Source organism: Triticum urartu, chromosome 5A, assembly GCF_056163025.1.
Source record: "Triticum urartu cultivar PI428250 chromosome 5A, HENAU_Tu73, whole genome shotgun sequence".
NCBI lineage: Eukaryota > Viridiplantae > Streptophyta > Magnoliopsida > Poales > Poaceae > Triticum > Triticum urartu.
This window is the reverse complement of record NC_141877.1, coordinates 15,905,862-15,977,950: the sequence shown is the minus strand read 5'-3', so window position 1 is coordinate 15,977,950 and position 72,089 is coordinate 15,905,862. Positions and strand designations below refer to the sequence as shown.

General features: G+C 49.0%; 1 protein-coding gene and 1 pseudogene across 1 annotated transcript; one reads left to right on the top strand and one right to left on the bottom strand.

The window, feature by feature from the left end:
- Positions 1–27,326: 27,326 nt before the first annotated feature.
- LOC147967501 (uncharacterized) lies at positions 27,327–28,902 on the top strand (annotated as a pseudogene).
- An 11,642-nt stretch (positions 28,903–40,544) lies between these two features.
- On the bottom strand, positions 40,545–41,327 carry LOC147967500 (uncharacterized). The gene has a single exon (XM_087523163.1). It carries the CDS (start codon positions 41,325–41,327, stop codon positions 40,545–40,547), a length of 783 nt encoding a protein of 260 aa, XP_087379289.1.
- Between the last annotated feature and the right edge of the window lie 30,762 nt (positions 41,328–72,089).

The window sequence follows — 72,089 nt, the reverse complement described above, 5'->3', positions numbered from 1 at the left end:
AATCTCGGTGAGACCGATTACACAAACTCGGTGAGACCGAATTTGATAATTAGCTAACCAGAGAGTTGGTTAGGCAAACTCGGTGGGACAGATTTGCTCTTTCGGTGAGACCGAAAAGTTACAAAAAGGAAACACTGAATTTACATTGCAATCTCGGTGGGACCGATTCGCTCTTTCGGTGAGACCGAGAAGTTACGAAAGGGAAACAGAGAGTTTGCAACCCCATCTCGGTGAGACCGAGATCCCTATCGGTAGAACCGAAATGCTAGGGTTTGGCAGTGGCTTATGACAAATGAAACTCGGTGGCGCCGGATAGGAAGAATCGGTAGGACCGAGTTTGGCTTAGAGTTTAGGTCATAAGTGGATATGGGAAAGTAGTTGAGGGTTTTGGAGCATATCACTAAGCACATGAAGCAAGAGGCTCATTAAGCAACACCTCATCCCTCCTTGATAGTATTGGCTTTTCCTAAAGACTCAATGTGATCTTGGATCACTAAAATATAAAATGAAGAGTCTTGAGCTTTTGAGCTTGAGCCAATCCTTTGTCCTTAGCATTTTGAGGGTTCCACTTTCACATCCATGCCATGCCAATCATTGAGCTTTCCTGAAATAATCATCTTGGAATAGCATTAGCTCAATGAGCTATATGTTGTTATGAATTACCAAAACCACCTAGGGATAGTTGCACTTTCAATCTCCCCCTTTTTGGTAATTGATGACAACATATAGATCAAAGCTTCGACAAATGATAATAAGCATGAAATATATCGTCGCTTTGAGAAGTATGTGACAAGTAAGAGCTCCCCCTAAATTTGTGCATATTTAAAATTTGCTTTGGACTGCAAATGCACCAGGAGTTAGAGTCATGGGTTACTCTTCCATGTCACATACATCTTGGTGGAGCGCTTAAAATGATAAGAATGAAATACATGCACTCATCACCAAGAATAGTGAATGATCACATAAGATAGATAAGATAATAGCATTAAGCAAACATTAAGTGTAGCTTATGATCAAACACATGATCATCAATGTCTCACAAATAATGACGTAGTATCTCAAGCACTCAAAAGCAAACAAAGTTCGAAAAACCACCAAATAAAGCAAGAGAGAATAAAAGCAACACTCTCTCTCGAAGCCTATGATCTATACATTTTTCTCACCCTTTGGCAACAAGTTACCAAAAAGTTCCTAGAAAATGCATAGTGCTAGATCGACGCTCAGGCTTGATCTTCAGGTGGTGGTGGAGTCCGGATAACTCCAAGGAGGAAGGCTTCTGTAGACGCTGAAGTAGACGCTGGAGTTGGAGCTGAAGTAGATGCTGGAGCTGGTGGAACTGAGGCTGTGGCTGGAGCTGAGGCAGTTGCTCTTGTGTCAGGAACTGGCACTGCAGACGACCTCGGACCTCTTGGCACTCTAGCAAAGGCATCAGTTGTAGTCCTGCCTCTCCTCTCCTGCATGTCATCTTGGAGCTGCTCCACTGCAGTCTGAATCTCTGTTACCTTGACATCCAAGTCACAAAACTTTTGTTCCATGATTCTCTCTAGGCTTGCCTGGTTCTGAGTTAGGGTGGCTAGTCCTTTCTCAATCCACATGGTGGATGCAATCAGGTAACCAAGTTTCTCTTGTTTAGTCTTCAAGAAATATTCAGATGCCTCCTCTTGAGTTGGCATCTTGGCAGCTTTCTCCTTCCTTGCCTTCTCCTTCTTTGCTTATGCTTGGGCAGATGATGGTTCATTCTCAGTCATCACAACTTCATTGTCCTCAAAATCTGGGCGGATGGGCAGGTGTTCCTTGTCCAATAAGTATATGCCCGTGCCCATCTTTGAGTTGATGAGCTCCTGAATCTGAGGGGCATAACCACAACTCCTCTTCTGATCAGCTGTTGTCCTCTTGATGGTCTCTACCATGAGGCTCATCACCTTGAATTTTTGTGGCACATCAAAGATATGTAGCAAATTGATCGCATGGCCTCTGATCATCTTGTGATCTCTAGACTTGGGCAATAAGGTGTGCCTCAGTATCCAATTGATTGTTGGCAGCCCTAACAGAAGATAACGCACAGACCCAAACTTGAAAGACTCAAGTGCCTCATTTGGAATTTCCTTGTACATATTGGACATTGAGTTGTGGTCCATCTTCTTCTTGGCATAGATATCCAAGTCATCATCCTGCTCTTCTGGGGCATTGATCAGCTGAGCCCATTCAGCAACTGTAGATTGGTATCTCGTACCCTCAGACATCCATGTAATCCTCCCATCGATAAAAGTGTGTCGTGGAGTAGAATTGCATGATAAGCTCCTCGTTCCACTTTGTGAGCTTCTGCCCAACAAAGTCAGCAACTCCACAAGCACTAAAGCTGTCATACACTCCAGGGTAGTGTTCCTCATTTTCCTTCATGTAGGTCCAGTCGACCCATCTCATGTCACAAACAATGGGCTACTTATCTAGCAGCACTGTCTCATAGAAGTCCTGCTGTTCCTTGGTGTGAAATCTATAATCCACAGCAGTCCTTCTCCTTGAAGCATACGGATCTGCTTCTCTCCACTTCCTCAGCCCTGAGTCTCTCCTGAGCTTCATGTCCTCAGCCATAGGATGAGCATCATTGTGGTCTGGGATCTTGGGCTTGAGTTTTCTGAGAACTTGCTCTTCATCCTCTTCTTCAGCAGCTTCAGGCACTGGGGCCTTGTTCTTTTCAGCAGCAGGTATGCTCCTTGTATTTCTCTTTGGTGCTGTCTTGACCTTTGACGCAGCCTTGGGCTTAGATGCTGTAGCCCCTCATTTGATAGCATCACCCATTAGCTTGGGTGCCTTAGGTGCTGGTGCAGCAACCTCTTCTTCCTCTTCCTCTTCCATGATGGAAGCCTTTCCAAGCACTCTGGCTATGGTATTCTTGACCCTTTCCTTCCTCTTCTTGCCTTCAGCAGCAACTGGCCCTTTGGGTTCAGGCTTTTCAGTTGAAGCTCTAGCCTTTGACATAGGCTGCCTGCCTGCTGGCCTTTTGATCTTCAGTCCTGGCTTTGTGCCTTGAGCTGGCTCAACTCTCTTTGATGTGGCCTCTTCCTCTGCCACATAATCTTCATCTTCAGAATCAGAAGTTCTCTTCTTCCTCTATCTAGTGGCAGCTTTTGGCAGATTGCTTGGGGTACTTCTACTACCATCATCTGAAGAGCTGGAGGGACTAGTGCCCTCACTCATCACCACTTGCTGTTCTGACACATTCTGGCTGTCACTCTGGTCTGACATGATGAACAAGCTGACTGCTGACCCTCTGAATAGTTTATAGATGAGGTAGAGTGGATGAGCATCACAAAATGCAGAGATTTTTGCAAAAGAATGATCCAAAAACTTAGTTTTAGTTTCCCATTGAAATCATCTCGGATCTACCAATTTTCAAACTCTGTGATACCGAAGCAGTTTTGGAACCTAAACTAGTGAACTCGGTCAGACCGAGTCACAGTTCGGTGGCACCGAGACTGCTAGGGTTTCACAGAGTTCCAAAATCGGTCACACCGATAAGTAATTCTCGGTCAGACCGAGTCTCACTTGTGCAATGGCATAAGCCAATTCGGTGGGACCGAGTTTTTCAACTCGGTGGGTCCGAGATGGTTTCGGCGGAAACCTAACCCTAAAATTTTCGAATCAAACCTAATCTACGAGCGCATTGACTGGATAGGATTGTTTCAATCATGGCAAGAATCATGATGATCATAATGTGCTAAGAATCGGATTGGAGAATAACACAAAGATCGAGTCCATACCCTAGTTCGGCGGAGACTCGCTACGGCGGCAACGGCGGGGCAGAATTCCCGTTGACGGTGATGGAGACCAGCGACTGGAGGCGGCTGGCGGCGAGGAGACGATCCGGAGACCACATTGGTAGAGCAGGCTATTGCGCGGGCGAAGGGGTTCGGAGAAATTTCCAAAATTTTGCCCGTGACTATATATAGCCCGACCCTGTCGGTGTGACCGTGTGGAACAACTCGGTGGCACCGAGATTCACAATTGCAGGCAGTTACTGAAACTCGGTGTGACCGAAAGTTTCAAATCGGTTGCACCGAGATCGAAAACCTAGATCAACTTAATGATCTCGGTAGGACCGAAAGTGGGGTATCGGTCAGACCGAGAATCATAAAGAGGTTTTGGAAGTTTAAGTCTATGACAAATCGGGGACTCCGAGCGCTCCTCACACAGAGTGGTTCGAATCTGACTTGATCAAATTTTGTGATGCAACATGAATAGAGTTTGAGACGAGAAAAGCATAGATAGCTAGAGGAGGTTCTTAGGCATTCTTGTCCATCCACTTGGCAAAAGGAAATAAAACCAAACAATCAAAACAACAAGTGGATGTCCTCGAATGAGTAAAATATGCAACCAGCATGCTCACACAATAAGATGGCAAATGAAATATGTGACAAGGCATGCACAACCAATTCTAGCATCTATCAAGCAATTTGCGATGACTAGGTCATCTATATATGAGTATATTGACTTAGGAGTCAAGTGAGAACACTTGATCATAGGTCATACTCATCGTTTAAGCACAAGTGGGGTTACCACTTTTACATAAAGCATTGTTGTGTTCACATCTTTAGAGTTGCTTTAGCTCAAGTCTTAGAGTAAAGCTCCCCCTAGATGTGATGTTCCCCCTTAGAGGGATGAACTAACCTCGGGTTTTGTCGATGATGACTTCATGTAGATGTTGAAGATGTGGATGCTCAATGTTGATGTAGATCACTTGGAGCTATCAATTTGAGTGAATTGCACTTTCAATACCTACATGGGTTAGTCCCGCAAGGAACAAACAAGGATATCCATAGACATAGAGTGATGCACACACAAGATGATGTCCATGAAAACTTTTAGGTTACCTTGTCCCTTGTCTTACCAACAAGAGGGTTTGTGACTCCTTGAACTAGTGCAAGATGTGGAAGTTGATTGCACTTGTTCTTGCCAAAATGATAAGAGTAAAGTATGTTGGCGGAGTCACCCTCAAGAACTCTCTAGTTCTTCTTTTGGGTCCACACCATCTTGATGGGAATCCTTGGAGTTGTAGTCGTACTTGATGAAGTGGAACTTGAAGTAGTCTTGGGAATCCACTTGACTAAGGTCTTAGGAGCTTCTTCAAAGGCATCAATTTCCTCTTGAAGCTTGTCCTTGCCTTTTTGCTTGTAGTCTTGTGGTGGAAGATCATCTTGAGCTTGTGTCCCCTTGAAAGAAGTATCATACTTCTCTTGTTGAGGAACAAACTTTGTCTTGGGGTATTGATCTTCTTCCCACTCAACTCCATTGACATTGAACTTTCGTTCAAAACCAACACCTTGATTCTTCCGGTGCATTCCTTGCTTGCGCACAATTTCCTCGAATTGCTTACTCCCGGCAAGGCTTTTGTACACTCCTTTCTCTATAATTCCCTTCAATAAGCTATTTTCTTGCTCAAGTGTAACTTGGCTAAGAGAATCATTAGTGGAATCAAGAGAACTACTAGAAGCAACAATATTGGATTTAGCATGATCATTGTTACTACTAGAGGAAGAATCTTTCTTGTTCTTGTTACTAGACTTGACTTGAGGCATGTAAGTGGATAAGAGTAAACGCTTGGCAATGTGAGAAGAACTTTTCTTGCAGAGATCATCATTGATTGCTTTTAAGAACTCATGCTCTTGCTCAAGATTGAGCTTTTCAAAGCGTAATTTCTCATGAGCTCTTAAAAGTTCTCGATGATCTTCGAAGATAGTTTCATGAGCTAACTTAAGAGTGTTTAGTTCTTTAGTTAGAGCCTCAATCTTCTCCTTAGCATTGTCATTCGTTTTATCTTGATTAGCATGTTTAATTGATGTTTCATCATAGTATTCATCACTAGAGTTGTCAACAAGCAAATCATCACCTAACAAGTCATCTTCATCACTATTGAAATCAACATACTCGGGGTGTGTTACCTTAGGACCTTTGGCCATGAAGCATCTTCCAATTCCTTCATTTGGTGAGTCAAATATGTCGTAGGACTTGGTTGACACAAGTGCTAGACCGGCAACACCTTCATCTTGAGTATCTTCGGAGTCAGAGTAATAACTTCTCTCGGAGTGGCTGTCGGAGTCGGAGCCGGATACCCATTCACCAACATGAGCTTGATGTCTTCGTTTTGTGTAGCTCCTTGATGATTTTTCCTTCCTTTCCGAATCCTTGCTTCTCCGTGAGTGTCTTCGTTCATAACGATCATCTCTACTCCTTCTCTCTCTTGGTGGTGATTCTTTGCTTCTTCTTTTTGGAGAATCTTCTCTTCTCTTGTAGGGAGCCGTACACTCATTGGAATAGTGTCCGGGTCTTCCACAACTGTAGCAATTTCGCTCTCGACTAGAAGATCTTTTGTCATTGTAGGACCTTGACTTGAAGCTTCTATCTTTGCTTCTACTCTTGTAGAACTTGTTGAAGTTCTTCACCATTAAGCTCAATTCTTCATTGAAGTTTTGTTTCTCACTTGATGATGTAGGGGCTTCACATGAGGCTTTGTAGGCACCACTTGATTTGTTGTGAAGTTCCTCTTTATCCTTAAGTGACATCTCATGAGCAACAATTCTTCCAATCACCTCCGTTGACTTGAGATCTTTGTAATTGGGCATCATTTGGATCAATGTGCACACGGTATCATATTTTCCATCCAAGGCTCTTAGAATCTTCTTGATGATGAATCTATCGGTCATCTCTTCACTTCCTAAGCTGGCAATCTCATTTGTGATGAGAGCAAGCCTAGAGTACATTTCAGCAACACCTTCACCATCCTTCATCTTGAACTTGTCAAGTTGACTTTGAAGCACATCCAACTTGGATTCCTTGACGGAGTCAGTACCTTCGTGCATATCAATCAAAGTGTCCCAAATTTCCTTTGCATTCTCAAGACGGCTGATTTTGTTGAATTCTTCGGGGCACAATCCGTTGAAGAGAATATCACAAGCTTGAGCATTGTATTGCAACATCTTCAACTCATCCGCGGTAGCTTCATGGTTTGGTTCTTTCCCATCAAAGAAGTCACCTTGCAAACCAACACACACAATAGCCCAAACGGCGGGGTTATGTCCAAGAATATGCATTTTCATTTTATGCTTCCAACTAGCAAAATTAGTACCATCAAAGTAAGGACCTCTACGGTGATAATTTCCCTCGCTAGACGCCATACTCTCCTAGGTTGTGAAACCAAGGCTATGACCACCAAGAGCTATGGAGATCAAAGCAAATGGAGACCAAAGCTCTGATACCACTTGTAGGATCGAAAGTATCTCTAGAGGGGGGGTGATTAGACTACTTGACCAAATAAAAACTTAACCTTTTCCCAATTTTAGTTCTTGGCAGATTTTAGCTATTTGTAGGACAAGTCAAGCAATCATCACACAATTCAAGCAAGCATGCAAAGAGTATATTGGCAGCGGAAAGTAAAGCATGCAACTTGCAAGAATGTAAAGGGAAGGGTTTGGAGAATTCAAACACAATTGGAGACACGGATGTTTTTCCCGTGGTTCGGATAGGTGGTGCTATCCTACATCCACGTTGATGGAGACTTCAACCCACAAAGGGTAACGGTTGCGCGAGTCCACACAGGGCTCCACCTACAAAGGGTAACGGTTGCGCGAGTCCACGAAGGGCTCCACCCACAAAGGGTCCACGAAGAAGCAACCACCCACGAAGGGTCCACGAAGAAGCAACCTTGTCTATCCCACCATGGCCATCGCCCACACAGGACTTGCCTCACTAGCGGTAGATCTTCACGAAGTAGGCGATCTCCTTGCCCTTACAAACTCCTTGGTTCAACTCCACAATCTTGTCGGAGGTTCCCAAGTGACACCTAGCCAATCTAGGAGACACCACTCTCCAAGAAGTAACAAATGGTGTGTAGGTAATGAACTCCTTGCTCTTGTGCTTCAAATGATAGTCTCCCCAACACTCAACTCTCTCTCATAGGATTTGGATTTGGTGGAAAGAAGATTTGAGTGGAAAGCAACTTGGGAAGGCTAGAGATCAAGATTCATATGGTAGGAATGGAATGTCTTGATCTCAACACATGAGTAGGTGGTTCTCTCTCAGAACATATGAGTTGGAATTGTGTATGTGTTCTGATGGCTCTCTCCACGAATGAAGAGGAGGTGGAGGGGTATATATAGCCTCCACACAAAATCCAACCGTTACACACAGTTTTCCAATCTCGGTGGGACCGAATCAACAAACTCGGTCGGACCGAAAATGTAAACCTAGTGACCGTTAGAGATTTTCGGTGGGACTGACATGCAACTCGGTAGGACCGATATGGTTAGGGTTTGGGCATAACGTAATCTCGGTGAGACCGATTACACAAACTCGGTGAGACCGAATTTGATAATTATCTAACCAGAGAGTTGGTCAGGCAAACTCGGTGGGACCGATTTGCTCTTTCGGTGAGACCGAAAAGTTAAAAGAAGGAAACACTGAATTTACATTGCAATCTCGGTGGGACCGATTCGCTCTTTCCGTGAGACTGAAAAGTTACGAAAGGGAAACAGAGAGTTTGCAACCCCATATCGGTGAGACCGAGATCCCTATCGGTAGAACCGAAATGCTAGGGTTTGGCAGTGGCTTATGACAAATGAAACTCGGTGGCGCCGGATAGGAAGAATCGGTAGGACCGAGTTTGGCTTAGAGTTTAGGTCATAAGTGGATATGGGAAAGTAGTTGAGGGTTTTGCAGCATATCACTAAGCACATGAAGCAAGAGGCTCATTAAGCAACACCTCATCCCTCCTTGATAGTATTGGCTTTTCCTAAAGACTCAATGTGATCTTGGATCACTAAAATATAAAATGAAGAGTCTTGAGCTTTTGAGCTTGAGCCAATCCTTTGTCCTTAGCATTTTGAGGGTTCCACTTTCACATCCATGCCATGCCAATCATTGAGCTTTCCTAAAATAATCATCTTGGAATAGCATTAGCTCAATGAGCTATATGTGGTTATGAATTACCAAAACCACCTAGGGATAGTTGGACTTTCACATTGGATGTCGTTGATAACAGGATCACATCATTAGGGACAAGACCCAATCCTAAGCCTAGCACAAAGATCGTGTAGTTCGTATGCTAAAGCTTTTCTAATGTCAAGTATCATTTCCTTAGACCATGAGATTGTGCAACTCCCGGATACTATAGGAGTGCTTTGGGTGTGCCAAACATCACAACGTAACTGGGTGACTATAAAGGTACACTACAGGTATCTCCGAAAGTGTCTCTTCGGTTGGCACGAATCAAGACTGGGATTTGTCATTCCGTGTAAACGGAGAGGTATCTCTGGGCCCACTCGGTAGGACATCATCATAATGTGCACAATGTGATCAAGGAGTTGATCATGGGATGATGTGTTACGGAACGAGTAAAGAGACTTGCCGGTAACGAGATTGAACAAGGTATCGGGATACCGACGATCGAATCTTGGGCAAGTGTCGTACCGATGGACAAAGGGGAATTGTATACAGGATTGATAAAGTCCTTGACATCGTGGTTCATCCGATGAGATCATCGTGGAGCATGTGGGAGCCAACATGGGTATCCAGATCCTGCTGTTGGTTATTGACCGGAGAGTTGTCTCGGTCATGTCTGCATGGTTCCCGAACCCGTAGGGTCTACACACTTAAGGCTCGATGACGCTAGGGTTATAGGGTAAGTATGTACCCGGTTACCGAATGTTGTTCGGAGTCCCGGATGAGATTCCGGACGTCACGAGGAGTTCCGGAATGGTCCGGAGGTAAAGATTGATATATAGGAAGTATGGTTTTGGCCACCGGAAGTGTTTCGGGCATCACCGGTAGTGTACCGGGACCACCGGAGGGGTCCGGGGGTCCACCAGGTGGGGCCACCAGCCCCGGAGGCCTACATGGGCCAATAGTGGGAAGGGACCAGCCCCTAGGTGGGCTGGGGCGCCTCCCACCAAGGCCCAAGGCGCCTCCAAGAGGGGAAGGGGGCAAACCCTAGGGCAGATGGGCCCTAAGGCCCACCCCAGGTGCGCCTCCCCCTCTCCCCCCTTGTGGCCGCCACCCGGATGGGATCTAGGGGCTGCCTCCACCCCTAGGGAGGGAACCCTAGGTGGGGGCGCAGCCCCTCCCCTCCGCCTATATATACTTGAGGTATGGGGCTGCCCAAAAGACGTGATTTGCTCTCCCTGTTGGCGCAGCCCTACCTCTCTCCCTCCTCGTCTCTCGTAGTGCTTGGTGAAGCCCTGCTGGAGTCCCGCGCTCCTCCACCACCACCACGCCATCGTGCTGCTGCTGGATGGAGTCTTCCCCAACCTCTCCTTCTCCCCTTGCTGGATCAAGGCGTAGGAGACGTCACCGGGCTGCATGTGTGTTGAACGCGCAGGTGCCGTCCGTTCGGCACTAGGATCATCAGTGATTTGGATCACGACGAGTACGACTCCATCAACCCCGTTCACTTGAACGCTTCCGCTTAGCGATCTACAAGGGTATGTAGATGCACTCTCCTTCCCTCGTTGCTAGATTACTCCATAGATTTATCTTGGTGTTGCGTAGAAAATTTTCAATTTCTGCTACGTTCACCAACAGTGGTATCAGAGCTAGGTTTATGCGTAGTTTCTATGCACGAGTAGAACACAAGTTGTTGTGGGCGTCGATTTTGTCAATTTACTTGCCGTTACTAGTCTTATCTTGATTCGGCGGCATTGTGGGATGACGTGGCCCGGACCAACCTTACACGTACGCTTACGTGAGGCCGGTTCCACCGACTGACATGCACTAGTTGCATAAGGTGGCTGGCGGGTGTCTGTCTCTCCCACTTTAGTCGGATCGGATTCGATGAACATGGTCCTTACGAAGGGTAAATAGAAATTGGCAATTCACATTGTGGTTTTGGCGTAGGTAAGAAACGTTCTTTCTAGCAACCTATAGCAGCCACGTAAAAAACTTGCAATAATAATTAGAGGACGTCTAACTTGTTTTTTGCAGCAAGTGTTTTGTGATGTGATGTGGCCAAAGGACGTGATGAATGATATATGTGATGTATGATATGATCATGTTCTTGTAATAGGAATCACGACTTGCATGTCGATGAGTATGACAACCGGCAGGAGCCATAGGAGTTGTCTTAATTTATTTATGACCTGCGTGTCAACATAAACGTCGTGTAATTACTTTACTTTATTGCTAAAGCGTTAGCCATAGTAGTAGAAGTAATAGATGACGAGACAACTTCAAGAAGACACGATGATGGAGATCATGGTGTCATGCCGGTGACAACGATGATCATGGAGCCCCGAAGATGGAGATCAAAAGGAGCAAATGATATTGGCCATATCATGTCACTATTTGATTGCATGTGATGTTTATCATGTTTTACATCTTATTTGCTTAGAACGACGGTAGCTTAAATAAGATGATCCCTCACTAAAATTTCAAGAAAAGTGTTCCCCCTAACTGTGCACCGTTGCGAAGGTTCATCGTTGTGATGCACCACATGATGATCGGGTGTGATAGATTCTAACGTTCGAATACAATGGGTGTAAGCCAGATTTACACACGCAATACACTTAGGTTGACTTGACGAGCCTAGCATGTACAGACATGGCCTCGGAACATGGAAGACCGAAAGGTCGAGCATGAGTCATATAGAAGATACGATCAACATGAAGATGTTCACCGATGTTGACTAGTCCGTCTCAGGTGATGATCGGACACGGCCTAGTTGACTCGGATCATGTTTCACTTAGATGACTAGAGGGATGTCTATCTGAGTGGGAGTTCATTAAATAATTTGATTATATGAACTTAATTATCATGAACATAGTCTAAATTGTCTTTGCAAATATGTTGTAGATAAATAGCTCACGTTGTAGCTCCCTGTTTCAATACGTTCCTAGAGAAAGACCAAGTTGAAAGATATTGTAAGCAATGATGCGGACTAGGTCCGTAGTCCGAGGAGTGTCCTCACTGCTACACAGAAGGCTTACGTCTTTGATGCACCGCTCGATGTGCAAACCCCTACAACATCGTCTGTGGATGTTGTGAACACCTGACAGACACGTCCTGATGACTACTTGATAGTTTAGTGCACCATACTTTACGGCTTAGAATCGGGATTCCAATGACGTTTTGAACGCCATAGAACATATGAGATGTTCCAAGAGCTGAAATTGGGATTTCAGGCTCATGCCCATGTTGAGAGGTGTGAGACCTCTGACAAGTTCTTTTGCCAACAAGATGGAGGAGAATAGCTCAGCTAGTGAGTATGTGCTCAGAATGTCTGGGTGCTACAATCACTTAAATCAAGTGGGAGTTAAACTTCCAGATAAGATAGTGATTGATAGAGTTCTCTAGCCACTATCACTAAGCTACTAGATCTTTGTGATGAACTATGACATGCAAGGGATGGAGTTGATCTCGGAGCTGTTCGCGGTGCTTAAGACCGCAAACGATAGAAATCAGGAAGGTGAAACTCTTTGCTAAAGGTTCGCCACGAACCGGTGCTAAAGGTTCGCCACAAACCGATACTAATGACAGCGGCCCGGCTAGCCGTTGGAACCGGCACTAATGTGCTTCACGTTTGACCCTTTTTCTACTAGTGCAAAACGGAGCAAATATGACACGTTCTATTTATAAACCTGCAATCATTGACGCTACCATGTTATGGGATTATCCTGCAAAAAACATGTTATGGGATTTTTTTTGAACGAGCAAAAGATTTGCCGCATATATTAATTAAGAAGGAAAGGAAATTTTTGTTACAGGCCCGCAAACTACAATGGTTGTACTCTCCCGGAATGATGGTCCCTAACTTTTTTGCGCCCGCGGCGACCCAGAGTTTAGCTTCAAGCTTGATGTTGTTGAGCAAGATTGTTGGCGGAGAGGACTTGTTGCGGAAGACCCTCCCATTTCGTTCATTCCAAATAGCCCAAGATATTAGCATGGTAAGGGAAGCCCGGGCCTTGCGATTTGGCATGGAGATGTTGGAGCAGTTGACCCACCAATCTTTGACAGATTGCTCAAGATGCCATGTAGAAGTGTCAAGGTGCTCAAGGTGTAGCCATTCATTGACCAAATTCCAAAGGCAAATGGTGAATCTACATTTGTAGAAGATGTGGGCGCCGGACTCTTGCACACGCTTGCATAGGGGGCAAAGGTCGCAATTTGGCCACCCACACTTTGCCAATCTGTCAGCTGTCCAAATCCTATCTTGGATAGCCAACCACGCGAAGAACTTCACTTTAGGCGGCGCCCAGGCTTTCCACACCGCATGTGGCATTGGAGAGTGTGTGGAGCCCATGAATTGTGCCAAGTAAGCGCTTGCCGACGAGTATTGCCCATTCTCAGTGTGCTTCCAGATGATTTCAGCCTCGACGTGCTCCACAAGATGAAAGCCATTGATGAAAGTCGAAAGGTTTATGAATTGCCTAATGTGCTCGACGGTGAAGCTTATCGTGATCTTAATCTTGGAGATCCATGCATCATTGAGGAGCGCATCTTTGACTTTCCAATTTTTCCTCGAGGATGCCTCGAAGATAAGAGGCGCGATTTCCTTAGGCTTCCGGTCTTGAACCCATGGAGCTTCCCAAAAAGGGGTCCTCGCCCCATTACCAACCGTGATTGTTGTGCATGCGTAGAAGAGGTTGAGGTCCATCTCATCGCAAAGATTTCCCATGCCGACCCACATTCTCGTTGGTTCCTTCCACTCGAACCAAGGCCATCTAATTCTTAGGGCTCTTGCAAATCTAGTTGTGTTCAGTACTCCAAGACCTCCGCTCTCAAAAGGTCGGCAGACCATGTCCCAGTTGACCTTGCACTTGGCACCAGTTGTCCTGTCCGCGCCGGACCAAAGGAATGCCCTCGCAATCTTGTTTGTGCTGTCTAGGATGCTCGGGGGGGAGGGGGGGCACAATCAGCGGTGTGATGTAGTAGACCACTTGCGAGGCGAGTGAAGATTTGACAAGTGTGGTGCGCCCGATGGTGGTAATGTTGTTGCCCTCCCATGGGATGAGCTTGGCCACCGTCTTGTCCCCTAGGAATTGAAAGTCCACTTTCTTGAGTTGCCACACAGAGAGTGGAAGCCCCAAGTATCTCATCGGAAAAGAAGCCCTCACCGCCGGCAAGGTTTGAGTGATATGCTCGAGGTTTAGGTGTGCACATTTGATTGGGACGATCGAGCTCTTGTTGAAGTTGGTTTGGAGGCCTGAGACCTCATCAAAGCCTTTGACGATGGTGGCGCGTTGGCCGGACTGGATTGAGCCATATGTGGAATTGAGGTAGATTAACATAGTTCAAGTCTAAGCCGTCAAAATCTACTCAATCAAATGCATCAACATTAGCTAGCTGCTCCTAGCTTATGCTAGTAGCCCGTGACATGCATTGGAAATGTCTTGTTATTTACTTAGCAAAAGATATTTTGAAAAATATACGATACACAGTTAATCCTATATTGCTCATAGGATGTCGGACATCACAGCAAGTTCACCTCGTCTAAAATGGTGAAGTATCGAGCCGGCAGTTTCCTTTGTTGGAGCTGCTCATTACAAGGTTATAGAATTATAGGCGCCTGGGATGAAGGAGTCCGTGGATGAAATAATTTGAGAATCTGTAGGCGGATGGTTAGGCTAGCTATAGGTGGAAAATTTCAAAGGTTTAAAGGTGGGTAAATTCTTCAAACATTAATGTTAATAAGTTGTTTGTTAGATTTGTTGGCACTAATTTATTGATCTATCAAATTGACAGTCAAGTGTATCTCACAAAAAAGATGATCTTGTATTTAGACTAAAAAGAAATAGGACAAAATCCCTAGAAAGCACAAAGTTACTACTTATAGAAGAGTGTTCATATGCAAGGAATTCACAATCAATACATCCTTTCACATTTGTAATGGACCCCGTAATAGAAGACATTGGGTTACAAGGACTCACCAACAGCCATAGATCAAGGACTCGTGTGCAAAGATACTTTAGAGCATCTCCAGCCACGCCCACAGGGAGACCTCCCCAGGTGATTTTTTCGCGGCGGCGTCGAAAAAACGGCCCACTCGTGCCTACAGCAGCCCGATTTTCGCCGGCCTGGGCCGAAATCAGTGCTGGCAGACCCAGGGCGAACCCGGCGCGCTGTGGGGCGCCGGGGCGAGCGGTTTTTGCGCGAAAAAGCCATGGGCCAGCCGCGTCAGCGACACCGCGCCTCGTCCTCCCCCAACGCCTCGGTTTCCCGCGCGGGAAATCAATGGCAAGGCTCCTGCCGGGCAGCCTTGCCATTGATTCCTCACGGGCGGCGCGTCACGGGACGGCACGCCGACGCCTCCCCTCCCTCGCATGCGTACACACGGGCGCGGCGCGGCTATATAAGCCGGTGGCCTCGCTCGCCTGTGGCCACACCAGCCCCGCCCTCGTCGCCGAGTTTTACCTCTCCCGAACGCCGCCGCCGAGCCCTCCCTCTCCCTCTCCCGTGAGCCGCAACCCAGCCCCTCCCTCTCCCTCCCCCTTTCCCGATGGCCAAGCGTTTCCCCGGAGACGAGGCGGCGGCCAACAGCTTCGGCCGCCGCACTCTCCGCGAACAGGAGTCGTGGCTCCTGTTCCAGGCGAACATCCCGGCGCCGTCGGACATGCGCGCCGGGCCGACGGGCTGGCAGCTCAGCAACAGGGGAGTGCCCATTTCCCCGTTGCCTGAGGCCGTGGCTAAACCCTCCTACTTCGTCGACGAGGTCGAGGTCGTGCGCGCCTCCCTCACCGATGCCCAGCTCTCCCTCCCCTAGTACGTCGCCGACAATCACGTGGCTTGGGCGGTGTACTTCCAACATCGTCAGCAGCAGCGGCTGGCGTCCACCAACGGCGTGACGGTGGTCGGCGGCCTGAAGAACAGCAAGGGGCGCCACCTGTGGTGCGGCGTCCCCGGCCGCACACTCAAGGGCGTGCTGACGCACCTCGAGGGCGGTAACAACCCGCCGTTGGTGTATCCCCCGGCGAGGGCGGCCGCCGCGGCGCACCGCCGCCGCGACGGACCATGGGCGTCAAGGAGGTTCGGCTCCTCCTCCTCTTCCTCCTCGCGCTCTTTCTCGCACTCCTCCGGCACTCCGGTGCTGCTCGGCGTCAAGGCCGAGCCCGCGGCAGAGACGCCGCTCAGCCGGCGCACTCGCAGCGCCGGCATCGTCATCAACGAGGGCGGACGGCGTGCCTCCTCTTCGGGTCCTCCTCCGCACTTCGTCAAGCCAAAGACGGAGCCGGGGCTCGCTTCATGCTACCTCTTGAGCACTGCGTTGGTTTTCCCCGAAGAAGAAGGGATGATGTAGCAAAGTAGCGTAAGTATTTTCCTCAGTTTTTGAGAACCAAGGTATCAATCCAGTAGGAGGCTTCGCGCGAGTCCCTCGTACCTGCAGAAAACAAATAAATCCTCGCAACCAACGCGAATAGGGGTTGTCAATCCCTACACGGCCACTTACGAGAGTGAGATCTGATAGATATAATAAGATAATATTTTTGGTATTTTTGTGATAAAGATGCAAAGTAAAATAAAGGCAAAGTAAAAAAATCAAAGAAAATAACTAAGTAGTAGGAGATTAATATGATAAAGATAGACCCGGGGGCCATAAGTTTCGCTAGTGGCTTCTCTTGAGAGCATAAGCATTCTACGGTGGGTGAACAAATTACTGTTGAGAAATTGATAGAATTGAGCATAGTTATGAGAATATCTAGGTATGATCATGTATATAGGCATCACTTCCGAGACAAGTAGACCGACTCCTGCCTGGATCTACTACTATTACTCCACTCATCGACCGCTATCTAGCATGCATCTAGAGTATTAAATTAAAAACAGAGTAAGGCCTTAAGCAAGATGACATGATGTAGAGAGATAAACTCATGCAATATGATGAAAACCTCATCTTGTTATCCTCAATGACAACAATATATACAATACGTGCCTTGCTGCCCCTACTGTCACTGGGAAAGGACACCGCAAGAATGAACTCAAAGCTAAGCACTTCTCCCATTGCAAGAAAGATCTATCTAGTAGGCCAAACCAAACTGATAATTCGAAGAGACTTGCAAAGATAATCAATTATACATAAAAGAATTCAGAGAAGATTCAAATATTTTTCATAGATAGACTTGATCATAAACAAACAATTCATCGGTCTCAACAAACACACCGCAAAAAGAAGATTACATCGAATAGTTCTCCACAAGATAGGGGGAGAACATTGTATTGAGATCCAAAAAGAGAGAAGAAGCCATATAGCTAATAACTACGGACCCGTAGGTCTGAGGTAAACTACTCAAACTTCTTCGGAGGGGCTATGGTGTTGATGTAGAAGCCCTCCGTGATCGATGCCCCTCCGGCGGAGCTTCGAAACAGGCCCCAAGATAGGATCTCGTGGATACAGAAAGTTGCGACGGTGGAATTAGGTTTTTGGCTCCGTATCTGATCGTTTGGGGGTACGTAGCTATATATAGGAGGAAGGAGTACGTCGGTGGAGCAACAGGGGGCCCACGAGGGTGGAGGGCGCGCCTGGGGGGGGGTAGGCGCGCCCCCCTACCTCGTGGCCTTCTCTTTTGTGTCTTCACGTAGGGTCCAAGTCTCCCGGGTCTTGTGTGTTGAGAAAATCACGTTCTCGAAGGTTTTATTCCGTTTGGACTCCGTTTGATATTTCTTTTTTTCGAAACCCTAAAACAGGTAAAAAACAACAATTCTGGGCTGGGCCTCCGGTTAATAGGTTAGTCCCAAAAATAATATAAAAGTGGATAATAAAGCCCAATAATGTCCAAAACAGTAGATAATATAGTATGGAGCAATCAAAAATTATAGATATGTTGGAGATGTATCACGCCGGTGAAGACGGAGCACGGCGAGGTCGAGCTCGACGACGACACGGCCCTTGAATAGGCACGCCAGGACTCCCTGAAGATGGCGAGGGAGTGCCAATGCGCCGCCCTGCGGCGCTTCGTGGAGCGCCGCCGGGGCCGCGATGAAGAAGGAGTTGTCGTCATCGACGACAGCAACGACGACGACGCGCCGCAGCCGCCACCAGTCCGCCATGGCGACGCCGGGTCCAGCAGGGGCGCCCGCGTCAAGGAGGAGAAGGCCGACGATGACGACGGCGGTGACGATGGCGGCGACGATGACGACTACTCGGTGTTCAGCCAGTTTCTTTTTTAGAATAGTTTATATATTTGCTATGTAATGAAAATCTGTGAACTTTGTTGAAATATATGTCCAAGTTGAACGAAATTTGTCGTATTTAGCTGAACTTCGCCGAACTTTTCCGAAATTTGTTATATACTTTTATTTTTTGAACGCGCCTGGGGGCGGTCCTGGGGCCGGCAGCTAGGAACCAACTCGCCCCAGGCCGATTTTTTGAGCCGGCTCATTCTCAGACGGCGATTTTAAGTGCCCCCTATGGGGCCAATGGCTGGAGATGCTCTTAGGCTATTTAATCGACACGCGGCTGTCCGGAAACAATTTCGTGATTTCTCTTTGCTTGATCGATTCCGGTTGTTTGGAAACCTATACTCAAGTACACAGGGACTCCTATGCAAAGATAGCTAGGCTAGTATCAACACGCGGCCGGCTGGAAACAAATTCACGTTACGCGCACTACAACGGCTCATTGATAATTGCTTGACCTCCGTCGGCCGGAAACAAATTCACATCACACACACGTACACTACAATGGTTGATTGATCTTTGCTTGTTCGATTCTGGCTGTTTGGAAACACATGAACTCACCTGAGTTTGCTTTATTGATCCACAACTTAGATTGAATGGAAAGCTCATTTGGCAACCGCGCCCAAAAGAGGTTGGGGCTGATCGGCCAGCTGTGTTGGCCGTCCCGGCCATGCACCGGAAGTCCATTAAATTAGGGCATCCCATGGAGAGCACGCGACAGCTTGAAGGACGAAGATGCAGGTTTCTATTTTTGATAGGAAAGGTTTCACGCCAAGAGGAAATAAAAGCTGTTTTGCTAAAGCACATCTAAATGTATCATAAGTATTGCACATCTAAGTCATATGTCATTGATTTTACATTGAGATTCGTGTAAATATTTTTTTTCTTTTTTCTTTTTCTCTTTATGCTTGATTCATCCACTTAGATATGCAATAACTAGAGCACATCTAGATGTGCCCTACACACACTCAAATAAAAGATGTTACTTTACGTATAATGGCAAAGGTGGGTAATTCTCTAAACCCTTTTAGTAAAATAATATCCAATGGTCATGTTTTACGGAATCACAATGTCCGGCAATCTCGTCATATATTTGACCCTGCCTCAGCCTCTTAATATCTCATTTTTTTCAAATTTTTTTAAAATTTCATACATGGTTTGCACGGAGTTTTCTTTGAATGTTGGTTTCTCTATGATATTCTCCCACACAAGTACGCGGGGTAGAGGATTTGATTAAGTTGGCTTTTGTTCCTGGAAGAAGACTTGATTTTGTCCTCTCATAGCAGAGGTAGAGGTCCCAATCATCTGTTGCTGCTGAGCTGAGTTAATAAAGTGGCTAGGTTGGAGATGGAGTGGTGGCAGTTGGCGGCGGCGGCCTCTGATAGCATGCCGAACCAGTGTGTGTCCTAGACCCGGCAAGTGCAGTGGCGGAGCTAGATGCAGACTACGCCTGGGGCTATGCTATGTTGAGTGATAAACTTCTATGATTTTCTATACTTTGCATGAAGAAATTACAAAGTAAGTTGCTTCTAGGCCTAGGGCTATAGCCCTAGCTGCCCGTCTCCGCCACTGGGCAAGTGGCAAGGTTGAGGTGTTAGGTCTTAGATGTTAGCCTTGGCTGCGATGTCTGTTTGGTATTAGGCCCAGGCTATCTTCATCCCTTCATCAACTGGATAGGTGTAGCGACAGTTTGTTCCTTAGACGGCGGCTTTAGTCTTACTACTGTATGACTTTGTAAGGTCTTGTCAGAATAATTAATAAAGTGGCCATATGCATCACCCAGATACAGAGGCTGGGGGTCATCCTCCTTTTTTTTAAAAAAAGAGCTGAGTTATACAGTTGCACATCGGTGTAGATATTATTTTCAGGGGTGCCCTATGCAGAAAAGTAGCAAAGTTTAATGGTGCTGAAGATTCAAAATGATAAAACTTGACAATGTAGAATGCGTTTTCTTAGAAAAGGAGAATGACCCCCGGCCTTTGCATCTGGGCGATGCATACGGCCACTTTATTAATTATTCTCACAAGACCTTACAAAGCCATACAACAAAAAGATTAAAGCCACCGTCTAAGCAACAACTGTCAATACACATATCTAATTGATGAAGGGGGTGCAGATAGTCTGGGCCTAATACCAAACAGACATCGCAGCCAAACCTAAACATCTAAGACCCGAGGTCCCAACCAGGATGCCTGCCGGGTATGGGGCACCTACCAGTCCGGCGCACTCCTCAACTAGGACGCCTGCCGGGTATGAGGCCGCCGCAGCCACCTGCCACCAATCCATCTTCAGAGTTGTACTGTTGCATGTACTGTACCAGGTCTCTCTGCCATCGACGCCACCACGACGCCCGACAACTTCGTCCTTTTGCGCGAGTCCATCCTCCCACAGCGAACTCCGAATCTACACTGTGCCACGTTGTCAAGATCCGTCGCCATCAGTGTGTAGGATGAATCACCGCTCCACCAAAGAATCCGTCCTCTGGTCCCTCGATCACGTGTGTACCTCCAAGAATGACACCCCCAAGGGAGGGACGACACCAGGGCGCTGCTATCATCCGATCATCCGATCTAAGGTTTCCCCCAGAGGTAGCAGAGAGTGGCCTTGAACTTCTCTACGGCGATGCCTTCAAGAAGAGAACGAAGCAGGTAGCGCCGCCACCGCCGGCCTTGGCAGACGCCAAAGGCATGTTTTCACCCAGATCGGGTCGAAGGGATCCAACTCTCGTACACGGGCCGCCGTCACCACCAGCACCACCAGGCAGAACCCTGGAGCACCGGCAGATCAGCGAGCCGCCGACACCACCGCATCCAGATCACCGGCCACGTCGGGCCGCCGCCATCCCCCGCACCGTCCAGGTCAGAGACGTAGCCGCCGACCGTGCACAGGGACTGCCGCCGCCTGCACATGCCGGAGCGCCGTCGAGATCCCAGCGCTCGCCACCACTTGCCGAGGGCCACCGCCGCGCGGCCCGAGCGGACTCCCATGCACACCAGGGGAAACCACGAGCGTGAGCCCAGCCGTCGCCCCCAAGCCCGCACCGGCGCGCGCCGCCAACAACCGCCGCAATCCGCCCGTGCCAGATCCAGCGAGCCGTGGGAGAAGAGATCCCGCCGCCGCCGACGCCGACCGGGCTTTGCCCGGCGGCGCCGAGGAGGAGAGGTCGGGGGAGGGGCGAGGACGCGGCGGAGCTAGGGTTCCCCCTGGTCGCCGCGCAGGGGCGACACGGGAGGAGTCGGGAGGAGGAGTCGCTGTAGAATGCTTATACCATTAGTGTGTTGTATGGTTGTAATCCTGGCCACATTCTTTGGTTTTGTGGTGAGATCGAGATTGTATTACCAAGTGATGGGTCCAATGAAGCATTTAGGAGTGAGTTGTTGCAATTGCACTGCACCCATTTGATTTGTCATAAACTTCAAATGATCCTATAAAAAGTGGTAAACAAATGTCAGTAAAAATAAATTTTTTGTGTGAAACAAGTGAGACCGTCTTATACCTTCGATGTGTTTTGAGGTTGTAGTTGTAAAGAATCACCGGTCTTCTTTTTCTGGTTTGTTTTTGCTTTCTCTAAGCCAACAGTAGGTTGTGGTGACATATAGATTTTATTACCAGGTGATGTTTGTATTGAAGCATTTAGGAATGGGTCGTACTGTAATTGTGGTGCACCCATTTGATTTGTCTGCGGATTGCGATCGCTTGTTATCTCTAGAACTTTGGCATCAATTGTCCATCTTTTCAAAATATATTGTTTAGAGATATGCTTCATATTATTGATATCAAGTATTTTTAAGCAACGTGAGCAGAGGAATCCAGCAAATTCAAACTTCTTGCAACCACAATTCACCTTACTGTATAACCTTCTACTCTGTATCACTATCATCACAAAGGAATGTGTCATAGTTGAGGGTCCGGAGCACTTGGTCCTGAAATATCTTGAATATTGCTGGAACACGGCCCAACTTTTCCATCATGTACATGCCCTACTGAAGCGTTGTTGCCTCCGCTATTGCTGTATCAAGTAGTTGATCTAGAGGCCAGCAAGCTCCTGCAATAGCTTCGCCAATTGCATTACATAGCACTGCACCTGCTCCACCTGTTCCATTTTTCAATAAAAGATGCATCGATGTTCAGCTTATATGAAAGTCTGGGTGGTCTCTGCTCTGCACCATGGGATTTTGAAAAAGCTTCCACATAGTTCGTTGCTATAGCTTGAGTAGCAAAAGCGGACCGAGGTGGAGGGGCCACAACCACCTATTTTACCAGACTTAGTTTGTCTCCTGATGCTTGAGCGGCCTATTATCCGGATGCATACAAATTCATCAGAAGTCAATGGTTTTTCTCCTGCACCTCGCTAGACAGCTATGATTGGATCTGGTTGAAGGGCACCACATATTCACAGAAGTTTGTTATTGTAAATAGAAGTTTAAGTAAACTGTCGCCAAAGCTGTTATAAGATGCATAATGAAGTTGGAGCACGATACCCATATAGGATTTTTCGCAACAACAAAAAAAGATGTCCACATAGAATGATACCTGCCGAATACATTATATTTTCTTTTTATTTATTTTTCAAAAAAAACAGATGCGCACTAGAAACATGCGCATACATACCATATTCATATAAGCATCTCCATGAAACTAAGGTCTTAGGTAAGGCACCACAAACGCATGACAACATATCGCCTACCACTAAGAAAAACATAAGGAAATATTTTTGCTGCAAAAGGTTGCTAACTCCCTTAGAAGAAGTATATAGTCTCGAGATCCGAGCAGCGAGGGGAGTCAAAAAAAACATGTGGCACCAGACTCTCATTAAATACAAGGAATCTGGGATCTACTATACTACCGAATGTGAAATCTTCGCAAATCATCCTCTTGTCCTTGAGGTGGTACATCCTGGCCACGTTACATCTAGGACACCCGATGAGGATGGCACCGTTCCCAAGAGAGATTACCTTGCTCACCGATACTTCATCGCGTTTGTATAGTACGGGCATTGGCACATGAACCCAATGGAGCAATGTCCAGGTCTCCGCCTTGTAGTCTTGTAGGCCCCATATGTCCAGGGATGTTAAGCTCTGTGACATAGCGGCGACACAGAGCTCCTCATCGAGCTCAAATAAGGATGTTCTCACGGTATTGTCTGGCGAGGGTTGGGACATGAGCCGGAATGTCTCGGAAGCTGTGTCGAATGCTAGCATCTTTCTGGTGTGGTTGGCTTGAGGGTGCTTAGAGAGCCAATGTAGGTTTCCACGATGAGCCACTGGAACCTTGTACTTTGGTAATCTGCCGGATGGGTCGGAAGGAGCTGGCCCAGTTGACGTGGTAGGATGGCACCGGCCAAGAGGATGTAGTAGCGACGCCTCGTCTCAGGTTTGAAATTAGAATTGGTAAATTCTTCCTTGCCTTTCTGAATGGCATGGCATAAAAGGCGATACTCGCCGGAAGAAGTGTGGAAGTAGAAGCCACACTCGAAGACTGAGCAATAGGATTGCCGACCCAACTCGGGCAGGTTGGTCCACTGCCTGGTGGCCGGGTTGCAGATGACGAAGAGGGACCAACTTTGTTTTAGCACAAGCAGACCGTGGAGAGAATACAAGACATTCTCAAAGTCGCCGGAGGGGTCATGGTCGCAAAGGAAGCGGTATGTCTGCTCCTGCGTCGGCTCGAGTGACATGGCTTGCACTGCCGCGTATTGGTCGCTGATGAATTGGATGACCATCTCGCGGGGGCGGCTAGCGGCGTGGGCGATGAGGAAGGAACGGTCGGTGGTGACGCGATGCCAGTCCTTGCAGACGGCGCGACAACGGAGCACCGACACCGATGGGAGGCGGACAAGGATGTGCACCAGAGCGGCGTCGCTTAGAGCGTGCATGCCTACACGTGAGGTCTCCATCGATTCGATCGGTGGCGCAGCCTCCAACTTGACGCCACAAAGCAGCGTTGGCGCAGACTTCTTGTCCGCCTAGTTAAAGCTAGACTTGCCTTCCCTTATTTCATCATGTATATATACACAGCATGGTCGGATCAGATCCCGGAGTCAGAATCGGAGTTCCACCCGTACGAGAAAAAACCGGAAGGGAAAGTAGGTCGTCCGATTTTCTTTCCGGAAGTGTCACTCGTATTGCCTTCCTACTCTTCTTTCTCCGTCAGAACTCACAAGCCGGACGGAGGGGATGAAGCCGCCGCGATGTCCTCCTCCTTGCCCCCATACTCTCTCACCGGATTGAAACTCCTGCCGCTGGCCATTTCTCTCGCCGGACGCGGCAGCTCGAGCGCTCAGCCACGCATGGATCCTGGGTGGCCGCAGCGGCTGACTAGCTCGAGAGCTCCGGCCCGGACCTCGAGGAGGTAGCTCCTGGCTGGGCGCAGCTGCTTCGTCTGGCTCGAGCGCGGCAGCTCGTACATGGAGGCGACTGGCTCTACCGGCTCGACGTTGCTTTCTTAGCAGGAGGCTGAAGATCTGGACGCTGCGGCCTCGCAGTGGAGTGCTTGCAATGGAACTACTGGGGACGATCTGCAGTTCGCTGATTCAGCTCTACATCCACACGACGCGACACAGCCACAGATAAATTATTTTCTTGCTTTTTTTGCGAGCAATTATTTTCTTGCTTTGTTGCTCTCGTCGCACCAACTATGTGATGAGGTCACACTACTTGAATCGACCTATACGACGGGTGCCACGGACACTCGGCAAAGAACCAAATACTGCCGGCAAAGCCGTTACCAAGAGTTGCACTCGACAAAGGCCACCCGGCATATAGAGGTCTCAGGCAAACAGGAATTTGCCGAGAACCATCCGTCGGACACTCGGCAAAGTGTTTGCCGAGAGCTAAACAGTGCTACTCGGCAAAATAAAGTGACTTCATAGCCAGCTAATTCCGTCGGTGTCTTTACAAAGTGCCCCTCTCGGCATAGTAGCTCCAGCAACTCCCAGCGCATAGGCCTTTGCCGAGAGCCACTTTCGGCAAACTTATGATTCCCGAGAGCGGCGCTCGGTAAACATCCTCTGACAGTTTTGCTTCAGCCTCTTCTCCGTCATATCGCTGCAGGGAAAGCAGATATACAATATACAAAGCAGTCCTTCAAGTCTCAGAGTTTAACAACAAACTCGCATGCGCATTATATAAATAGTTCACACAAGCTTCATTTGAAGTTACAAGTAGTTCGCTAGTACAAGTGGCTACATAGTAAAAAACAAAGTGGTCAATGCCTATCTACATGTGACCACATGATAAAAACAATACCACAATTATGACGAACTGAAAGAGAATTATGAAGTTCTTCAATTCACTAAACCCGATAAGCAGTTTCTGGCTTGCACCATTGCCTACTTAAATTTTTCTCTTCTGCTTAAGAAAATACTAATTGTAATAATACTCGCCTTCTCCCTACTATTGAACGAGTCGTGGGAGGCGCCTGGGTAATAAAGCACTTGGTCGTTGTATGCGGCCCATAAATCATAGACTCCTGAACACCTACCTCTGTACACGGCATACCACTTCATCTACAAAGAAATAGAAAAAGATCCGGAGAAGGAATGCAAGGTTAAAATAGCACGTCATAAATAATCCACCAGAGCATTCATCACCCATACACCCAAAAGCATCGCAAGTGGCAATACAAGTCCATATCAACAGCTACATAACTAAAACACTAAATCAACGTCAAACTATCTAGGTGGACTACTTCGATCTGTAGTCGGTGAAACTAGTGATCGTGGAGTTAGAGCACGTGGAAGCATCACCCACATCGGAGGACCAAGTGTCATCTGGAATGATGGTCGGTGGACTCAATGGCACCGGGTCGTCTCTCTCCTTACGTGGTGGGGCCTTGCTCTCCTTAGTTGGCGGATTCTTCCTTTTCAGATCCTCAAAATACTTAATTATGTTCAATTGCGGGTTCTTCTCAATGAGCGCTGCCAAGAGGTCATCGGCGCTCTTCTCCCCGATCGCAGAATCGACCCTAAAGGAAGCTGCATCCCCGGAGGAAGCCATAACCGCAAAATTGATCGGCACTCACACCTTTCATCGCACAATGGAAAATAACATAAGAATCAATCTATTTCCTTCAAGAACAATTCTCATCTGTCAAATATGATGGACACTCTATCTGGTTGTTGTATATACTAGGTGATACAACTCCTGATCCTTGGAACTTCAGATCAAAACTCATTCTCTTCAATTGAAAGTTTTCAGTTATCTATAAAGAAAATAAAATTTGGTTAGAAACTTGGAGTTGATACAACTAATGATAATAATTAAAAGCACAAAATAAACCATATGTACAAGACCTACTTCCTCCATCTGAAATTAGTTGACGCTCAAACTAATGTATCTACATGTATTCCAGTCCTGATCCCTATGCACTCTAGGTGAAATATCATCCTTGTCATTGTGAAAGTTTTTTTTTATAAAGTTCATTTAGAAAATTGGATCGACATAGCTAATCACAACAATTAACTTGGAAACTGCACTAACCAAAAAATGATTGTGTTTAAGTTTGCAAATGCATATTTTCACACCACGTGGAATTGACTTAATAACAACAATCATGCATATATTATATGTAAGTATTATCACAAAACTAAGTAAAACTAACTGAACCGTGTTTCAGCTGCGAAGCACAACGTTTGCTAAAGCATCGAGTAGTTACATTTAACACCAAAATTGCACATAGAATCTCCAACAAATCAGTAAGAGAAAGTCTTAATTCATTTATGGGGTCTCATAAACAAATAATGAATGGGTAGCCATGTTGACTGCATGGACTGCTTGCAAAATAATCCCTCTGCTACAAAATTCAGAGACATATATTAGCAAATAGCAATGAACCACTTATGTAAGCCAAATGTTTACAAAGTCACGCTGTATAATCTAAATTATTTATGCTGCCTTAGGTCCACGTGAAAGAGCATCTCCATTGCTGAAAACGCATGAGAAATTCAGAGACGCATATTAGTAATCAAAATCAGATGTATAGTCTAAAGGTGGCTGAGTTCCGTGCGGGTGACAAGTAATAGCCGTCTCTCGAGCTTCCCCCTTCCCCCTTCCCCGCCGTGTGCTACTCCGGCGCCGGCGTCCACCGCGCCCCGGGCCGTGCCACTCCGGCCGTCCCGGCCACCCAGATCTGTTCCCTCTCCCCCCCCCCCTCTGCTTCCTCGTGCGGCCATGGCTGCCAGCCCCAGATCCGTTTCTTCCCAGGTCAGACCGGCGGGTGAGAGGCCGGTGGTCTTTGGGCTGGGGCTGTCGGAGGGCTCGGCTGAGTCGGACTTGCAGCCAGCGGTGGACTCCGCGCCACGCCTGGAGGGCCCTGCCGCGGGCTGGGAGCGACCTCCTCCCACCAAGAAGGAGCTCTGGCGCCTCCGTCATGGACAGGGCGGCCAGGGCGAAGATGCTGCGGCAGGGCGGCGCGTGCCTTCGCCGCCGCTGGCGGAGATGATCCCGGAGATGCGTGACAAGTGCTTTAGGTGCCTCGAGAAGGGCCACTTCCGGCGGGACTGCACCAACCAGGAGGTGTGCATCAGGTGCGGCTGGCCGGGTCATGGCTCCGGCGATTGCAAGAGGCCACGGAGCCCCTCTTTGGCTGATGAGCTTCGGCGTGAGGCGATCGCCAAGGTGGCACGCCGCTTGTTGCCCCGGGTCAGCCCAGACCGCCCGGCGCCTCGTGCGGACTTCCCTCCCCCGCCGCCTCCGCCGATGCATCCCCCCTCGCTTCGTGCTGCTGCCGAGGCGGCCTGGCCGCGTCAAGCACCCCCACGGCTCCAGGTCGCGATGGACGCGGGGGAAGGCGCGTCGAAGCTGTGTGTGGTGCGGCGCTCGCAGTCCACGGAGGACTTGGAGCGCCGGCTACGCTTCGCCATGGTCGCCTACGTGGGGGGGTGCCTGGAGACGCCTCTCGCCGCAGCGGGTGCTGGAGATCTTGGTGGGGAGGCTAGACATCTCGGCGGACCAGGTCTCGGTGCCTCCTTACCGGCCGGAGGACTTTTTGGTCGTCTTTGCATCGGCTGAGCTTCAGAACAGGGTGGCGTCGTACCCAGCCGTGGAGTGGGAGGGCGATAGAATGTTCTTCAGGCCAAGGAACCGGCAGTCGCAGGCAGTCTTCTCGACCATGGGCTTCAAGGTTTGGATTGTCATGGAGGGGATTCCGCCACACGCTTGGGATCGGGAGACAGCGGAGGAGTTGTTGGGGACGGCGTGCAAGGTGGACTCAGTTGCGCCGGAGTCGAGTTCAAGAGCTGATCTTTCTGCGTTCAGGCTCACTGCATGGACGGCAAACCCGGAGGAGATTCCCTCGTTACGCTGGCTGACCATCCCGGAGCCAGGCTCGGAGTTACCACCACCATTGCTCCAGTACAAGATCCTCATCCATATCGATGCAGTGGCGGATTTCCGTGAAGCGGGGGAGCCGTGGTTCTTGGGAAGTTCTTCTGACAGTGGGCAAAGTGGCTTGCCAGATTCCCCGGACGGTTTCCACGATGGAGGCGGTGGGCAGAGGCCACAGCAGCGAGTTTGGCAATTTGGTGTCAGAGATGTGCGCGGTGGTGCGCAGGGCCAGTCTTTCGGCGGTGGCGGCGGCGGCCATGGCGCGGCAGGCAGGTCGAACAAGGAGCTGGATTGGCGCCTTCCTCCCATGGCCCCCGCCTTGAATGTTCTGCATGTGGGGCCACCAAACAGGCTTCAGGATAGGGTGGCCGTCAGGGTGTCGGCTTTTGACTGCCTTTTGGGTCAGAAGGCACATGGATAGGGGAGCGGGACGACTCTAGAACCAATTTTGAATCTGACTGGCGCGGACAAGGGAGGACAAGTGGCTGAGACGGACGGGCGCACTCGAATGGCGGGGCCCCGGGCGGACGAGACTAAGCTGCGTCCAATGGAAACTGGCACGGTGCCGTTGGGGCAGGAGTCATCGGATCAGGCGGACGAGGTGGTGGTTGGTGCGCGCTGCCCGAGCGATTCCCGCAGTGGCCCGCGGGCAAATGGGGAAATGGTCATGGTGGCTTCCGTGGATCAAGACAGACTAGACCCCGACCCCCCGACAGTTGGCGCGTCTGCGGGCCACGTGCTGGAGGTTGGCATGCAGGACAAAGCTCAGGAGGTGGGACCGGCTGGGGATCCCATCGCAGCTGGGGTGATGTGCAACATGGCGGACCCCGTGCCCGGATCAAATGCAGAGATGGCTATTGGTGGGTCTGGCGCAGGAGATGGAGTGGTGCTGTCTACTGGTGGGACCGATGATGGAAATCATGTGCATGCGCCATGCATGAGACATGCACGTCCGACACGTCCAGCGTGGGGCAGATCGACCAGGCGGCTGGCGTGCTTGTTCTGGTGAGCAAATCACCCCAGTTACAACAGATTGCCATAGATGCGGTTCGGGAGGTGCAGGAGCTAGGGGGCGGTGCGCATGGTATTGAGCTCGGTCTAGTGCAAGCAGAATCCGAAGGCGAGACAGAGGGGATGACAGCTCAAGAGGCTCAAGCCTACGGCAAGCTTAAGAGCTTCTGCTCTAACATCATCAAGCGGCTGCGCCCCCCCCCCCCCCCCCCCGCCGCTTCTTCGTGAGGTTCAGGCGTCACAGCTTCGCCCCGAGGCTGAACCTTTCACGCCCAAGAGAGCCACGAGATCATCAAAGAAGGCGGCTGGAACCAAACGCTCAAAGGACGGACCAGTGGAAAACGTGCTTCTACACGCCCTCGGTTTGGTTCCAGAGGACTTGACGGTGGATGAGGGCGTCGTCAATGAGCTCAAGGCGCTCTTTGACTCGCCCCTCAGGGAGCAGCACATCCGGATCATGGCTGGACTTTTCGGCAAGACCATCCCATCGGTGGAAGAGCTAGAGGCGAGCAACTCGGTGATGATTACGGTCAACTAGTTAGTTGGCTTAGGAGTTGGGGCTTGATCACTTCATGGATCTACAATCCCAGGTGCTATGTTGGAATGTTCGAGGTTTGAACAATCCGGCAAAACGCAAGGCTGTGAGGGAGTTCGTCAGCTCGGTGAAGCCGAATTTGGTTTGCTTTCAAGAAACGAAAATGGATGTAATTGACCAGTTCACTGTTATGCAATGCTTAGGACCATCCTTTGATGGTTTTATTTACCTTCCGGCTGATGAGACAAGGGGTGGCATCCTCCTTGCGTGGAATGGTTCGGTGCTTTCGGTTGACTACTTCCTTTACAATGCTAACTTTGTTACCGGCTTGGTACACACGAAAGTTGGTGAACCGTGGTGGATCTTGGTTGTCTACGGACCACAAAGTGATGAGCTTAAATGCCAATTCTTGGAAGACCTTGCTGCAAGGCATGCTTCTTGCCCGGGTCCATGGATGGTCTTGGGAGATTTTAACCTAATTCTTCGAGCTTCGGAGAAGAATAACAATAATCTTAACAGGGCTATGATGAATGCTTTTCGGCAGTTCATCAATGATCATGAGCTCAAGGAGATGTACATGCACGGTCGGAAGTTCACGTGGTCAAACGAGCGTGAGGTGCCTACCCTTACCAAGATTGATAGAGTCCTGATCTCGGTGGACTGGGAGTTGGAGTACCCGGATTATTTGCTGCAGGCACTTTCGACAGGGGTGTCGGATCATGCTCCTCTGCACCTGTCAACCAGTGCTAGTTTCTGCCCCAAGAAGAGGTTTCGTTTCGAGCTTTTCTGGACCAAGATGGATGGCTTTGAGGAGGCCGTGAAGGAGGCATGGGTGTGTGACCCAGGCATTGTGGATCCATACAAGAGGCTCGACGCCCTGCTTCGTAACACCGCCGTCTACCTTCAGGCGTGGGGCCATCGGAAATTGGGGAACGTGAAGCTTATGATGCGGGTGGCCACTTGGATCATCCACCGGCTGGACATCGCGCAGGAACAGAGAACGCTTCAGGCGATCGAATCTTGGCTCAGACGCATGCTCAAGCACTCGCTGCTGGGGCTGGCGGCACTGGAGAGGACGATCGATCGACAGAGATCAAGATTGAAATGGATCAAGGAGGGTGATGCGAACACCAAGATTTTTCAGGCGGTGGCGAATGGACGTCGCTCCAAGAACTTCATTCCGCATATCAAGAGGGGGGATGAGATCATCACGGACCAGGAGTGTATGGTGGATACCTTTGTGGAGGTCTATGAGCAATTGCTTGGTACAGCGACTGCTAGAGGGCACACCCTAGACTTAAACTTTTTGGGTATCGAACCAAGGGAGCTCAGCATGCTTGAGGAGATGATCACCGAGGAGGAGGTGTGGCCAGTTATTAAGGATATGCCAGGCGACCGTGCACCAGGGCCAGACGGATTCATAGGGGCGTTCTTCCAGCAGGCCTGGCAGATCATTAAGTCTGATGTCATGGCAGTTTTGATGAAGCTTTTTGTAGGAGATGGAAGGGGCTTTGCAAAGATCAACAAGGCACACATCATTCTTATTCCAAAGAAATCGGATGCAGAAGAGATAGGTGATTACATGCCGATCAGCCTTATTCATAGCATTCCCAAGCTCTTTGCGAAGGTTCTCGCAAACCGCCTGCGGAACCAAATGCAAGACATCGTGGAAGTGAACCAGTCCGCTTTCATAAAAGGCAGGCATCTGCACGACAATTTCTTGTTGGTTCATCAAGTGGCGAGGAAGATTCACATGAGGGAAGTGCCTGGCGTGTTCCTGAAGTTGGATATCTCAAGGGCTTTCGACTCGCTATCATGGCCGTTCCTCTTTGAAGTAATGAGAGCCAAGGGTTTTGGTCAAAAATGGATGAGCTGGATGATGATACTATTACACTCGGCTAGCACCAAGGTTGTGGTCAATGGAGTGCCAGGCAAGAGTTTTCTACACGCGTGTGGCCTGAGGCAAGGCGATCCGATAACTCTGATGCTCTTTGTCATCGTCATGGACGTGCTGACGACACTGTTTATCAAGGCTACGGAAATGGGTGTGCTTAGCTCTTACGCGGGCATCTCGGCAACGCAAAGGCTTTCAATCTACGCTGATGATGTGGCACTCTTCATTAAGCCATCTTGTTAGGATCTTTCGGCTGTCAGGGAGATGCTAGCTGCTTTTGGGGAAGCATCAGGTCTGAGAATTAACTACCACAAGTCTTCCGCCATTCTGATCCGTGGTGACGAGGAGGATAAAGCTCGGGTGGCCCAGATCTTGCAGTGTGGGCTGATGGAGTTCCCTTGTCGGTACCTGGGTTTGCAGCTGGCTATCCGTAGTCTGACCCGAGCCGAGTGGCTGCCCATGCTGGACCAGGTTCGCAAGTTCGTGCCGTCCTGGCAACGTGGCCTCATTCAGCGGCCGGGATGCCTCGTTCTTGTGCAGTCGGTTGTCTCTGCTAGGCCCGTTCACCACTTGCTGATCGCGGACGTGCCGGAGTGGGTGTTCGAGGAGATGAACAAATGGATGAGATCATTTTTCTGGGCAGGCAAGGAGCGGTCAAACGAAGGGCAGTGCTTAGTGGCTTGGGATAAGGTTTGCACACCGAAGCAACTTGGCGGTTTGGGAGTTATAAAACTGAAGGAACACGCCCTTGCTCTACGAGTTAGGTGGGAGTGGTTAAGGAGAACTGATCCTAGACGGCCTTGGCAGGGGCTGCCGATGATCGAAGATGCCAACGCACGAGCTGTGTTTGACTCGATGGTCCAAATCACGGTTGGCAGAGGAGATGGGGTCCTTTTCTAGCGTGACAGATGGTTGCACGGCTTCCGGATTGCCGACATCGCGCCGCTTCTGTTTGCCACGGTGCAAACCTGAGTGGTCAACAGTCACACCATGCAACAAGCCCTCACCGGAGAGAGATGGAAGGAGGACTGTAACATCACTGCCTCGTTTACGGCTCAGATCCAGTGCATGCACCTCTGCCACGTGATCAACACGGTGCAAAGAGATATGAACGTGCTGGACGTGTTTGCCTGGCCGGCTTCGTCTACAGCGAGTTACTCGGCCAAGTCGGTCTACGACCACCTTTGCTCCAACATCCCCAGATCGCCGACGGCGGCATGCACTTGGCGAAGCTACGCGCCGTTGAAATGCAAGCTATTTATCTGGCTCGCATTGCAGTACAGGGTGCGGACCTCAGACAGACGGGCAAGACATGGACTTCAGGAGCTCCTGTCGCCTTGTTACACGTGCATGTAGGACGAGGACAATGTGGATCATATCCTGGCCAGATGTACCTATGCACAAGAAGTGTGGCACCGGATCTTTGACCTGCTAGGGGTCAATATCCTAGGAACGACACGCCACTATACCTTCGCTGCCTGGTGGCTTCGAGAGAGGAAGAAGTTTGGGGGAGCGGATAGACGTGGTTTCAACACCCTGGTGAGTGCAGTTGAGTGGACTCTCTGGAAGCAAAGGAATGCCAGGGTTTTCAACAGGCTGGAGCAGGAAAGACCAGCGCACCTCATTCCTACCCTTGTTCTTGATGAGATCGCGGAGTGGCGCTCGACCGGGCTAGGTGTAGGTGGTTTACATAGATTTGTGAGGAGTTAGCCTTGTATGTGTGGAGTTGGCTATGTGTGTGGCCTCCGTTCCCGTATGTTCGCATCGGGACGGACTTCTTGTACATATACTCTTTTCTTCTATAAAGCTATGGTACGCCATTGGCGTACTCTCGAAAAAAAAGATGTATAGTCTAAACTGATATCTACAGTCTGCTACGTACTTTCGTCCAAGTGAAAGAGCATCTCCATGAAATCCATGTGGGCATGAGGGAGCACACGGAGCTGATAGTCTGGACACGATAGTACCTGACGCATGTGAAGCGGATGAACACATGTTGCAGCCTGCAAAGTAGGGACTGGGAAGTGACCAGAAATGTAGAATCAGAACGACCGACCACACAGAGACAGTTCAATGATGTTACTCGAATGTAAGCGCGGAGGTGCTGACCTAATAAGCTGATGTGCTAGTCCCAATGGTGGAGTCTGTTGAAGTCTTGTTTGATTGAGTCGGATTCCCCACCTCTAATTGCCGCCGATGGCGGTCATGGGAGCATAGCGACGACGTGCGGATGCCTCAACGGGTGTGCGCTGTTCGACGATCTGGGTTTCTGTGTGTTCAGCAATGGCGGCAGCCCGTCCCTGTCTTCCCCCAATCAGAGAGGCATCGGATGCGATGTGAGGCTAGGCAGACCAGCTGGCGTGCGGGAGATGGTCCAGAGTAGAGCAACGGCTTGCACAACGGCGTGTCTTCCTCGACGATGTGGGTGTTTGGCAACGGAACCACGTCCCGAACCACGCCCAGGGTTGCATCAGAAAGAGGCAAACGCGCGATTGTGTGGGAGGATCTAGCACACACAGGTTTGTAGATGAGAGATGTGGGGGCGGTGGCGCACAATTTAATGTAGCCTTTTCTTCCGGTAATGGAGGGCAAGGTAATGAGGGCGATCAACGCTGCGGTTTCATGTGCAATTGCGCCCGGAAGAGCTTCGGTCGAGGCAGCGGAAGAGATAGCGGTGGCGATGAGAGTCACGACGGAGAAGATGATTGTCAGCCAAATAGTGCCGCAACTGACGCCCATGGGCTGTACGGGCTATACAGCCCACATACCAAATATTGAACCGGGCCATGTGTCCATGTGTAAGGTAGCGCACCAGTGCTACTCGACTCAGGCAGCTCATGTGAAGTGGCTTCGTACAACCCAAGCGCTGGAAGCCGATACCGGAACGCAACGAGCGTTAGTGTAGACATCTGATTGCGTTCATAGTTGATCCAATGGCTAATAATAATTCGGGTGACGTGGCTGCGCGAGAAGCCAGGAAAATAAGCTAGTGGGTGGCTCCTATTTAGATATAGAAGATGATGAACACTCTCTCACGGGTATTTCGACTTCCGGTGATGGTCGAGCTGGGCGAGCCCATCGCGCGTTATCAAGGTATAACAACACAAACTCACCCATATCAACCACCATCGTCAGACGTCGATTTCTTTTCCTCCATGAACGACTCTTATCGACTGTCGGTGATGGTCGCTCTTCCTTTGCTCAAAGGAGGAGCAAAGGAAGAGCGAACCACTACGACAACAGTCGGTAACATCTCTCATCTGTCAAAATATGGTGTAAACTCTCTAGTGGTTGTACATATGGTGGACACTCTCTCACGGGTATTTCAACTTCCGGTGATGGTCAAGCTGGGCGAGTCCATCGTGCATGACAAATGAATATCACAAGAAGAACTCGCCCAGATTGACCACCATCATCAGAAGTCGATTTCTCTTCCTCCTGAAAACATCTCTCATCTCTCATCTACACAAAAACTACAAGAAACTAATACAAGAAAAACTACTAGAAGAAACTACAACAAAAATCTACTAAAAAATCCATGCATCAATCTATGCATTCATCCATCCTTCTATGCATCCATCTATGCATTCATACATCCATCTATTGATTCATACAAAAAACTACAAAAGAACCACTAAAAAAATCCATGTGTCAATTCATACATCAATCCATGCATTAATACATACATATATACATTCATACACCCATGCATCCATACATCCATGCATCCATACAAGCTCGGGGGAGGTGGGAGATGAAGCTCACCGAGGGGGGGGGGGAGGCAGCTCGGGGAGGGGGCGCCGACAGAGTGGGAGGCGCCGGCGGGGTGGGGGCGCCGACGGGGTGGGTGCGCTAGAGGGCTGGGAGGCATCATCCGAGGCGGTGGGGTGGGGGTGCCGGCCGAGGCAGGTGGTGGGGTGCCGGTGGGGTGGGGTGGGGCGCTGGAAGTTAGAGAGAGAGAGATAGAAAGAGAGAGAGAGAGTTTAACTATCCCATGGACCTTTACCGAGCGTCTGTCGGTACGACTCTCAGTAATGGTATAAACCCAAAGATCTAGGGTTTATACCTTTTTCAAGAGTTCCTCTCGGTAAAAGATAATACCTTAGATCTAGGTTACCCATTTACCGGTAGCCACGCTCAGAATATTCACCAATGCCGAGAGCTGCTCTCAGAAATGACAGGACCCCTCCACAAATGGCCTACGCATGGATTTTCCATGTCGCTTCAGGACATGATTTCATGTGTCACCTTGCAGATCTGCAATTTCCGATGGTGAAACCCTACCAGTGCAATAAATGTCTCAAATATTGCATGCGGGTCTGGAAAATGCGGGGGCTTGGCACATGTCACGTGATGGCATCCTTTGAGAGAATGAAAAGTTTCGAGGCCAACGGAGCAACAAGACCAGGACTTCCTTCACAAACCGGACATGTTCCCTCTCGGTACTCAGAGACTAGCTCAGAGATGGTGTGGATTACAAGCGGCCTGAGTGGAGGCTTATTCGAAGCACACCCAAACTTTGACCACACCCTGCATGGGTCGTGTCATGACACCATGCTAGATCCCGGCCAATTCCACCATCGTACAATTTTCCGAGGATTTTAACGGTTGCATCAGGCATGCCACGGATGTGGGACTAAAGTTTGATGGGTGCCTTATCTTTACCGAGAGCTACTCTCGGCAACTATTGTTATTCTGAGAGCCGCACTCGGTAAAGGTGCAGTTGGATCATAAAATTAATACATATTCTTAGTAATGAATACCGAAGTTTAATGCAATTGGACCATCATACTATTTAAACAGGTATGTGAGGTGGGACTAAATCGACAACTGTTGTTGTTCCGAGAGCTGCTCTTGGTAAAGAAGTCCAGTCATGACCATGTGGTTAACCGCCGCCGGATGTGCCATGTGGCAAAGCTTTGCTATGCGGGCACTGCATGGCTCTCGGCAATACCCTGTGTTTACCGAGATGTGCCTGTTGCTGACAGGCCCTCTCGGTGTCTGTTACTTTGCCGACTGCCCGTGATTTGGCTCTCGGCGAAGAGCCTGGCACCCGGCGTATACAAAAATTTCCAGTAGTGTTGGGGATATTACTACTAAGTATAAACCGGCAATGAGGGGCCGGGTTATGCCCACAATGAGTTAGTCATGTTTAAAGCCCATGAAGACAAGAAGTATGGCGCTTTACGGAGGAGATCTAATATGAAGGCCCAGGGCCCAAAGCCGGATTAAGGCCCGTAGACATAAACCGCCATATGATATGTAACTTATGTTGTAAGACAAGGAAAGGTAGAAACCGAGCCGGGTACGTCTATGAGTGGGCCTCAGGATTCTGTAAACCGCCGGACGTTAACCTGTGTATATAAAGGGACGACCCGCGGCAGTTTAGGGGCAAAAAAACAATAACTCGAGAGCCAGGAAAAGCGGATTCGCTCCCTGGTCATCAAAACCCTAGCAATTCCATCACAACTGGAGTAGGCTTTTACCTTCATCGTAAGGAGCCGAACCAGTATAATTCTTGCGTCCCTTGTCTGCTTTAACCCCTTTAAGCTAACCCATCGCAATGGCTCCACGACTAAGTCCTCTCACTAGGACAGCTGCCGTGACAAAACCACGACAGTTGGCGCCCACCGTGGGGCTATCGAACGATGGTTGCGAGTTCTTGAAGAGTAGCTTCGAAGGACTCAAGGGATACGCTGTGGGCCGGATGACCAAGAGTCGTCGCGGCAAGCTCTACATCGACGATGCAGACTGGGGCCCCGAGGCCGGCTCGATCGAGTACGGGGGTCCCCTTTGGCGGAATACACGTCTTCATTGGCAAGATCGGCGAACTGGGCCCTGAGCCGGACATCTGCACCGACATTGTCGAGACGGCTCAGCGTGCAAGATCTGCCCAAGTTCAGCCTGTTGTAAGGCGTGCCTTCGTGGGAGTCATCCATGGAGCGGAATCTGAGGATAGATCGGTATCTGGTGGCGAAACCGTCGTTTACTCTGATGACGAGTCTTCAACCGGAGAAACTGTGTCGCTGTATCAGCTGCATGATGGCCGGATTAGTGGCGGTTCCGATGGCGACAGTATTCCGGACCTCTCTGATCCGCCGAGCCGAGTTGCGATTTTCATGGCTGTTACGCAGTCGGTGCAACATTCTTCTACCGCAGTGGCAATGATTTCCGGTTCAGTAGCTGCAACACCCGCTAGGGCAGGAGGCCCCGCGCCAGCACCGGTTCAGGTTTTGTCCGATTTATTCGACACTTTGGCAAAATTGCTGGCAGCTGAGGTTAATCTGTCAGATCAGGATCAGCATAACATAGAAATTACAAAGGTGGATGATCAGATAGCTCAAGCTAAGGTAGATATGGCAGCAGAGAACACCAGGATGGCCGCAGAGCTGGCCGAGTTAGAGGCACACACTAGTAGAAAACAGGGCTATGGTCCAGGCCGGCTTAGCCCATTAGTCCCGGTTCAGTCTAGAACCGGGACTAATGTGAGCATTGGTCCCGGTTCGTGCGGCTAAGGCATTAGTCCCGGTTCATCTAGACCTTTTGGTCCCGGTTGGTGGGATGAACCGGGACCAATGGGCCTCGCTCCTGGCCCACAACCATTGGTCCCGGTTCGTGCCACAAACCGGGACTAAAGATTAGACCTTTAGTCCCGGTTTGAGGCACGAACCGGGACCAATGGGGATGAGACCTTTAGTCCCGGTTCGTGCCACGAACTGGTACTAAAGGTCCCATTTTCAAACTCTACCCCCCCCCCCCCCCCCCCCGTGGAAATGTCAAAAAAATAAAATAAAATAAGTTTCACATGTGATATGTGGTCTAGTTGTTGGGAAAATTTACAAATATGAATTTCGACTTTATTTACAAAATCTCTCTGGAATTTGTAAAATGGGCATAACTTTTGCATACGAACTCGGATTAAAAAGTTTTTTATATGAAAAATCATCTACTCGAAAAGTTGATTTGACGAGCCTAGCATGTACAGACATGGCCTCGAAACACGGAAGACCGAAAGGTCGAGCATGAGTCGTATAGAAGATACGATCAACATGAAGATGTTCACCGATGTTGACTAGTCCGTCTCACGTGATGATCAGACACGGCCTAGTTGACTCGGATCATGTTTCACTTAGATGACTAGAGGGATGTCTATCTGAGTGGGAGTTCATTAAATAATTTGATTAGATGAACTTAATTATCATGAACATGGTGTAAATTGTCTTTGCAAATATGTTGTAGATAAATAGCTCACGTTGTAGCTCCCTGTTTCAATACGTTCCTAGAGAAAGTCCAAGTTGAAAGATATTGTAAGCAATGATGCGGACTAGGTCCGTAGTCCGAGGAGTGTCCTCACTGCTACACAGAAGGCTTACATCTTTGATGCACCACTCGATGTGCAAACCCCTACAACATCGTCTGTGGATGTTGTGAACACCTGACAGACACGTCCTGATGACTACTTGATAGTTTAGTGCACCATACTTTACGGCTTAGAATCGGGATTCCAATGACCTTTTGAATGCCATAGAACATATGAGATGTTCCAAGAGCTGAAATTGGGATTTCAGGCTCATGCCCATGTTGAGAGGTGTGAGACCTCTGACAAGTTCTTTTGCCAACAAGATGGAGGAGAATAGCTCAGCTAGTGAGTATGTGCTCAGAATGTCTGGGTGCTACAATCACTTAAATCAAGTGGGAGTTAAACTTCCAGATAAGATAGTGATTGATAGAGTTCTCTAGCCACTATCACTAAGCTACTAGATCTTCGTGATGAACTATGACATGCAAGGGATGGAGTTGATCCCGGAGCTGTTCGCGGTGCTTAAGACCGCAAACGATAGAAATCAGGAAGGTGAAACTCTTTGCTAAAGGTTCGCCACGAACCGGTGCTAAAGGTTCGCCACAAACCGATACTAATGACAGCGGCCCGGCTAGCCGTTGGAACCGGCACTAATGTGCTTCACGTTTGACCCTTTTTCTACTAGTGCAAAACGGAGCAAATATGACACGTTCTATTTATAAAGCTGCAATCATTGACGCTACCATGTTATGGGATTATCCCGCAAAAAACATGTTATGGGATTTTTTTTGAAACGGGCAAAAGATTTGCCGCATATATTAATTAAGAAGGAAAGGAAATTTTTGTTACAGGCCCGCAAACTACAATGGTTGTACTCTCCCGGAATGATGGTCCCTAACTTTTTTGCGCCCGCAGCGACCTAGAGTTTAGCTTCAAGCTTGATGTTGTTGAGCAAGATTGTTGGCGGAGAGGACTTGTTGCGGAAGACCCTCCCATTTCGTTCATTCCAAATAGCCCAAGATATTAGCATGGTAAGGGAAGCCCGGGCCTTGCGATTTGGCATGGAGATGTTGGAGCAGTTGACCCACCAATCTTTGACAGATTGCTCAAGATGCCATGTAGAAGTGTCAAGGTGCTCAAGGTGTAGCCATTCATTGACCAAATTCCAAAGGCAAATGGTGAATCTACATTTGTAGAAGATGTGGGCGCCGGACTCTTGCACACACTTGCATAGGGGGCAAAGGTCGCAATTTGGCCACCCACACTTTGCCAATCTGTCAGCTGTCCAAATCCTATCTTGGCTAGCCAACCACGCGAAGAACTTCACTTTAGGCGGCGCCAGGCTTTCCACACCGCATGTGGCATTGGAGAGTGTGTGGAGCCCATGAATTGTGCCAAGTAAGCGCTTGCCGACGAGTATTTCCCATTCTCAGTGTGCTTCCAGATGATTTCAGCCTCGACGTGCTCCACAAGATGAAAGCCATTGATGAAAGTCCAAAGGTTTATGAATTGCCTAATGTGCTCGACGGTGAAGCTTATCGTGATCTTAATCTTGGAGATCCATGCATCATTGAGGAACGCATCTTTGACTTTCCAATTTTTCCTCGAGGATGCCTCGAAGATAAGAGGCGTGATTTCCTTAGGCTTCCGGTCTTGAACCCATGGAGCTTCCCAAAAAGGGGTCCTCGCCCCATTACCAACCGTGATTGTTGTGCATGCGTAGAAGAGGTTGAGGTCCATCTCATCGCAAAGATTTCCCATGCCAACCCACATTCTCGTTGGTTCCTTCCACTCGAACCAAGGCCATCTAATTCTTAGGGCTCTTGCAAATTTAGTTGTGTTCAGTACTCCAAGACCTCCGCTCTCAAAAGGTCGGCAGACCATGTCCCAGTTGACCTTGCACTTGGCACCAGTTGTCCTGTCCGCGCCGGACCAAAGGAATGCCCTCGCAATCTTGTTTGTGCTGTCTAGGATGCTCGGGGGGGGGGGGGCAATCAGCGGTGTGATGTAGTAGACCACTTGCGAGGCGAGTGAAGATTTGACAAGTGTGGTGCGCCCGATGGTGGTAATGTTGTTGCCCTCCCATGGGATGAGCTTGGACACCATCTTGTCCTCTAGGAATTGAAAGTCCACTTTCTTGAGTTGCCACACAGAGAGTGGAAGCCCCAAGTATCTCATCGGAAAAGAAGCCCTCACCGCCGGCAAGGTTTGAGTGATATGCTCGAGGTTTAGGTGTGCACATTTGATTGGGACGATCGAGCTCTTGTTGAAGTTGGTTTGGAGGCCTGAGACCTCATCAAAGCCTTTGAGGATGCTGGCGCGTTGGCCGGACTGGATTGAGCCATATGTGGAATTGAGGTAGATTAACATAGTTCAAGTCTAAGCCGTCAAAATCTACTCAATCAAATGCATCAACATTAGCTAGCTGCTCCTAGCTTATGCTAGTAGCCCGTGACATGCATTGGAAATGTCTTGTTATTTACTTAGCAAAAGATATTTTGAAAAATATACGATACACAGTTAATCCTATATTGCTCATAGGATGTCGGACATCACAGCAAGTTCACCTCGTCTAAAATGGTGAAGTATCGAGCCGGCAGTTTCCTTTGTTGGAGCTGCTCATTACAAGGTTATAGAATTATAGGCGCCTGGGATGAAGGAGTCCGTGGATGAAATAATTTGAGAATCTGTAGGCGGATGGTTAGGCTAGCTATAGGTGGAAAATTTCAAAGGTTTAAAGGTGGGTTAATTCTTCAAACATTAATGTTAATAAGTTGTTTGTTAGATTTGTTGGCACTAATTTATTGATCTATCAAATTGACAGTCAAGTGTATCTCAGAAAAAAGATGATCTTGTATTTAGACTAAAAAGAAATAGGACAAAATCCCTAGAAAGCACAAAGTTACTACTTATAGAAGAGTGTTCATATGCAAGGAATTCACAATCAATACATCCTTTCACATTTGTAATGGAGCCCGTAATAGAAGACATTGGGTTACAAGGACTCACCAACAGCCATACATCAAGGACTCGTGTGCAAAGATACTTTAGAGCATCTCCAGCCACGCCCACAGGGAGGCCTCCCCAGGTGATTTTTTCGCGGCGGCGTCGAAAAAACGGCCCACTCGCGCCTCCAGGAGCCCGATTTTCGCCGGCCTGGGCCGAAATCAGTGCTGGCGGACCCAGGGCGAACCCGGCACGCTGTGAGGCGCCGGGGCGAGCGGTTTTGGCGCGAAAAAGCCACGGGCCAGCCGCGTCAGCGACACCACGCCTCGTCCTCCCCCAACGCCTCGGTTTCCTGCGCGGGAAATCAATGGCAAGGCTGCCGCCGGGCAGCATTGCAATTGATTCCTCACGGGCGGCGCGTCACGGGGCGGCGCGCCGACGCCTCCCCTCCCTCGCACGCGTACACACGGGCGCGGCGCGGCTATATAAGCCGGTGGCCTCGCTCGCCTGTGGCCACACCAGCCCCGCCCTCGCCGCCGAGTTTTACCTCTCCCGAACGCCGCCGCCGAGCCCTCCCTCTCCCTCTCCCGTGAGCCGCCACCCAGCCCGCTTCAGTAGCTGCAACACCCGCTGGGGAAGGAGGCCCCGCGCCAGCACCGGTTTAGGTTTTGTCTGATTTATTCGACACTTTGGCAAAATTGCTGGCAGCTGAGGTTAATCTGTCAGATCAGGATCAGCATAACATAGAAATTACAAAGGTGAATGATCAGATAGCTCAAGCTAAGGTAGATATGGCAGCAGAGAACACCAGGATGGCCGCAGAGCTGGCCGAGTTAGAGGCACACACTAGTAGAAAACAGGGCTATGGTCCAGGCCGGCTTAGTCCATTAGTCCCGGTTCAGTCTAGAACCGGGACTAATGTGAGCATTGGTCCCGGTTCGTGCGGCTAAGGCATTAGTCCCGGTTCATCTAGACCTTTTGGTCCCGGTTGGTGGGATGAACCGGGACCAATGGGCCTCGCTCCTGGCCCACAACCATTGGTCCCGGTTCGTGCCACAAACCGGGACTAAAGATTAGACCTTTAGTCCCGGTTTGAGGCACGAACCGGGACCAATGGGGATGAGACCTTTAGTCCCGGTTCGTGCCACGAACCGGTACTAAAGGACCCATTTTCAAACTCTACCCCCCCCCCCCTTGTGGACCGCCTTTTCAGTTTTAAAAAAAATAAAAGAAAATGATGGAAATGTCAAAAAAATAAAAGAAAATAAGTTTCACATGTGATATGTGGTCTAGTTGTTGGGAAAATTTACAAATATGAATTTTGACTTTATTTACAAAATCTCTCTGGAATTTGTAAAATGGGCATAACTTTTGCATACGAACTCGGATTAAAAAGTTTTTTATATGAAAAATCATCTACTCGAAAAGTTGATTTGACGAGCCTAGCATGTACAGACATGGCCTCGAAACACGGAAGACCGAAAGGTCGAGCATGAGTCGTATAGAAGATACGATCAACATGAAGATGTTCACCAATGTTGACTAGTCCGTCTCACGTGATGATCAGACACGGCCTAGTTGACTCGGATCATGTTTCACTTAGATGACTAGAGGGATGTCTATCTGAGTGGGAGTTCATTAAATAATTTGATTAGATGAACTTAATTATCATGAACATAGTGTAAATTGTCTTTGCAAATATGTTGTAGATAAATAGCTCACGTTGTAGCTCCCTGTTTCAATACGTTCCTAGAGAAAGACCAAGTTGAAAGATATTGTAAGCAATGATGCGGACTAGGTCCGTAGTCCGAGGAGTGTCCTCACTGCTACACAGAAGGCTTACATCTTTGATGCACCGCTCGATGTGCAAACCCCTACAACATCGTCTGTGGATGTTGTGAACACCTGACAGACACGTCCTGATGACTACTTGATAGTTTAGTGCACCATACTTTACGGCTTAGAATCAGGATTCCAATGACGTTTTGAACGCCATAGAACATATGAGATGTTCCAAGAGCTGAAATTGGGATTTCAGGCTCATGCCCATGTTGAGAGGTGTGAGACCTCTGACAAGTTCTTTTGCCAACAAGATGGAGGAGAATAGCTCAGCTAGTGAGTATGTGCTCAGAATGTCTGGGTGCTACAATCACTTAAATCAAGTGGGAGTTAAACTTCCAGATAAGATAGTGATTGATAGAGTTCTCTAGCCACTATCACTAAGCTACTAGATCATCGTGATGAACTATGACATGCAAGGGATGGAGTTGATCTCGGAGCTGTTCGCGGTGCTTAAGACCGCAAACGATAGAAATCAGGAAGGTAAAACTCTTTGCTAAAGGTTCGCCACGAACCGGTGCTAAAGGTTCACCACAAACCGATACTAATGACAGCGGCCCGGCTAGCCGTTGGAACCGGCACTAATGTGCTTCACGTTTGACCCTTTTTCTACTAGTGCAAAACGGAGCAAATATGACACCTTCTATTTATAAAGCTGCAATCATTGACGCTACCATGTTATGGGATTATCCCGCAAAAAACATGTTATGGGATTTTTTTTGAAACGGGCAAAAGATTTGCCGCATATATTAATTAAGAAGGAAAGGAAATTTTTGTTACAGGCCCGCAAACTACAATGGTTTTACTCTCCCGGAATGATGGTCCCTAACTTTTTTGCGCCCGCGGCGACCCAGAGTTTAGCTTCAAGCTTGATGTTGTTGAGCAAGATTGTTGGCGGAGAGGACTTGTTGCGGAAGACCCTCCCATTTCGTTCATTCCAAATAGCCCAAGATATTAGCATGGTAAGGGAAGCCCGGGCCTTGCGATTTGGCATGGAGATGTTGGAGCAGTTGACCCACCAATCTTTGACAGATTGCTCAAGATGCCATGTAGAAGTGTCAAGGTGCTCAAGGTGTAGCCATTCATTGACCAAATTCCAAAGGCAAATGGTGAATCTACATTTGTAGAAGATGTGGGCGCCGGACTCTTGCACACGCTTGCATAGGGGGCAAAGGTCGCAATTTGGCCACCCACACTTTGCCAATCTGTCAGCTGTCCAAATCCTATCTTGGATAGCCAACCACGCGAAGAACTTCATTTTAGGCGGCGCCCAGGCTTTCCACACCGCATGTGGCATTGGAGAGTGTGTGGAGCCCACGAATTGTGCCAAGTAAGCGCTTGCCGACGAGTATTGCCCATTCTCAGTGTGCTTCCAGATGACTTCAGCCTCGACGTGCTCCACAAGATGAAAGCCATTGATGAAAGTCCAAAGGTTTATGAATTGCCTAATGTGCTCGACGGTGAAGCTTATCGTGATCTTAATCTTGGAGATCCATGCATCATTGAGGAGCGCATCTTTGACTTTCCAATTTTTCCTCGAGGATGCCTCGAAGATAAGAGGCGCGATTTCCTTAGGCTTCCGGTCTTGAACCCATGGAGCTTCCCAAAAAGGGGTCCTCGCCCCATTACCAACCGTGATTGTTGTGCATGCGTAGAAGAGGTTGAGGTCCATCTCATCGCAAAGATTTCCCATGCCGACCCACATTCTCGTTGGTTCCTTCCACTCGAACCAAGGCCATCTAATTCTTAGGGCTCTTGCAAATTTAGTTGTGTTCAGTACTCCAAGACCTCCGCTCTCAAAAGGTCGGCAGACCATGTCCCAGTTGACCTTGCACTTGGCACCAGTTGTCCTGTCCGTGCCGGACCAAAGGAATGCCCTCGCAATCTTGTTTGTGCTGTCTAGGATGCTCGGGGGGGGGCAATCAGCGGTGTGATGTAGTAGACCACTTGCGAGGCGAGTGAAGATTTGACAAGTGTGGTGCGCCCGATGGTGGTAATGTTGTTGCCCTCCCATGGGATGAGCTTGGCCACCGTCTTGTCCTCTAGGAATTGAAATTCCACTTTCTTGAGTTGCCACACAGAGAGTGGAAGCCCCAAGTATCTCATCGGAAAAGAAGCCCTCACCGCCGGCAAGGTTTGAGTGATATGCTCGAGGTTTAGGTGTGCACATTTGATTGGGACGATCGAGCTCTTGTTGAAGTTGGTTTGGAGGCCTGAGACCTCATCAAAGCCTTTGAGGATGGTGGCGCGTTGGCCGGACTGGATTGAGCCATATGTGGAATTGAGGTAGATTAACATAGTTCAAGTCTAAGACGTCAAAATCTACTCAATCAAATGCATCAACATTAGCTAGCTGCTCCTAGCTTATGCTAGTAGCCCGTGACATGCATTGGAAATGTCTTGTTATTTACTTAGCAAAAGATATTTTGAAAAATATACGATACACAGTTAATCCTATATTGCTCATAGGATGTCGGACATCACAGCAAGTTCACCTCGTCTAAAATGGTGAAGTATCGAGCCGGCAGTTTCCTTTGTTGGAGCTGCTCATTACAAGGTTATAGAATTATAGGCGCCTGGGATGAAGGAGTCCGTGGATGAAATAATTTGAGAATCTGTAGGCGGATGGTTAGGCTAGCTATAGGTGGAAAATTTCAAGGGTTTAAAGGTGGGTAAATTCTTCAAACATTAATGTTAATAAGTTGTTTGTTAGATTTGTTGGCACTAATTTATTGATCTATCAAATTGACAGTCAAGTGTATCTCACAAAAAAGATGATCTTGTATTTAGACTAAAAAGAAATAGGACAAAATCCCTAGAAAGCACAAAGTTACTACTTATAGAAGAGTGTTCATATGCAAGGAATTCACAATCAATACATCCTTTCACATTTGTAATGGAGCGCGTAATAGAAGACATTGGGTTACAAGGATTCACCAACAGCCATAGATCAAGGACTCGTGTGCAAAGATACTTTAGAGCATCTCCAGCCACGCCCACAGGGAGGCCTCCCCAGGTGATTTTTTCACGGCGGCGTCGAAAAAACGGCACACTCGCGCCTCGAGGAGCCCGATTTTCGCCGGCCTGGGCCGAAATCAGTGCTGGCGGACCCAGGGCGAACCCGGCGCGCTGTGGGGCGCTGGGGCGAGCGGTTTTGGCGCGAAAAATCCACGGGCCAGCCGCGTCAGCGACACCGCGCCTCGTCCTCCCCCAACGCCTCGGTTTCCCATGCGGGAAATCAATGTCAAGGCTGCCGCCGGGCAGCCTTGCCATTGATTCCTCACGGGCGGCGCTTCACGGGACGGCGCGCCGACGCCTCCCCTCCCTCGCACGCGTAAACACGGCCGCGGCGCGGCTATATAAGCCGGTGGCCTTGCTCGCCTGTGGCCACACCAGCCCCGCCTTCGCCGCCGAGTTTTACCTCTCCCGAACGCCGCCGCCAAGCCCTCCCTCTCCCTCTCCCGTGAGCCGCCACCCAGCCCGCTTCAGTAGCTGCAACACCTGCTGGGGCAGGAGGCCCCGCGCCAGCACCGGTTCAGGTTTTGTCTGATTTATTCGACACTTTGGCAAAATTGCTGGCAGCTGAGGTTAATCTGTCAGTTCAGGATCAGCATAACATAGAAATTACAAAGGTGAATGATCAGATAGCTCAAGCTAAGGTAGATATGGCAGCAGAGAACACCAGGATGGCCACAGAGCTGGCCGAGTTAGAGGCACACACTAGTAGAAAACAAGGCTATGGTCCAGGCCGGCTTAGCCCATTAGTCCCGGTTCAGTCTAGAACCGGGACTAATGTGAGCATTGGTCCCGGTTCGTGCGGCTAAGGCATTAGTCCCGGTTCATCTAGACCTTTTGGTCCCGGTTGGTGGGATGAACCGGGACCAATGGGCCTCGCTCCTGGCCCACAACCATTGGTCCCGGTTCGTGCCACAAACCGGGACTAAAGATTAGACCTTTAGTCCCGGTTTGAGGCACGAACCGGGACCAATGGGGATGAGACCTTTAGTCCCGGTTCGTGCCACAAACCGATACTAAAGGTCCCATTTTCAAACTCTACCCGCCCCCCCCCCCCCCCCCCCCCGCCCCCCGGGGGACCGCCTTTTCAGTTTTAAAAAAAATAAAAGAAAATGATGGAAATGTCAAAAAAATAAAAGAAAATAAGTTTCACATGTGATATGTGGTCTAGTTGTTGGGAAAATTTACAAATATGAATTTCGACTTTATTTACAAAATCTCTCTGGAATTTGTAAAATGGGCATAACTTTTGCATACGAACTCGGATTAAAAAGTTTTTTATATGAAAAATCATCTACTCGAAAAGTTGATTTGACGAGCCTAGCATGTACAGACATGGCCTCGAAACGCGGAAGACCGAAAGGTCGAGCATGAGTCGTATAGAAGATACGATCAACATGAAGATGTTCACCGATGTTGACTAGTCCGTCTCACGTGATGATCAGACACGGCCTAGTTGACTCGGATCATGTTTCACTTAGATGACTAGAGGGATGTCTATCTGAGTGGGAGTTCATTAAATAATTTGATTAGATGAACTTAATTATCATGAACATAGTGTAAATTGTCTTTGCAAATATGTTGTAGATAAATAGCTCGCGTTGTAGCTCCCTGTTTCAATATGTTCCTAGAGAAAGACCAAGTTGAAAGATATTGTAAGCAATGATGCGGACTAGGTCCGTAGTCCGAGGAGTGTCCTCACTGCTACACAGAAGGCTTACGTCTTTGATGCACCGCTCGATGTGCAAACCCCTACAACATCGTCTGTGGATGTTGTGAACACCTGACAGACACGTCCTGATGACTACTTGATAGTTTAGTGCACCATACTTTACGGCTTAGAATCGGGATTCCAATGACATTTTGAACGCCATAGAACATATGAGATGTTCCAAGAGCTGAAATTGGGATTTCAGGCTCATGCCCATGTTGAGAGGTGTGAGACCTCTGACAAGTTCTTTTGCCAACAAGATGGAGGAGAATAGCTCAGCTAGTGAGTATGTGCTCAGAATGTCTGGGTGCTACAATCACTTAAATCAAGTGGGAGTTAAACTTCCAGATAAGATAGTGATTGATAGAGTTCTCTAGCCACTATCACTAAGCTACTAGATCATCGTGATGAACTGTGACATGCAAGGGATGGAGTTGATCCCGGAGCTGTTCGCGGTGCTTAAGACCGCAAACGATAGAAATCAGGAAGGTAAAACTCTTTGCTAAAGGTTCGCCACGAACCGGTGCTAAAGGTTCGCCACAAACCGATACTAATGACAGCGGCCCGGCTAGCCGTTGGAACCGGCACTAATGTGCTTCACGTTTGACCCTTTTTCTACTAGTGCAAAACGGAGCAAATATGACACGTTCTATTTATAAAGCTGCAATCATTGACGCTACCATGTTATGGGATTATCCCGCAAAAAACATGTTATGGGATTTTTTTTGAAACGGGCAAAAGATTTGCCGCATATATTAATTAAGAAGGAAAGGAAATTTTTTTACAGGCCCGCAAACTACAATGGTTTTACTCTCCCGGAATGATGGTCCCTAACTTTTTTGCGCCCGCAGCGACCCAGAGTTTAGCTTCAAGCTTGATGTTGTTGAGCAAGATTGTTGGCGGAGAGGACTTGTTGCGGAAGACCCTCCCATTTCGTTCATTCCAAATAGCCCAAGATATTAGCATGGTAAGGGAAGCCCGGGCCTTGCGATTTGGCATGGAGATGTTGGAGCAGTTGACCCACCAATCTTTGACAGATTGCTCAAGATGCCATGTAGAAGTGTCAAGGTGCTCAAGGTGTAGCCATTCATTGACCAAATTCCAAAGGCAAATGGTGAATCTACATTTGTAGAAGATGTGGGCGCCGGACTCTTGCACACGCTTGCATAGGGGGCAAAGGTCGCAATTTGGCCACCCACACTTTGCCAATCTGTCAGCTATCCAAATCCTATCTTGGATAGCCAACCAGGCGAAGAACTTCACTTTAGGCGGCGCCCAGGCTTTCCACACCGCATGTGGCATTGGAGAGTGTGTGGAGCCCATGAATTGTGCCAAGTAAGCGCTTGCCGACGAGTATTGCCCATTCTCAGTGTGCTTCCAGATGATTTCAGCCTCGACGTGCTCCACAAGATGAAAGCCATTGATGAAAGTCCAAAGGTTTATGAATTGCCTAATGTGCTCGACGGTGAAGCTTATCGTGATCTTAATCTTGGAGATCCATGCATCATTGAGGAGCGCATCTTTGACTTTCCAATTTTTCCTCGAGGATGCCTCGAAGATAAGAGGCGTGATTTCCTTAGGCTTCCGGTCTTGAACCCATGGAGCTTCCCAAAAAGGGGTCCTCGCCCCATTACCAACCGTGATTGTTGTGCATGCATAGAAGAGGTTGAGGTCCATCTCATCGCAAAGATTTCCCATGCCGACCCACATTCTCGTTGGTTCCTTCCACTCGAACCAAGGCCATCTAATTCTTAGGGCTCTTGCAAATTTAGTTGTGTTCAGTACTCCAAGACCTCCGCTCTCAAAAGGTCGGCAGACCATGTCCCAGTTGACCTTGCACTTGGCACCAGTTGTCCTGTCCGCGCCGGACCAAAGGAATGCCCTCGCAATCTTGTTTGTGCTGTCTAGGATGCTCGGGGGGGGGGGGGCAATCAGCGGTGTGATGTAGTAGACCACTTGCGAGGCGAGTGAAGATTTGACAAGTGTGGTGCGCCCGACGGTGGTAATGTTGTTGCCCTCCCATGGGATGAGCTTGGCCACCGTCTTGTCCCCTAGGAATTGAAAGTCCACTTTCTTGAGTTGCCACACAGAGAGTGGAAGCCCCAAGTATCTCATCGAAAAAGAAGCCCTCACCGCCGGCAAGGTTTGAGTGATATGCTCGAGGTTTAGGTGTGCACATTTGATTGGGACGATCGAACTCTTGTTGAAGTTGGTTTGGAGGCCTGAGACCTCATCAAAGCCTTTGAGGATGCTGGCGCGTTGGCCGGACTGGATTGAGCCATATGTGGAATTGAGGTAGATTAACATAGTTCAAGTCTAAGCCGTCAAAATCTACTCAATCAAATGCATCAACATTAGCTAGCTGCTCCTAGCTTATGCTAGTAGCCCGTGACATGCATTGGAAATGTCTTGTTATTTACTTAGCAAAAGATATTTTGAAAAATATACGATACATAGTTAATCCTATATTTCTCATAGGGCTGTCGGACATCACAGCAAGTTCACCTCGTCTAAAATGGTGAAGTATCGAGCCGGCAGTTTCCTTTGTTGGAGTTGCTCATTACAAGGTTATAGAATTATAGGCGCCTGGGATGAAGGAGTCCGTGGATGAAATAATTTGAGAATCTGTAGGCGGATGGTTAGGCTAGCTATAGGTGGAAAATTTCAAAGGTTTAAAGGTGGGTAAATTCTTCAAACATTAATGTTAATAAGTTGTTTGTTAGATTTGTTGGCACTAATTTATTGATCTATCAAATTGACAGTCAAGTGTATCTCACAAAAAAGATGATCTTGTATTTAGACTAAAAAGAAATAGGACAAAATCCCTAGAAAGCACAAAGTTACTACTTATAGAAGAGTGTTCATATGCAAGGAATTCACAATCAATACATCCTTTCACATTTGTAATGGAGCCCGTAATAGAAGACATTGGGTTACAAGGACTCACCAACAGCCATAGATCAAGGACTCGTGTGCAAAGATACTTTAGAGCATCTCCAGCCACGCCCACAGGGAGGCCTCCCTAGGTGATTTTTTCGCGGCGTCGTCGAAAAAACGGCCCACTCGCGCCTCCAGGAGCCTGATTTTCGCCGGCCTGGGCCGAAATCAGTGCTTTCGGACCCAGGGCGAACCCGGCACGCTGTGGGGCGCCGGGGCGAGCGGTTTTGGCGCGAAAAAGCCACGGGCCAGCCGCGTCAGCGACACCGCGCCTCGTCCTCCCCCAACGCCTCGGTTTCCCGCGCGGGAAATCAATGGCCAGGCTGCCGCCGGGCAGCCTTGCCATTGATTCCTCACGGGCGGCGCGTCACGGGACGGCGCGCCGACGCCTCCCCTCCCTCGCACGCGTACACACGGGCACGGCGCGGCTATATAAGCCGGTGGCCTCGCTCGCCTGTGGCCACACCAGCCCCGCCCTCGTCGCCGAGTTTTACCTCTCCCGAACGCCGCCGCCGAGCCCTCCCTCTCCCTCTCCCGTGAGCCGCCACCCAGCCCCTCCCTCTCCCTCCCCCTTTCCCGATGGCCGAGCGTTTCCCCGGAGACGAAGTGGCGGCCAACAGCTTCGGCCGCCGCACACTCCGTGAACAGGAGTCATGGCTCCTGTTCTAGGCGAACATCCCGGCGCCGTCGGACATGCGCGCCGGGCCGACGGGCTGGCAGCTCAGCAACGGGGGAGTGCCCATTTCCCCGTTGCCCGAGGCCGTGGCTAAACCCTCCTACTTCGTCGACGAGGTCGAGGTCGTGCGCGCCTCCCTCACCGATGCCCAGCTCTCCCTCCCCTAGTACGTCACCGACAATCACGCGGCTTGGGCGGTGTACTTCCAACATCGTCAGCAGCAGCGGCTGGCGTCCACCAACGGCGTGACGGTGGTCGGCGGCCTGAAGAACAGCAAGGGGCGCCACCTGTGGTGCGGCGTCCCCGGCCGCACACTCAAGGGCGTGCTGACGCACCTCGAGGGCGGTAACAACCCGCCGTTGGTGTATCCCCCGGCGAGGGCGGTAACAATACCGAAGTTTAATGCAATTGGACTATCATACTATTTAAACAGGTTTGTGAGGTGGGACTAAATCGACAACTGTTGCTGTTCCGAGAGCTGCTCTCGGTAAAGAAGTCCAGTCATGACCATGTGGTTAACCGCCGCCGGATGTGCCATGTGGCAAAGCTTTGCTATGCGGGCACTGCATGGCTCTCGGCAATACCCTGTGTTTACCGAGATGTGCCTGTTGCCGACAGGCCCTCTCGGTGTCTGTTACTTTGCCGACTGCCCGTGATTTGGCTCTCGGCGAAGAGCCTGGCACCCGGCGTATACAAAAATTTCCAGTAGTGTTGGGGATATTACTACTAAGTATAAACCGGCAATGAGGGGCCGGGTTATGCCCACAATGAGTTAGTCATGTTTAAAGCCCATGAAGACAAGAAGTATGGCGCTTTACGGAGGAGATCTAATATGAAGGCCCAGGGCCCAAAGCCGGATTTGGGCCCGTAGACATAAACCGCCATATGATATGTAACTTATGTTGTAAGACAAGGAAAGGTAGAAACCGAGCCGGGTACGTCTATGAGTGGGCCTCCGGATTCTGTAAACCGCCGGATGTTAACCTGTGTATATAAAGGGACGACCCGCGGCAGTTTAGGGGCAAAAAAACAATAACTCGAGAGCCAGGAAAAGCGGATTCGCTCCCTGGTCATCAAAACCCTAGCAATTCCATCACAACTGGAGTAGGCTTTTACCTTCATCGTAAGGAGCCGAACCAGTATAATTCTTGCGTCCCTTGTCTGCTTTAACCCCTTTAAGCTAACCCGTCGCAATGGCTCCACGACTAAGTCCTCTCACTAGGACAGCTGCCGTGACAAAACCACGACAGTTGGCGCCCACCGTGGGGCTATCGAACGATGGTTGCGAGTTCTTGAAGAGTAGCTTCGAAGGACTCAAGGGATACGCTGTGGGCCGGATGACCAAGAGTCGTCGCGGCAAGCTCTACATCGACGATGCAAACCGGGGCCCCGAGGCCGGCTCGATCGAGTACGGGGGTCCCCTTTGGCGGAATACACGTCTTCATTGGCAAGATCGGTGAACTGGGCCCTGAGCCGGACATCTGCACCGACATTGTCGAGACGGCTCAGCGTGCAAGATCTGCCCAAGTTCAGCCTGTTGTAAGGCGTGCCTTCGTGGGAGTCATCCATGGAGCGGAATCTGAGGATAGATCGGTATCTGGTGGCGAAATCGTCGTTTACTCTGATGACGAGTCTTCAACCGGAGAAACTGTGTCGCTGTATCAGCTGCATGATGGCCGGATTAGTGGCGGTTCCGATGGCGACAGTATTCCGGACCTCTCTGATCCGCCGAGCCGAGTTGCGATTTTCATGGCTGGTACGCAGTCGGTGCAGCATTCTTCTACCGCAGTGGCAATGATTTCTGGTTCAGTAGCTGCAACACCCGCTGGGGCAGGAGGCCCCGCGCCAGCACGGGTTCAGGTTTTGTCCGATTTATTCGACACTTTGGAAAAATTGCTGGCAGCTGAGGTTAATCTGTCAGATCAGGATCAGCATAACATAGAAATTACAAAGGTGAATGATCAGATAGCTCAAGCTAAGGTAGATATGGCAGCAGAGAACACCAGGATGGCCGCAGAGCTGGCCGAGTTAGAGGCACACACTAGTAGAAAACAGGGCTATGGTCTAGGCCGGCTTAGCCCATTAGTCCCGGTTCAGTCTAGAACCGGGACTAATGTGAGCATTGGTCCCGGTTCGTGCGGCTAAGGCATTAGTCCCGGTTCATCTAGACCTTTTGGTCCCGGTTGGTGGGATGGACCGGGACCAATGGGCCTCGCTCCTGGCCCACAACCATTGGTCCCGGTTCGTGCCACAAACCGGGACTAAAGATTAGACCTTTAGTCCCGGTTTGAGGCACGAACCGGGACCAATGGGGATGAGACCTTTAGTCCTGGTTCGTGCCACGAACTGGTACTAAAGGTCCCATTTTCAAACTCTACCCCCTTCCCCGTGGACCGCCTTTTCAGTTTTAAAAAAAATAAAATAAAATGATGGAAATGTCAAAAAAATAAAATAAAATAAGTTTCACATGTGATATGTGGTCTAGTTGTTAGGAAAATATACAAATATGAATTTCGACTTTATTTACAAAATCTCTTTGGAATTTGTAAAATGGGAATAACTTTTGCATACGAACTCGGATTAAAAAGTTTTTTATATGAAAAATCATCTACTCGAAAAGTTGATTTGACAAGCCTAGCATGTACAGACATGGCCTCGAAACACGGAAGACCGAATGGTCGAGCATGATTTGTATAGAAGATACGATCAAGATGAAGATGTTCACCGATGTTGACTAGTCCGTCTCACGTGATGATCAGACACGGCCTAGTTGACTCGGATCATGTTTCACTTAGATAACTAGAGGGATTTCTATCTGAGTGGGAGTTCATTAAATAATTTGATTCGATGAACTTAATTATCATGAACATAGTGTAAATTGTCTTTGCAAATATGTTGTAGATAAATAGCTCACGTTGTAGCTCCCTGTTTCAATACGTTCCTAGAGAAAGACCAAGTTGAAAGATATTGTAAGCAATGATGCGGACTAGGTCCGTAGTCCGAGGAGTGTCCTCACTGCTACACAGAAGGCTTACGTCTTTGATGCACCGCTCGATGTGCAAACCCCTACAACATCGTCTGTGGATGTTGTGAACACCTGACAGACACGTCCTGATGACTACTTGATAGTTTAGTGCACCATACTTTACGGCTTAGAATCGGGATTCCAATGACGTTTTGAACGCCATAGAACATATGAGATGTTCCAAGAGCTGAAATTGGGATTTCAGGCTCATGCCCATGTTGAGAGGTGTGAGACCTCTGACAAGTTCTTTTGCCAACAAGATGGAGGAGAATAGCTCAGCTAGTGAGTATGTGCTCAGAATGTCTGGGTGCTACAATCACTTAAATCAAGTGGGAGTTAAACTTCCAGATAAGATAGTGATTGATAGAGTTCTCTAGCCACTATCACTAAGCTACTAGATCTTCGTGATGAACTATGACATGCAAGGGATGGAGTTGATCCCGGAGCTGTTCGCGGTGCTTAAGACCGCAAACGATAGAAATCAGGAAGGTGAAACTCTTTGCTAAAGGTTCGCCATGAACCGGTGCTAAAGGTTCGCCAGAAACCGGTACTAATGACAGCGGCCCGGCTAGCCGTTGGAACCGGCACTAATGTGCTTCACGTTTGACCCTTTTTCTACTAGTGCAAAACGGAGCACATATGACACGTTCTATTTATAAACCTGCAATCATTGACGCTACCATGTTATGGGATTATCCTGCAAAAAACATGTTATGGGATTTTTTTGAACGAGCAAAAGATTTGCCGCATATATTAATTAAGAAGGAAAGGAAATTTTTGTTACAGGCCCGCAAACTACAATGGTTTTACTCTCCCGGAATGATGGTCCCTAACTTTTTTGCGCCCGCGGCGACCCAGAGTTTAGCTTCAAGCTTGATGTTGTTGAGCAAGATTGTTGGCGGAGAGGACTTGTTGCGGAAGACCCTCCCATTTCGTTCATTCCAATTAGCCCAAGATATTAGCATGGTAAGGGAAGCCCGGGCCTTGCAATTTGGCATGGAGATGTTGGAGCAGTTGACCCACCAATCTTTGACAGATTGCTCAAGATGCCATGTAGAAGTGTCAAGGTGCTCAAGGTGTAGCCATTCATTGACCAAATTCCAAAGGCAAATGGTGAATCTACATTTGTAGAAGATGTGGGCGCCGGACTCTTGCACACGCTTGCATAGGGGGCAAAGGTCACAATTTGGCCACCCACACTTTGCCAATCTGTCAGCTGTCCAAATCCTATCTTGGATAGCCAACCACGCGAAGAACTTCACTTTAGGCGGCGCCCAGGCTTTCCACACCGCATGTGGCATTGGAGAGTGTGTGGAGCCCATGAATTGTGCCAAGTAAGCGCTTGCCGACGAGTATTGCCCATTCTCAGTGTGCTTCCAGATGATTTCAGCCTCGACGTGCTCCACAAGATGAAAGCCATTGATGAAAGTCCAAAGGTTTATGAATTGCCTAATGTGCTCGACGGTGAAGCTTATCGTGATCTTAATCTTGGAGATCCATGCATCATTGAGGAGCGCATCTTTCACTTTCCAATTTTTCCTCGAGGATGCCTCGAAGATAAGAGGCGCGATTTCCTTAGGCTTCTAGTCTTGAACCCATGGAGCTTCCCAAAAATGGGTCCTCGCCCCATTACCAACCGTGATTGTTGTGCATGCGTAGAAGAGGTAGAGGTCCATCTCATCGCAAAGATTTCCCATGCCGACCCACATTCTCTTTGGTTCCTTCCACTCGAACCAAGGCCATCTAATTCTTAGGGCTCTTGCAAATTTAGTTGTGTTCAGTACTCCAAGACCCCCGCTCTCAAAAGGTCGGCATACCATGTCCCAGTTGACCTTGCACTTGGCACCAGTTGTCCTGTCCGCGCCGGACCAAAGGAATGCCCTCGCAATCTTGTTCGTGCTGTCTAGGATGCTTGGGGGGGGGCAATCAGCGGTGTGATGTAGTAGACCACGTGCGAGGCGAGTGAAGATTTGACAAGTGTGGTGCGCCCGATGGTGGTAATGTTGTTGCCCTCCCATGGGATGAGCTTGGCCACCGTCTTGTCCTCTAGGAATTGAAAGTCCACTTTCTTGAGTTGCCACACAGAGAGTGGAAGCCCCAAGTATCTCATCGGAAAAGAAGCCCTCACCGCTGGCAAGGTTTGACTGATATGCTCGAGGTTTAGGTGTGCACATTTGATTGGGACGATCGAGCTCTTGTTGAAGTTGGTTTGGAGGCCTGAGACCTCATCAAAGCCTTTGAGGATGGTGGCGCGTTGGCCGTACTGGATTGAGCCATATGTGGAATTGAGGTAGATTAACATAGTTCAAGTCTAAGCCATCAAAATCTACTCAATCAAATGCATCAACATTAGCTAGCTGCTCCTAGCTTATGCTAGTAGCCCGTGACATGCATTGGAAATGTCTTGTTATTTACTTAGCAAAAGATATTTTGAAAAATATACGATACACAGTTAATCCTATATTGCTCATAGGATGTCGGACATCACAGCAAGTTCACCTCGTCTAAAATGGTGAAGTATCGAGTCGGCAGTTTCCTTTGTTGGAGCTGCTCATTACAAGGTTATAGAATTATAGGCGCCTGGGATGAAGGAGTCCGTGGATGAAATAATTTGAGAATCTGTAGGCGGATGGTTAGGCTAGCAATAGGTGGAAAATTTCAAAGGTTTAAAGGTGGGTAAATTCTTCAAACATTAATGTTAATAAGTTGTTTGTTAGATTTGTTGGCACTAATTTATTGATCTATCAAATTGACAGTCAAGTGTATCTCACAAAAAAGATGATCTTGTATTTAGACTAAAAAGAAATAGGACAAAATCCCTAGAAAGCACAAAGTTACTACTTATAGAAGAGTGTTCATATGCAAGGAATTCACAATCAATACATCCTTTCACATTTGTAATGGAGCCCGTAATAGAAGACATTGGGTTACAAGGACTCACCAACAGCCATAGATCAAGGACTCGTGTGCAAAGATACTTTAGAGCATCTCCAGCCACGCCCACAGGGAAGCCTCCCCAGGTGATTTTTTCGCGGCGGCGTCGAAAAAACGGCCCACTCGCGCCTCCAGGAGCCCGATTTTCGCCGGCCTGGGCCGAAATCAGTGCTGGCGGACCCAGGGCAAACCCGGCGCGCTGTGGGGCGCCGGGGCGAGCGGTTTTGGCGCGAAAAAGCCACGGGCCAGCCGCGTCAGCGACACCGCGCCTCGTCCTCGCCCAACGCCTTGGTTTCCCGCGCGGGAAATCAATGGCAAGGCTGCCACCGGGCAGCCTTGCCATTGATTCCTCACGAGCGGCGCGTCACGGGACGGCGCGCCAACGCCTCCCCTCCCTCGTACGCGTACACACGGGCGCGGCGCGGCTATATAAGCCGGTGGCCTCGCTCGCCTGTGGCCACACCAGCCCCGCCCTCGCCGCCGAGTTTTACCTCTCCCGAACGCCGCCGCCGAGCCCTCCCTCTCCCTCTCCCGTGAGCCGCCACCCAGCCCCTCCCTCTCCTTCCCCCTTTCCCGATGGCCGAGCATTTCCCCGGAGACGAGGCGACGGCCAACAGCTTTGGCCGCCGCACTCTCCGCGAACAGGAGTCGTGGCTCCTGTTCCAGGCGAACATCCCGGCGCCGTCGGACATGCGCGCCGGGCCGACGGGCTGGCAGCTCAGCAACGGGGGAGTGCCCATTTCCCCGTTGCCCGAGGCCGTGGCTAAACCCTCCTACTTCGTCGACGAGGTCGAGGTCGTGCATGCCTCCCTCACCGATGCCCAGCTCTCCCTCCCCTAGTACGTCGCCGATAATCACGCGGCTTGGGCGGTGTACTTCCAACATCGTCAGCAGCAGCGGCTGGCGTCCACCAACGGCGTGACGGTGGTCGGCAGCCTGAAGAACAGCAAGGGGCGCCACCTGTGGTGCGGCGTCCCCGGCCGCACACTCAAGGGCGTGCTGACGCACCTCGAGGGCGGTAACAACCCGCCGTTGGTGTATCCACCGGCGAGGGAGGTAACAATACCAAAGTTTAATGCAATTGGACTATCATACTATTTAAACAGGTATGTGAGGTGGGACTAAATCGACAACTGTTGCTGTTCCGGGAGCTGCTCTCGGTAAAGAAGTCCAGTCATGACCATGTGGTTAACCGCCGCCGGATGTGCCATGTGGCAAAGCTTTGCTATGCGGGCACTGCATGGCTCTCGGCAATACCCTGTGTTTACCGAGATGTCCCTGTTGCCGACAGGCCCTCTCGGTGTCTGTTACTTTGCCGACTGCCCGTGATTTGGCTCTCGGCGAAGAGCCTGGCACCCGGCGTATACAAAAATTCCCAATAGTGTTGGGGATATTACTACTAAGTATAAACCGGCAATGAGGGGCCGGGTTATGCCCACAATGAGTTAGTCATGTTTAAAGCCCATGAAGACAAGAAGTATGGCACTTTACGGAGGAGATCTAATACGAAGGCCTAGGGCCCAAAGCCGGATTAGGGCCCGTAGACATAAACCACCATATGATATGTAACTTATGTTGTAAGACAAGGAAAGGTAGAAACCGAGCCGGGTACGTCTATCAGTGGGCCTCAGGATTCTGTAAACCGCCGGACGTTAACCTGTGTATATAAAGGGACGACCCGCGGCAGTTTAGGGGCAAAAAAACAATAACTCGAGAGCCAGGAAAAGCGGATTCGCTCCCTGGTCATCAAAACCCTAGCAATTCCATCACAACTGGAGTAGGTTTTTACCTTCATCGTAAGGAGCCGAACCAGTATAATTCTTGCGTCCCTTGTCTGCTTTAACCCCTTTAAGCTAACCCGTCGCAATGGCTCCACGACTAAGTCCTCTCACTAGGACAGCTGCCGTGACAAAACCACGACAGTTGGCGCCCACCGTGGGGCTATCGAACGATGGTTGCGAGTTTTTGAAGAGTAGCTTCGAAGGACTCAAGGGATACGCTGTGGGCTGGATGACCAAGAGTCATCGCGGCAAGCTCTACATCGACGATGCAGACTGGGGCCCCAAGGCCGGCTCGATCGAGTACGGGGGTCCCCTTTGGCGGAATACACGTCTTCATTGGCAAGATCGGCGAACTGGGCTGTGAGCCGGACATCTGCACCGACATTGTCGAGACGGCTCAGCGTGCAAGATCTGCCCAAGTTCAGCCTGTTGTAAGGCGTGCCTTCGTGGGAGTCATCCATGGAGCGGAATCTGAGGATAGATCGGTATCTGGTGGCGAAACCGTCGTTTACTCTGATGACGAGTCTTCAACCGGCGAAACTGTGTCGCTGTATCAGCTGCATGATGGCCGGATTAGTGGCGGTTCCGATGGCGACAGTATTCCGGACCTCTCTGATCCGCCGAGCCGAGTTGCGATTTTCATGGCTGGTACGCAGTCGGTGCAGCATTCTTCTACCGCAGTGGCAATGATTTCCGGTTCAGTAGCTGCAACACCCGCTGGGGCAGGAGGCCCCGCGCCAGCACCGGTTTAGGTTTTGTCCGATTTATTCGACACTTTGGCAAAATTGCTGGCAGCTGAGGTTAATCTGTCAGATCAGGAACAGCATAACATAGAAATTACAAAGGTGAATCATCAGATAGCTCAAGCTAAGGTAGATATGGCAGCAGAGAACACCAGGATGCCCGCAGAGCTAGCCGAGTTAGAGGCACACACTAGTAGAAAACAGGGCTATGGTCCAGGCCGGCTTAGCCCATTAGTCCCGGTTCAGTCTAGAACCGGGACTAATGTGAGCATTGGTCCCGGTTCGTGCGGCTAAGGCATTAGTCCCGGTTCATCTAGACCTTTTGGTCCCGGTTGGTGGGATGAACCGGGACCAATGGGCCTCGCTCCTGGCCCACAACCATTGGTCCCGGTTCTTGCCACAAACCGGGAATAAAGATTAGACCTTTAGTCCCGGTTTGAGGCACGAACCGGGACCAATGGGGATGAGACCTTTAGTCCCGGTTCGTGCCACGAACCGGTACTAAAGGTCCCATTTTCAAACTCTACCCCCCCCCCCCCCCCCCGTGGACCGCCTTTTCAGTTTTAAAAAAAATAAAAGAAAATGATGGAAATGTCAAAAAAATAAAAGAAAATAAGTTTCACATGTGATATGTGGTCTAGTTGTTGGGAAAATTTACAAATATGAATTTCGACTTTATTTACAAAATCTCTTTGGAATTTGTAAAATGGGAATAACTTTTGCATACGAACTCGGATTAAAAAGTTTTTTATATGAAAAATCATCTACTCGAAAAGTTGATTTGACGAGCCTAGCATGTACAGACATGGCCTCGAAACACGGAAGACCGAAAGGTCGAGCATGAGTCATATAGAAGATACGATCAACATGAAGATGTTCACCGATGTTGACTAGTCCGTCTCACGTGATGATCAGACACGGCCTAGTTGACTTGGATCATGTTTCACTTAGATGACTAGAGGGATGTCTATCTGAGTGGGAGTTCATTAAATAATTTGATTAGATGAACTTAATTATCATGAACATAGTGTAAATTGTCTTTGCAAATATGTTGTAGATAAATAGCTCACGTTGTAGCTCCCTGTTTCAATACGTTCCTAGAGAAAGACCAAGTTGAAAGATATTGTAAGCAATGATGCGGACTAGGTCCGTAGTCCGAGGAGTGTCCTCACTGCTACACAGAAGGCTTACGTCTTTGATGCACCGCTCGATGTGCAAACCCCTACAACATCGTCTGTGGATGTTGCGAACACCTGACAGACACGTCCTGATGACTACTTGATAGTTTAGTGCACCATACTTTACGGCTTAGAATCGGGATTCCAATGACGTTTTGAACGCCATAGAACATATGAGATGTTCCAAGAGCTAAAATTGGGATTTCAGGCTCATGCCCATGTTGAGAGGTGTGAGACCTCTGACAAGTTCTTTTGCCAACAAGATGGAGGAGAATAGCTCAGCTAGAGAGTATGTGCTCAGAATGTCTGGGTGCTACAATCACTTAAATCAAGTGGGAGTTAAACTTCCAGATAAGATAGTGATTGATAGAGTTCTCTAGCCACTATCACTAAGCTACTAGATCTTCGTGATGAACTATGACATGCAAGGGATGGAGTTGATCCCGGAGCTGTTCGCGGTGCTTAAGACCGCAAACGATAGAAATCAGGAAGGTGAAACTCTTTGCTAAAGGTTCGCCACGAACCGGTGCTAAAGGTTCGCCACAAACCGATACTAATGACAGCGGCTCGGCTAGCCGTTGGAACCGGCACTAATGTGCTTCACGTTTGACCCTTTTTCTACTAGTGCAAAACGGAGCAAATATGACACGTTCTATTTATAAAGCTGCAATCATTGACGCTACCATGTTATGGGATTATCCCGCAAAAAACATGTTATGGGATTTTTTTTGAAACGGGCAAAAGATTTGCCGCATATATTAATTAAGAAGGAAAGGAAATTTTTGTTACAGGCCCGCAAACTACAATGGTTTTACTCTCCCGGAATGATGGTCCCTAACTTTTTTGCGCCCGCGGCGACCCAGAGTTTAGCTTCAAGCTTGATGTTGTTGAGCAAGATTGTTGGCGGAGAGGACTTGTTGCGGAAGACCCTCCCATTTTGTTCATTCCAAATAGCCCAAGATATTAGCATGGTAAGGGAAGCCCGGGCCTTGCGATTTAGCATGGAGATGTTGGAGCAGTTGACCCACCAATCTTTGACAGATTGCTCAAGATGCCATGTAGAAGTGTCAAGGTGCTCAAGGTGTAGCCATTCATTGACCAAATTCCAAAGGCAAATGGTGAATCTACATTTGTAGAAGATGTGGGCGCCGGACTCTTGCACACGCTTGCATAGGGGGCAAAGGTCGCAATTTGGCCACCCACACTTTGCCAATCTGTCAGCTATCCAAATCCTATCTTGGATAGCCAACCACGCGAAGAACTTCACTTTAGGCGGCGCCCAGGCTTTCCACACCGCATGTGGCATTGGAGAGTGTGTGGAGCCCATGAATTGTGCCAAGTAAGCGCTTGCCGACGAGTATTGCCCATTCTCAGTGTGCTTCCAGATGATTTCAGCCTCGACGTGCTCCACAAGATGAAAGCCATTGATGAAAGTCCAAAGGTTTATGAATTGCCTAATGTGCTCGACGGTGAAGCTTATCGTGATCTTAATCTTGGAGATCCATGCATCATTGAGGAGCGCATCTTTGACTTTCCAATTTTTCCTCGAGGATGCCTCGAAGATAAGAGGCGCGATTTCCTTAGGCTTCTAGTCTTGAACCCATGGAGCTTCCCAAAAATGGGTCCTCGCCCCATTACCAACCGTGATTGTTGTGCATGCTAGAAGAGGTAGAGGTCCATCTCATCGCAAAGATTTCCCATGGCGACCCACATTCTCGTTGGTTCCTTCCCTCGAACCAAGGCCATCTAATTCTTAGGGCTCTTGCAAATTTAGTTGTGTTCAGTACTCCAAGACCCCCGCTCTCAAAAGGTCGGCATACCATGTCCCAGTTGACCTTGCACTTGGCACCAGTTGTCCTGTCCGCGCCGGACCAAAGGAATGCCCTCGCAATCTTGTTCGTGCTGTCTAGGATGCTCGGGGGGGGGGGCAATCAGCGGTGTGATGTAGTAGACCACGTGCGAGGCGAGTGAAGATTTGACAAGTGTGGTGCGCCCGATGGTGGTAATGTTGTTGCCCTCCCATGGGATGAGCTTGGACACCGTCTTGTCCTCTAGGAATTGAAAGTCCACTTTCTTGAGTTGCCACACAGAGAGTGGAAGCCCCAAGTATCTCATTGGAAAAGAAGCCCTCACCGCCGGCATGGTTTGAGTGATATGCTCGAGGTTTAGGTGTGCACATTTGATTGGGACGATCGAGCTCTTGTTGAAGTTGGTTTGGAGGCCTAAGACCTCATCAAAGCCTTTGAGGATGGTGGCGCGTTGGCCGGACTGGATTGAGCCATATGTGGAATTGAAGTAGATTAACATAGTTCAAGTCTAAGCCGTCAAAATCTACTCAATCAAATGCATCAACATTAGCTAGCTGCTCCTAGCTTATGCTAGTAGCCCGTGACATGCATTGGAAATGTCTTGTTATTTACTTAGCAAAAGATATTTTGAAAAATATACGATACACAGTTAATCCTATATTTCTCATAGGATGTCGGACATCACAGCAAGTTCACCTCGTCTAAAATGGTGAAGTATCGAGCCGGCAGTTTCCTTTGTTGGAGCTGCTCATTACAAGGTTATAGAATTATAGGCGCCTGGGATGAAGGAGTCCGTGGATGAAATAATTTGAGAATCTGTAGGCGGATGGTTAGGCTAGCTATAGGTGGAAAATTTCAAAGGTTTAAAGGTGGGTAAATTCTTCAAACATTAATGTTAATAAGTTGTTTGTTAGATTTGTTGGCACTAATTTATTGATCTATCAAATTGACAGTCAAGTGTATCTCAGAAAAAAGATGATCTTGTATTTAGACTAAAAAGAAATAGGACAAAATCCCTAGAAAGCACAAAGTTACTACTTATAGAAGAGTGTTCATATGCAAGGAATTCACAATCAATACATCCTTTCACATTTGTAATGGAGCCCTTAATAGAAGACATTGGGTTACAAGGACTCACCAACAGCCATAGATCAAGGACTCGTGTGCAAAGATACTTTAGAGCATCTCCAGCCACGCCCAGAGGGAGGCCTCCCCAGGTGATTTTTTCGCGGCGGCGTCGAAAAAACGGCCCACTCGCGCCTCCAGGAGCCCGATTTTCGCTGGCCTGGGCCGAAATCAGTGCTGGCGGACCCAGGGCGAACCCGGCGCGCTGTGGGGCGCCGGGGCGAGCGGTTTTGGCGCGAAAAAGCCACGGGCCAGCCGCGTCAGCGACACCGCACCTCGTCCTCCCCCAACGCCTTGGTTTCCCGCACGGGAAATCAGTGGCAAGGCTGCCGCCGGGCAGCCTTGCCATTGATTCCTCACGGGCGGCGCATCACGGGATGGCGCGCCGACGCCTCCCCTCCCTCGCACGCGTACACACGGGCGCGGCGCGGCTATATAAGCCAGTGGCCTCGCTCGCCTGTGGCCACACCAGCCCCGCCCTCGCCGCCGAGTTTTACCTCCCCTGAACGCCGCCGCCGAGCCCTCCTTCTCCCTCTCCCGTGAGCCGCCACCCAGCCCGCTTCAGTAGCTGCAACACCCGCTCGGGCAGGAGGCCCCGCGCCAGCACCGGTTCAGGTTTTGTCCGATTTATTCGACACTTTGGCAAAATTGCTGGCAGCTGAGGTTAATCTGTCAGATCAGGATCAGCATAACATAGAAATTACAAAGGTGAATGATCAGATAGCTCAAGCTAAGGTAGATATGGCAGCAGAGAACACCAGGATGGCCACAGAGCTGGCCGAGTTAGAGGCACACACTAGTAGAAAACAGGGCTATGGTCCAGGCCGGCTTAGCCCATTAGTCCCGGTTCAGTCTAGAACCGGGACTAATGTGAGCATTGGTCCCGGTTCGTGTGGCTAAGGCATTAGTCCCGGTTCATCTAGACCTTTTGGTCCCGGTTGGTGGGATGAACTGGGACCAATGGGCCTCGCTCCTGGCCCACAACCATTGGTCCCGGTTCGTGCCACAAACCGGGTCTAAAGATTAGACCTTTAGTCCCGGTTTGAGGCACGAACCGGGACCAATGGGGATGAGACCTTTAGTCCCGGTTCGTGCCACGAACCGGTACTAAAGGTCCCATTTTCAAACTCTACCCCCCCCCCCCCCCCCCCGCCCGTGGACCGCCTTTCCAGTTTTAAAAAAATAAAAGAAAATGATGGAAATGTCATAAAAATAAAAGAAAATAAGTTTCACATGTGATATGTGGTCTAGTTGTTGGGAACATTTACAAATATGAATTTCGACTTTATTTACAAAATCTCTCTGGAATTTGTAAAATGGGCATAACTTTTGCATACGAACTCGGATTAAAAAGTTTTTTATATGAAAAATCATCTACTCGAAAAGTTGATTTGACGAGCCTAGCATGTACAGACATGGCCTCGAAACACGGAAGACCGAAAGGTCGAGCATGAGTCATATAGAAGATACGATCAACATGAAGATGTTCACCGATGTTGACTAGTCCGTCTCACGTGATGATCAGACACGGCCTAGTTGACTTGGATCATGTTTCACTTAGATGACTAGAGGGATGTCTATCTGAGTGGGAGTTCATTAAATAATTTGATTAGATGAACTTAATTATCATGAACATAGTGTAAATTGTCTTTGCAAATATGTTGTAGATAAATAGCTCACGTTGTAGCTCCCTGTTTCAATACGTTCCTAGAGAAAGACCAAGTTGAAAGATATTGTAAGCAATGATGCGGACTAGGTCCGTAGTCCGAGGAGTGTCCTCACTGCTACACAGAAGGCTTACGTCTTTGATGCACCGCTCGATGTGCAAACCCCTACAACATCGTCTGTGGATGTTGTGAACACCTGACAGACACGTCCTGATGACTACTTGATAGTTTAGTGCACCATACTTTACGGCTTAGAATCGGGATTCCAATGACGTTTTGAACGCCATAGAACATATGAGATGTTCCAAGAGCTGAAATTGGGATTTCAGGCTCATGCCCATGTTGAGAGGTGTGAGACCTCTGACAAGTTCTTTTGCCAACAAGATGGAGGAGAATAGCTCAGCTAGTGAGTATGTGCTCAGAATGTCTGGGTGCTACAATCACTTAAATCAAGTTGGAGTTAAACTTCCAGATAAGATAGTGATTGATAGATTTCTCTAGCCACTATCACTAAGCTACTAGATCTTCGTGATGAACTATGACATGCAAGGGATGGACTTGATCCCGGAGCTGTTCGCGGTGCTTAAGACCGCAAACGATAGAAATCAGGAAGGTGAAACTCTTTGCTAAAGGTTCGCCACGAACCGGTGCTAAAGGTTCGCCACAAACCGATACTAATGACAGCGGCCCGGCTAGCCGTTGGAACCGGCACTAATGTGCTTCACGTTTGACCCTTTTTCTACTAGTGCAAAACGGAGCAAATATGACACGTTCTATTTATAAAGCTGCAATCATTGACGCTACCATGTTATGGGATTATCCCGCAAAAAACATGTTATGGGATTTTTTTTGAAACGGGCAAAAGATTTGCCGCATATATTAATTAAGAAGGAAAGGAAATTTTTGTTACAGGCCCGCAAACTACAATGGTTTTACTCGCCCGGAATGATGGTCCCTAACTTTTTTGCGCCCGCGGCGACCCAGAGTTTAGCTTCAAGCTTGATGTTGTTGAGCAAGATTGTTGGCGGAGAGGACTTGTTGCGGAAGACCCTCCCATTTCGTTCATTCCAAATATCCCAAGATATTAGCATGGTAAGGGAAGCCCGGGCCTTGCGATTTGGCATGGAGATGTTGGAGCAGTTGACCCACCAATCTTTGACAAATTGCTCAAGATACCATGTAGAAGGGTCAAGGTGCTCAAGGTGTAGCCATTCATTGACCAAATTCCAAAGGCAAATGGTGAATCTACATTTGTAGAAGATGTGGGCGCCGGACTCTTGCACACGCTTGCATAGGGGGCAAAGGTCGCAATTTGGCCACCCACACTTTGCCAATCTGTTAGCTGTCCAAATCCTATCTTGGATAGCCAACCACGCGAAGAACTTCACTTTAGGCGGCACCCAGGCTTTCCACACCGCATGTGGCATTGGAGAGTGTGTGGAGCCCATGAATTGTGCCAAGTAAGTGCTTGCCGACGAGTATTGCCCATTCTCAGTGTGCTTCCAGATGATTTCAGCCTCGAAGTGCTCCACAAGATGAAAGCCATTGATGAAAGTCCAAAGGTTTATGAATTGCCTAATGTGCTCGACGGTGAAGCTTATCGTGATCTTAATCTTGGAGATCCATGCATCATTGAGGAGCGCATCTTTGACTTTCCAATATTTCCTCGAGGATGCCTCGAAGATAAGAGGCGCGATTTCCTTAGGCTTCCGGTCTTGAACCCATGGAGCTTCCCAAAAAGGGGTCCTCGCCCCATTACCAACCGTGATTGTTGTGCATGCGTAGAAGAGGTTGAGGTCCATCTCATCGCAAAGATTTCCCATGCCGACCCACATTCTCGTTGGTTCCTTCCACTCGAACCAAGGCCATCTAATTCTTAGGGCTCTTGCAAATTTAGTTGTGTTCAGTACTCCAAGACCTCCGCTCTCAAAAGGTCGGCGGACCATGTCCCAGTTGACCTTGCACTTGGCACCAGTTGTCCTGTCCGCGCCGGACCAAAGGAATGCCCTCGCAATCTTGTTTGTGCTGTCTAGGATGCTCGGGGGGGGGGGGGCAATCAGCGGTGTGATGTAGTAGACCACTTGCGAGGCGAGTGAAGATTTGACAAGTGTGGTGCGCCCGATGGTGGTAATGTTGTTGCCCTCCCATGGGATGAGCTTGGCCACCGTCTTGTCCTCTAGGAATTGAAAGTCCACTTTCTTGAGTTGCCACACAGAGAGTGGAAGCCCCAAGTATCTCATCGGAAAAGAAGCCCTCACCGCCCGCAAGGTTTGAGTGATATGCTCGAGGTTTAGGTGTGCACATTTGATTGGGACGATCGAGCTCTTGTTGAAGTTGGTTTGGAGGCCTGAGACCTCATCAAAGCCTTTGAGGATGGTGGCGCGTTGGCCGGACTGGATTGAGCCATATGTGGAATTGAGGTAGATTAACATAGTTCAAGTCTAAGCCGTCAAAATCTACTCAATCAAATGCATCAACATTAGCTAGCTGCTCCTAGCTTATGCTAGTAGCCCGTGACATGCATTGGAAATGTCTTGTTATTTACTTAGCAAAAGATATTTTGAAAAATATACGATACACAGTTAATCCTATATTGCTCATAGGATGTCGGACATCACAGCAAGTTCACCTCGTCTAAAATGGTGAAGTATCGAGCCGGCAGTTTCCTTTGTTGGAGCTGCTCATTACAAGGTTATAGAATTATAGGCGCCTGGGATGAAGGAGTCCGTGGATGAAATAATTTGAGAATCTGTAGGCGGATGGTTAGGCTAGCTATAGGTGGAAAATTTCAAAGGTTTAAAGGTGGGTTAATTCTTCAAACATTAATGTTAATAAGTTGTTTGTTAGATTTGTTGGCACTAATTTATTGATCTATCAAATTGACAGTCAAGTGTATCTCACAAAAAAGATGATCTTGTATTTAGACTAAAAAGAAATAGGACAAAATCCCCAGAAATCACAAAGTTACTACTTATAGAAGAGTGTTCATATGCAAGGAATTCACAATCAATACATCCTTTCACATTTGTAATGGAGCCCGTAATAGAAGACATTGGGTTACAAGGACTAACCAACAGCCATAGATTAAGGACTCGTGTGCAAAGATACTTTAGAGCATCTCCAGCCACGCCCACAGGGAGGCCTCCCCAGGTGATTTTTTCGTGGCGGCATCAAAAAAACGGCCCACTTGCGCCTCCAGGAGCCCGATTTTCGCCGGCCTGGGCCGAAATCAGTGCTGGCGAACCCAGGGCGAACCCGGCGCGCTGTGGGGCGCCGGGGCGAGCGGTTTTGGCGCGAAAAAGCCACGGGCCAGCCGCGTCAGCGACACCACGCCTCGTCCTCCCCCAACGCATCGGTTTCCCGCGCGGGAAATCAATGGCAAGGCTGCCGCCGGGCAGCCTTGCCATTGATTCCTCACGGGCGGCGCGTCACGGGACGGTGCGCCGACGCCTCCCCTCCCTCGCACGCGTACACACGGGCGCGGCGCGGCTATATAAGCCGGTGGCCTCGCTCGCCTGTGGCCACACCAGCCCCGCCCTTGCCGCCGAGTTTTACCTCTCTCGAACGCCGCCGCCGAGCCCTCCCTCTCCCTCTCCCGTGAGCCGCCACCCAGCCCCTCCCTCTCCCTCCCCCTTTCCCGATGGCCGAGCGTTTCCCCGGAGACGAGGCGGCGGCCAACAGCTTCGGCCGCCGCACTCTCCGCGAACAAGAGTCGTGGCTCCTGTTCCAGGCGAACATCCCAGCGCCGTCGGACATGCGCGCCGGGCCGACGGGCTGGCAGCTCAGCAACAGGGGAGTGCCCATTTCCCCGTTGCCCGAGGCCGTGGCTAAACCCTCCTGCTTCATCGACGAGGTCGAGTTCGTGCGCGCCTCCCTCACCGATGCCCAGCTCTCCCTCCCCTAGTACGTCGCCGACAATCACGCGGCTTGGGCGGTGTACTTCCAACATCGTCAGCAGCAGCGGCTGGCGTCCACCAACGGCGTGATGGTGGTTGGCGGCCTGAAGAACAGCAAGGGGCGCCACCTGTGGTGCGGCGTCCCCGGCCACACACTCAAGGGCGTGCTGACGCACCTCGAGGGCGGTAACAACCCGCCGTTGGTGTATCCCCTGGCGAGGGCAGTAACAATACCGAAGTTTAATGCAATTGGACTATCATACTATTTAAACAGGTATGTGAGGTGGGACTAAATCGACAACTATTGCTGTTCCGAGAGCTGCTCTTGGTAAAGAAGTCCAGTCATGACCATGTGGTTAACCGCCGCCGGATGTGCCATGTGGCAAAGCTTTGCTATGCGGGCACTGCATGGCTCTCGGCAATACCCTGTGTTTACCGAGATGTGCCTGTTGCCGACAGGCCCTCTCGGTGTCTGTTACTTTGCCGACTGCCCGTGATTTGGCTCTCGGCGAAGAGCCTGGCACCCGGCGTGTACAAAAATTTCCATTAGTGTTGGGGATATTACTACTAAGTATAAACCGGCAATGAGGGGCCAGGTTATGCCCACAATGAGTTAGTCATGTTTAAAGCCCATGAAGACAAGAAGTATGGCGCTTTACGGAGGAGATCTAATATGAAGGCCCAGGGCCCAAAGCCGGATTAGGGCCCGTAGACATAAACCGCCATATGATATGTAACTTATGTTGTAAGACAAGGAAAGGTAGAAACCGAGCCGGGTACGTCTATGAGTGGGCCTCAGGATTCTGTAAACCGCCGGACGTTAACCTGTGTATATAAAACAGGGCTATGGTCCAGGCCGGCTTAGCCCATTAGTCCCGGTTCAGTCTAGAACCGGGACTAATGTGAGCATTGGTCCCGGTTCGTGCGGCTAAGGCATTAGTCCCGGTTCATCTAGACCTTTTGGTCCCGGTTGGTGGGATGAACCGGGACCAATGGGCCTCGCTCCTGGCCCACAACCATTGGTCCCGGTTCGTGCCACAAACCGGGACTAAAGATTAGACCTTTAGTCCCGGTTTGAGGCACGAACCGGGACCAATGGGGATGAGACCTTTAGTCTCGGTTCGTGCCACGAACCGGTACTAAAGGTCCCATTTTCAAACTCTACCCCCCCTGGACCGCCTTTTTAGTTTTAAAAAAATAAAAGAAAATAATGGAAATGTCAAAAAAATAAAAGAAAATAAGTTTCACATGTGATATGTGGTCTAGTTGTTGGGAAAATTTACAAATATGAATTTCGACTTTATTTACAAAATCTCTCTGGAATTTGTAAAATGGGCATAACATTTGCATACGAACTCGGATTAAAAAGTTTTTTATATGAAAAATCATCTACTCGAAAAGTTACATCCGATGGAGACCGCCTACGGCCTGTTTGCAAATTTCTAGAATCCTCAAATTCCAAAAGGAAAAAAAGTTATGCTCAAATTTCAGTTTTTTTAAATTTTTAGTAAATCTGGTCAAACTATGGTCAAACTACTTATTCAAGAAGTATTAGTGTTACTAAATAATTATTCAAGAATATTAGTG

Coding starts and splice junctions, on each gene's coding strand:
- LOC147967500 (XM_087523163.1), bottom strand. CDS start 41,327: ATGGTGTCCAAGCTCATCCCATGGGAGGGCAACAACATTACCACCATC.